This window comes from Typha angustifolia, chromosome 12 (genome assembly GCF_048772165.1).
Source record: "Typha angustifolia cultivar Huaian chromosome 12, ASM4877216v1, whole genome shotgun sequence".
NCBI lineage: Eukaryota > Viridiplantae > Streptophyta > Magnoliopsida > Poales > Typhaceae > Typha > Typha angustifolia.
The window spans coordinates 5,929,312-5,990,259 of record NC_133250.1 but is presented as its reverse complement, the minus strand read 5'-3'; the positions used below and the strand labels follow the sequence as shown (position 1 = coordinate 5,990,259).

The window sequence follows — 60,948 nt, the reverse complement described above, 5'->3', positions numbered from 1 at the left end:
CTAATATACATATAAGTAAGTAAATAAATAAATATAAGTATTACCTATATTTATGCCTAATTAATCATTAATTATAAAAATTATCATTAATAAAATTACATTGAAGGATATATAATATTATTAAAATAGTTAATGTCTAAATAATCTATTTGCATTAATTAAGAAGCAAAATACTTAAATAAATAACATAAATAAACTAATTAATTAATAATTTAATTACAACTGCCATCAGTGCTGGGCTCGGCCCAGCACTGTCTGCTACAGTGCTGGGTCGAGCCCAACACTGTGCAGAAAGAGAAAAGAGGAGCTGAGGAAGAAGGAGAAAAAGAAAGAAGAGAAGAGGAAGAGAAGAAAGAGAGGAGGTGAGGGAGGAGGTTGCGGACCCGGGCCGGCGGGGAGGGCACCGGCCGCTGCTGGCCAGCCAGCAGCCGGCCTCTCGCCGGTGGCTCGGCTCCGACGAGCCCACCCTCGGGCAAGAGAGAGAGAGAGAGAGAGAGAGAGAGAGAGAGAGAGAGAAGGAGAGAGAGAGAGAGAGGAGCTCACCGGTGCTCGAGGAGGTGGCGACGGCGACGACCCGCCTCGGCGAGAGAGAGAGAGAGAGAGAGAGAGAGAGAGAGAGAAGGAGAGAGAGAGAGAGAGGAGCTCACCGGCGCTCGAGGAGGTGGCGACGGCGACGACCCGCCTCGGCGAGAGAGAGAGAGAGAGAGAGAGAGAGAGAGAGAGAGAGAGCATCCAGAGAGAGAGAGAGAGAGAGAGATTTAAAGAGAGAGAGGGAAGGCGGTGGGAGGTTGGCGGTGGCTGCGGCGGCGCTGGGGCCCGCCGCTGCCAGATGGCCGCAGCCGGTTGGCTGCGGCGACGCGAGGGGGGGGGGTGCGTGGCACCTCCCCCACGCAGCCCCACTGCATGGGCACGAGGCCGGTCACACTGTGGCCGGCCACGTCGTGCCCATGCAAAATTAATTTTTTTTTTTTTTTATTTGGGTTGTTACACATATCTAGAGTTTTTTGATATAAAAGCTTCCAGGTCATTTGATTTAATGCATTTGAGAAAATTGTATCTGTGCATGTATAATGCAATATAATATCAAGTTGAGCTCTGTTTAAGCTTTATAAATTAGTTTCAAACCTTACTTAAAATATCAAGCTTGCATTAATTAGATTCAATTCAAGTCCATTCTATTTCGAGCCACTTGATAAGCAAATTCAAGCAAGCTTAATTCAAGTTTGAATAAGTTTAACTTGAATCTAGAGAATTGAATCTTGAATGGTCTACATTTTATGAATTAAATTAAATATGAAACTAAACTAAAATTCATTAAATAAATAAATAAATCATGATCAAAGTCTTATCAATCTTAGCTTGATCGAGCCGGCAGCTCGGCTAAAAATTAATTTCAAGTTGATCCAATGACTCGTTCCAAAGAAGAGCCGAGCTAAAGCCGGATGGATTATCTTAACATCCCCAGCGGGAAGCGAATTAGGGGTAATTACGTAATTCCAACCTCGAAGGAAACTATAAAAGGCGCAGCCACCGAACCAATGCCGCGCCATAAACCTCTTCCTCTTCCTCGTGCATCCGTAGGGTTTACCGAGATTTGAAGAGGAATCCGCAACGATGCAGATCTTTGTGAAGACCCTAACGGGGAAGACCATAACCCTCGAGGTCGAGAGCAGTGACACCGTAGACAATGTCAAAGTCAAGATCCAAGACAAAGAAGGTCTCAAATCTCCCCGGTTTCTGCTTTTCCATCTTTTTTCTCGCTTCTTTTTGATAAAATCCGATGCACTTGTCTTGGTCTTTTTAGGGATTCTTCCGGACCCGCAGCGTTTGATATTTTCCGGGAAGCAGCTCGAGGATGGGCGAACCCTAGCCGACTACAGCATCCCAAAGGGTCTCTTTTTTCGGTTATTGATTGGTTTATTGCCCTTTTACTTTTGGTATATGGAGGTCTTGACGATCTTTTGGTTGTTGTTGTGGTATAGAATCGACTCTGCATCTTGTGCTGAGGCTTAGGGGTGGGATTATTGAGAACTCGCCTTTGGTTCGGAAGTATGTCCTCTTATATCTGCCAAAGTTTTAGCTATTATCTCCTATTTTAAAGTAAAGTTTGTATTAGTTCTAAGATTCTATATATTTGAAGTGAAGTTCGAAACCCCACGGGTGGAGTTCAGAGCAGGTGATGCAATTTTTCGCGGAGTTAACCCATGATGTAGCCATGATTGAAGCAGGGGAGGTGGAGTTACCGGCTTACGTAGACGAGACAGGGGTGGAGGTGACGATGGAGGTGGAAGAAGAACAAGAACAAGAAGAACAAGAACAAGAACAGCAGCATGGGGTGGAGCAGGGTTCTGCGAATTACCAACCAAGTGGTAATGGGATGCAAAGTAGTGAGGCGAGGAAGAAGAGGAGAGCTGTGGCTTGGACAGAAGAGGAACATAGGTAAACAAGTTTTTTTTTATTCTGTTATTATTTTTTTAATTTTTTGTCTTATAACTTCTCATGGTTTTCTTTTTTTTTTTTTTTGGTTAAATATATTATTCTCATATAATTAGCACGAAAATTAATTTCTTGCAATCTTTTTTTTAATCATTAAGAAAAAGAGTTCCTCTAAGATTTACCATTGTTCTTTCCAAAACTCCAAGAAAAGAAGAGCAAGGAAGAGGAAAATTACAGGAATTAGAATGATAATGTGTATAGTGCATGGCTTCAAAATGTTGGAGGCGGAAAAGGGGTTGGGGAGGTTTGCGATTTTGATAGTAAGGGGACCCCAAGGTAGTGAGAAGATAGTAGGAGAGTGGAGAACAATGGGCAAATGAGAAACACTCAGCCTCGTTTTTGGCAGAATAAAGTAATTCATAGATAGTATTATACTTATTTTTTATTTCATGGTTTAAAGGAGTTAGTTACTTTGTTTGGTTGCAATAATAGAATAGAGAGTGTCATGGATAAAGAGATATTTGATTGTTAAAATGTAAAATAAGGAGGATGAGTAGGCTATATGTAAAAAATAACCTAATGCTTTTAAAAGAGTTTAGATGTTCTTTATTTTAAGAAGTGTTTTGGTAAATATCTATATTAATCTTAAACTCGGTTAAGTCTCATCTACCTTATTTCAACTCCAAGTTGGAATAGGAAAATATAGATAAGAGGTATAGCATCTATGGCCTTAGTATTACTATGAGAATGTTAATAATGGTATTAATTACAATAGATTTAGGTGGTGTTTGTTTACGAACCATAAATGAGGAATCCTTCATTTATAGATACGGGTCCTTTATTTTTCAACCAAACAAGATAAGGATCACAATTAAGCAACTCTCATTCTTTTTAATTGTTTTCCTTTTATTTTTTATGGTTCATTTTTTTGGGTTAAGTACATTTTATGCCCCCATCCCTTTTGTGTTTTTTACCCTAAAAAGTGAAGAAGTGTTTCTAGTTCGACCATATAATTATTTTTTAGAACTGAATAGAGGAGAAAGGGATCTTTATTTCTCTAATTTTCTTCTTGTTTTTTCTTTCTCTATCCAAATATAGTACAAATTTATATATTTTGGAAATCTATGGGAGTGTGTTCCTATTTATTACTAGAGATTTACAGTAGCTAATCATGTAGGGGATTTGGTTTATTGTTAGGAATCTTATGTTCCTATTGGATAATTCGTAGTTTCGATAGGTTTACCATCCAAAATCGGTAGTCTTCTTATTTTCTTATTCTAAACAGCAATTTAACAAAAATCACCCCTTTTTTTTGTATGGCTAATCTATCCTGAACTTTATCTGATTGTCCATATAGATTAATGTTGCCGCTTTAATTTAACTCTAGAAACTTATATAACAAGGTTTAGATCGGAAGACTAAGAGGAAAATACAACTTTGTTAAGCACCTGAAAAGAGTAAAAAATGTAACTCCTAGATAGGGAAACTATTTGGTGAAAAATTATATAGTTACTAATAGAGTTATTATAGAAGTAATCATGCCCTCTTGAAATAAATAAAACTAGGTGAAAAAGGGCCAATTGGCCATTTTTTATTGTGCAGAGCACATGCTTCATAAGTTCATATGGATCCGGTGGCGATGGCCCCCTTGATTCTATATGGATCCGGTCATCCGCCTTGGTGGCAAGTGAAAGGAAGAAGAGGAGAGAAATGGCTTGGATAGATGAGGAGCAACTTTTCTTATTTTTTTCTTTAATCTTTTATAACTTTTTCTGGGTTAATATATTTTATGCCCATGTAGTTACTAGTTAGCATGAAAATTAGTATACTACCTCAAACTTATTTTTTTGTATTGCTGAACCTTCCGTTGAATTGTAATTGTTAATATTTTTCATCCAAAATTCATATACTTTGTCTTGTATACTAAAAAATATTGTCAATTTGAATAGTACTAGAATCTATTCCTAGATGAGGAATGCAATACAGATGATGAAAAGTATATAGGTTAAATACATTTAGCCCCCTAAACTTCGGATGAAAATCATTTTATACTTCTGAACTTTATTTTGTATCAACTGTGACTCCTAAAGTTTTGAGTACAAGTTTTAGGTTTTCTGTCCAAAATTAATGGCATCCATGCTACTTCTTTATCTTAGAAATCGTTACTAGTTTGAATAAATTCTGAATTTATTTTTGCACTAGTAGGTCACCTAGAACTTTCTCTTTCGCATATTTATTTATAGAAGCAGAGTTATTTAAATCATTTAGGTCACTTACAACTTTCTCTTCATATATATATATATATAGAAGCAGAGTTATTTAAATCATTTTGTCATCTCTGTTAACGAAGTTGTATTTGTCAAAAGTCCAGGAGTGAATGACAATATGAAACAATGTTTACGGAGTAAATTGATTCTCATGCAAAGTAAATGGTTAATGTTTATTTAACCAAAAGTATATAATTTTCCTAATTTAATTATTGTAGAAGTGCTCAACTCACCATTTTCCATTGTGAAAGGAGCAAATTGTTCTATTTTACAAGAAGTGGATTGACAAGGTATACTGTATAATGCATACTTTAAATTACTAGATGTGGGGCCAGGCCCCCTTGCCCCTTGGTTGTACTCAAGGACATTGGCTTGGACAGACTATGAAAGTTTACAATATTTTTTCTTCTTTTTGATTTTTTTTCTTTTTTTACATGGTTTTCTTGAGTTAAATATGTTTTATACAGAAAATATTTAAAATTGTTGTAAGCTTGAACAAAAATTACTGTACCTCATGAACATGCTTTTAATTTTTTTTTATCACTAAGTCGCCCTGAACATTATTTCTAGTCCGTATGATTATTAATAACATTTATTGTTGCACGAGGTATAATGCATGTAACTCTTTTTTTCTCTTCCTGTTTTCCTCCATCATAAATTATATGACCTTGTGCAGCTATGTAATCAAAATGCTCCTCTCTAAAAGGAAGTTAAGAAGTTTTTTTTTTAATAGTTTTCTTAAGTAAAATGCATTTTACACCCCTCTAGTTAGGACGAGAGTCAATTTAGCCCTTGAACATTTTTGTACTATTAAACTCAGAACTTTTGATTTGGTTGGTTGGAACTTTTGATTTGGTTGCAACTATTAGATTTTCTGTCCAAAGTATAATTTTTGTGCTTTCTATCCTAAAAAAAGCATTTCTAATTTGAACAAAAATCACTTTACCCTTGAATTTTCTTTTCTATATCACTAGACCATCTTGAATATCATCTCCCAATCAATATAGAAGCAGGATTATGTAAGTCCTTTCGCTATTATTCTAGAAATTAACAAAAAAAATTTCCAATAACTTTTTCCTCTTGTTATTTTTTTCTGGTCTTTTTTTTTGGTTAATACATCACAACTATTAAGGTTTCCAATCTAGACTACAATCTTTGTATCTTTTATCCTAAAACGTATTTCTAAATTGAACAAAAATCATTTTACCCTAAATTTTCTTTTTATAGAAGCAAGGTTATTTAAGTCATTTTACTATTAACAATGTCTATAGTTGCAATTCTGTTAAAGTTTTAAGAGGGTATAGTGATACAAATGAAAGTTTATGAGATTAAATAATTTTTCATCCAAACTATGTGGAGGGTAAAATGCAGTTAAAATTCATGCAGCCTTATCAATAAATTGTTTGGTTTGAAATTTGTATCCATCGGTTTAATACTTTATTATAGTGTACTAACTAAACTAGGAATACTCAACTTCTAACTTGTATTATAAAACTTTTTCATTAATATTTTAGGAATGATAAGATTTTGTTTACTAAACTTTGGGTTGGTTTCTCTTCACCAAAATAGTTTTTCATCATTCCTTTCAGAGCATTTTTGCGAGGGTTAGAGAAATATGGAAGGGGTGATTGGAAAAATATTGCAAGAAATGGGGTGAAAACGAAAACAGCATGCCAAGTAGCAAGTCATGCACAGAAGTATTTCATTCGACAAGAGCTAATAGCGCAGAAGAAGGAGATGAAGAGGAGAAGCATCCATGATATCACTCATCCAGAATAGAAGATTGAGTTACTTAGAAGAGTAATTTGATCTTCTCCTTTGTGGTAATGCGAATTGAATTTCTTGCTTCTGAATATTTAGCCTTTGAACTTTAGCTAGAGTCAATTAAGGTCATTATGTTTGTAGGTTTGGGGTAATGAGATTCATCTCATTGTTCAACATGTCATTGTGTTTGACATATTGATGATACTATACTCATTTATAAGATGCATTTTTCTAAATCTCAAAAGGTATATAAGCTGTAACATTTTGCTTCAAAAGAAACTCATTTTATTTATTTTCATACATTGACATAAGAGCTTTTGTTTCATGATGTAAGAAGTTCCAATCACAATGGCTAATTCAAAGTTTTTTATCAATTTATCTATATCTCTGAATACATATGTACCTCTAGAAATAAGCACCAAACAGCCCTTAAATATATGAATAAGCTAACATGCCTCGAGTTGGACAAGGTGATACTTTTTTTCAAAATTCCAAAACTCGGGATCGTGATTGGCCGCCCGAAAAAAATGATACTTATTGGTTTTATCTGCTTTTAGCCATTTCGGCACCAATATCGACTATCGATATGGGACTATTTTTAGTTATGTAAAAATTCTAAAAACCATTTTAAAATACATAAAAAATTCTATAATTTAGAAATTAATAATAACTAAATAGATTAATTTAATTTAATTCCATATAAAATCTAAAAAAGAAGCTATTCTCTCAATCTAAAGTTTACTTCCATTTAATTTATCTTTGACTTTTTTTATTTTAAGTAAAGTATGTTTTAATGCTAAATTTGTATTTATTTATCTTGGTTTTCTTCATGTTTGAAATAAGTTGTGAACTTGTAATATATAGTGCAAATTTAGGACTATAAATTCATTTTTGGTTGGAATGTCATGTAACTTGTTTTTTATTGGAACTGTGGTTTGTAACCTCCATGGTGTTAAAAATATTATGGAGGTCTCCATGGTTCCGGATATAGAAACTCCCTTAACTTTATCATCTGCTCTTGTTTCAATCGCAGATGATTTTCATGGGTGGCACATGAACATGAAAGGCATTTATTTTTTAAATTCTTAACACTCTTGCTAGCATTGTGTATCCTTTAGAATTTTCCTCTGCTCAGTTTGGAAGGGTCATGGGCCTAAAAATTCTGATTCTCCGATGTTATTTCATTTTTCATCCTTTCTGTGACATGGTTAATGCATGGGATGACTCATGGAGTATGATGATGACCTGTTAATGTCACCCCAGCGATCCATTTATTGTCTAACAGATGATGGTGACCAACATTTTTACCTGACTCCTTTTTATTTGTACAAACTGTCCTGAAATTAATGTAATGGTGCTGGTATCTCTTTCAAATATCAATTTTCTCTTGGTTCAACAAATTAACTAATTTTCAATTGGTATGTGATTGATGGTGAGCAATTATCCCATAAAACATCATCCTCTGTTGGTTGATATTCCGAACATATATTTTCCTGGTTCATTTTATTTTCTCCAAAGCATATATTTTGGCAGATCTATAGAATGACAATCATATATTATTGTACAGTGACCAGAATTTTTATATGCATTTGTCAAGTACTAAATGCAGTCAGTTCAAATTTAATTGCTAAATTTCTGTCTTTGAATTATCAATCATTTACTTTATATTTTATTATTCAAGTTCTTTGGGAAGCTTATGCTGGTTTGGCGTTAATCTGGTTTTTATATTCACCGTACATAAGTTCAACTATTTAGATCTCTTTATTTTTTATTACTTGGTATTGCTACTTGTAAATGTTAGCTTGTATTCATTTCTGATGTGCACTTTAATGTTAAAGGTAACAATTGCATGGTGGAATATAAACTGAAGAATGAATGAACTACTCTATCAATTTAGAGATGGATTACATACGCTTGTTTAGCTGGCTGTCGCTGGAAGATGCAGCTTTGAAATTATCATTATTGTTTGTTCTTTATTTTATATGTTGTTTTGTGGCAATTTTGAGTACTGTTAAATATAGAACTCTTGTTGTTTATGAGGGTTCTTTCTTTTGAACGTCTTTTCTTTAGGTTCAACTTTTGGCCTTTATTTTTTCATATGGTAACCATATCCTATTATTGTAGGTGCTAAGCTAGGTAAGAAGAAATGTGTTCACAGGTACATTTTTTCATATGGTAATCGTACACTTCCTGTGTTTCGTCTACAAGGATATTTGCCTGCTTAAAAAATAAAATGCTAAACTACATTTTCAGGTCTTGAATTATGACTTTGTATTGCATTATAGTCTATTGCTTTTGCTTTATTTTCTCTCTCAATTTGGCTTTGTCATATCTTTTGTTTAGCTTCTTATATCCACGAGCTTATTAGCTAAATGTCAATTGGCACATACAATTTGGCTAGTTGCTTTTAGGTTTGCTGAAGGAAATGAAATAAAAGTTTGAAACAGATCTGCCTGTGCTATTACACATATCATCATCATTGGAGAATTGAAACATACAATTTGGCATGCTCCCATCTTTAGCAATCTGCACTACGACATCAACAAATTTTGCAAGCAGGTTATTCCATTTTAATATAGTTGAAGGGGCATATTGTCCACTTTTGTTTCCTAGGAATGTAACTTGATACTATCCCGATAAGGATATATTTTTTTATATTTATATTCTGAACATTGCTAGCATTTCTACTTCTCTTACCTCTCTAAATGAGAATCTAATGGACCTTCCTGACGATATTTTGCAGCTGAGGCCCAAGAAGAAGATCAAGTAGAACTAGGGTGCTTCTTATGACCGAACTTCTTAGCTACAAGTTCAAAATGGATTACTTCCTGTCTTTTGCTATTATTTCACTTGAACGTTTGGCTTGTATAGTTGCTGTAGCCCTGCAGTGGCTTTTGTAGCGAAGATGTTCTGGATAATCTAGTGGTCTTTCGTTACTTCTTGGTCCATTGATCGTTGCTACTTTTGATTGTCTGCTAATAATCTCTTGCAACGAGGGAAAGAGGAACTTTCTTTTTTGCATGTTCGTCTAGTGAATTGAGCCGACTTGAGCTTGACTCGTCGCTAATTCCTTTGGGCTTAGCCTCTCTTAGCTTGGCCCGACTCCAAACTCTAAGCCCGAGGACAGGTTTGTAACTCCAAATTACTAATACCTCGAACTAAATGTTTCTAAATTTTATAATTTTTGCGAGAGAATTGTTTGGGCATGATTAAAATCTAGCACAGATATAAGCAGTAAATATGATATCCATCTTACATCGGTACTTTCTTTTCTCTACTAGCTTACCATTATGATATTTCTCTAGCCTTGTTGATGGACTGAATGGAGTTCCAATTGGTTTTACAGTTTTCATTCTAAAACTTTGCAAATCTCGTGTATTTTGAATGGTTGATGAAGATAGCATTATTTAGTTGCTTGATTTTGAGTTCATGCAAAAAATTTTAATTTACCTATCACGTTCCTCTCAAATTCATCTTACAAACACTTAAAAAAAATTTTGCACAAATTTTCACTAGTAGCACTAAATATAATATCATAAAAAATAAGTATGTCATAATTGGATAGGGGTAAAGACGCAGCCGGGCTTAGGCGGCGCTTTCGCTCTTCGCCTAAAGCCGTAACTTCGCTCCTTGATTTTTTAATTTTATAGCAGTACATAGTTTTCTTTTGTGAAACTATTATCAATATGAAACTTAATCTTTTCTAGCATACTATAGGCGCTTATTTTAAACTATACAAGCTTCTATAAGTCTAAAAATATAATTTGAAAAGCAAGATGTTCTATGTGAACTTCATTCAAAATATAAGCATTTAGAAAAACACTTCTAACGGTCATTTGATATAATTTAAAATTTTAAAACATTTAAATATAAGTAATATTCTAATTGCTTGAAATCTAACTATGCGTTAATTACGTAACACCCCCTGAACTATATCCGGTTTTTATAGAGACTGTCTAAACTTTTTTAAGTTACTATGTCACCCCTAAACTTTAGATTAAATATATCACATTATTAATTTTTAAATAAAAATAAATTAAAAAAATAAACTACATAATTGCCCTCAACTAACTTGACCTCCTCCTTCCCTCCCCACCGTCGTTCCCTCAAGATCTGTGCCTCCCTCCCTCCTCCCCCACCATCACTACCTCGCTCTCCTTCCATCTCCATTTCCGTCCAAGAGAGGTGAAGTGCCTACGGAAGGAGGCTGCAGTATCCCTCTTCCCCTCCTCCCTCCCTCTTCCCCTACCATCACTACTCCTCTCGCTCTCTTCCATCTCTATTTCTATCGCCGACAAAAGGAGGTTGCGGTATCCCTCCCATCCTCTTTCCTCCCTCCTTCCCCACCGTCACTACTCCTCTCGCTCTCCTTCCATCTCCATTTCCATCCAAGAGAGGTGAAGTTGTCGGCGGAAGGAGGCTGCGATATCCTTCCCCTTCTCCTTCCTCCCTCCTCCCCCACTATAACTACTCATCTCGCCATCCTTCGGTAGTGACATGGAGCTCAGTTTTGTCGATATCAGCTTTCTCAGGCAATCCGGTGGTTAGGTGTAACACCCATGAAAAAAAATAATAGCGCACGCGCTTGGCGCGTGAGCTGACTTGTTATTCTTTTTCCCCCACCTATCGCAATTAGTTATGAGAGGTGGGAGAGAAGTGTGCCGCTCCCCTCTCCGCCTCGTCCCTATTTTAACCTCTCCCCCTCTAGCTTTTCTATGCTTTGCAATCTCTCTCTCTCGCTCTTCCACCCCTTTCTCTCTTTTCTCCTCCGAGCCACCGAAGCCTTCATCACGGACAGTGGGTCACCGGAGCGCCGGCAGCCAATCAAAACCCCCTCACCTCAATCCTTGAGTTAGTCTCCATCTTCCCTTTAATTTAATTTCAATATTGCTTAGTAAATCATGATTAATTATAGTTTATCCATTTCTATCCTCGTTGGAGAAATTCGTCGGTCGGCGACTTTGGGTCGACTACTCACCGATCCGAGAAGTTTCCCTGCATCAGCCCCTTACTGTGGGTACCCAATTTAGGTACCCACCGGCATGTCGCCTCCCACCGCCAGGTTACTTGGACACTAGCGGCCACCACCGGCGGTGGTAGCCTCGCTCATCAGCCTAGATTGACTCACCTCTTCACATGGAAGAGGTGGGTACTCAAGATAAGGGCTTCGAGCCCATTCTTTACCGAATTAGGAAGCTCCATGGCCGCCGGCCATGGAGTTCCTCATTCCTCACCATCAGCCACGCTGGCCGATGGTTCAAACCAGGCTGCAACCCAAGTCGACCTCATCGACTTTGGGGAACCAGTGGAGCTTGGCTGCCGGTAACGGGGATCACTGGCAATAGCATCTCTCTCTCTCTCTCTATTCTGAGAGGATCTAAGCTAGGTGGGGGTTGATCAAACCCCCCACCAGCTTGTGTTGGCTACGAGGTGGGTCACAGCCCACGCCCATAGCTAATAGTGATGGACTACGGGGTGGGCCGCAGCCCACGCCCGTAGCTAGTGGTGGATTGGGAGCCTAGTCCACTCGACCTTTGTGGGCTACGATGTGGGCCGCAGCCCACACTCGTAGCTAGAGTCAGCCCAATCCACCCCATTTTATTCTATTTTACTTTTTTTTCTCTTTTTAGTGGTTGTTGTGGTGGACTGGGCTATTAAGCCCAGCCCACCCAATTTCTAGGCAGATATAGTGTGGGCTATGGCCCGCACCTGTAGCTAGCCCATTTTTCGGCCTAGTGGACTGTGGGTAGGCTCACAGCCCACTTCCTCAGCATTAATGCTGACTGGGCTTTAAGCCCAGCCCAGCCTGTGAACCCTTGAGCCCAGCCCCTAGTCATTATTAGTCTTTTATTTTTCTTTAACTTTTGTTAACTACATTTCTTTTATTTATTTTATTTTTTCAACCATGTTATTAATAAAAATTAGGAACAATACATAATTAAAATAGGCATTTGAATTTATTAGTCTTTTCAATTATCTTTGACACTTGCAAATGTGAATGACTCTAATTTTACCATAAATGACCATTTTAAATTAATACAAAATAATATATTAATAGGAAAAAATTAATACAAAACCAAGTCAACTACTCGGACCTAGAAAATCAAATTTAATTTATACAACAAGGTAGTTACTTCTATAAGTTCATCATTCTTATGTTTATTTTATCTATAAATTATTAAACCCATTACTGTGCGGGGAGAATCTCAAAATTCAGGAGGAGCCGATTGATTAAGAGAGAGACGGATTTCAGAGATATCTTAGGCGAGTTAGATCCTATATTAGTCTACGAATAATGTATACATATGTCATTTCTTACTTGCATTAATTATATGCCACTTCTTACTTGCAATAATTACATGTCATTTCTTACTTGTATTAATTACATGTCAATTCTTACTTGCATAAATTACTATTTATTGCACATGTATGATAGGCTCCATGCATTGTTTATAATACATGTTACTTTGATGATCATGATATAATAAATAATAGAAGTCATAGCACCATATGCACGTATCATTATTAGTCGAGTCCCAACTAGGCAGTGCCCCTCTCACCCACTCAATACAAGGTTAAGGGTAGATTGTATTATATAGTATTATATTAGCGGTCTACACCTGAGGATATTAGCTGGTGGAGCATTCAGGTGATTACACTGCCCTAGTTGGAGACTAGTCTAGTATGATATTAGTAAAGATGATTGAGAGGTAGGGTTATAGTTCTAGCGGTACTTGAGGACGCATGGTCAGGGCGTCTATCGAGCTGTGTGCTCTTACCCATCGTATGCGATGATTCAACTATAAGTAATGATTCTACTCTATGCGATAATTTACTAAAGCAATGTTAATATGCCTACGACTAGGGTCCTTGGTCTGATGGCCACAGACAACCGGTCATATGCAGCATCGCTAGGCATGTATGGGCGATAATACCGCTAGATGACCAATCTCCCTCGATACTATGTTGCTTTGTGAGATATAACATTAGTGACCCAGTTTCTGTGTGAATTTTTATGTATATTGAGCTATGATGATGAAAGTTATTATAAAAAAGAATTGTGCTATACACATTTCCTTGATGTGTTCATAATTATGGATTTGCATTTCTATTTATCATGCAATACAATATTCATAGATTATTATTGGATTATACTTGCTGAGCCCCGTGCTCATCGTCATTTTAGTGGAAATATTTCAGAGCTAATTATGAAGGACACGGATATTAAGAAGTAACAAATTCATTTCCCTATTAGTATTATTTATTCTATTATTCCTAGTTAGACTTAGCTCCCTCCGAGGGTTTTTATGTTTAAAATTTGTGTGTGGACTTGTATTCCTAGAGGCTTGTTGAGGCCTGTGATAATTGTAACTTTGGATTATTTGTTTGGATTATTATGGTATTTCTAGACTTATTCAGATACTTTGTGAGATTATTTCACTGACAGGTCACGTGAGAATCACGTGGAACTCTCCATGTGAGGAACACATGATTTTTGGAAGTATGTGTTTCAACTTGGTATCAGAGCATAGGTTTACCATAATCTGACAAGTTCTCTAGGGTACAGTCCACATATTGATTTAGGAAGTTTAAAGATCATGATAGATTGGACATAAGGATGTTAGTGACATGTAGGTATAATTTTTGAATTATAAATAAATTATTTTGAACTTAATAGGAATGCCACCTAAACGCGCTAGATTGATCCATGCGACTACTTCTAAGAGAGCTTCTGCTCCAGTTGATGAGTCGGCTGTTGATGCTTTAGCTAGCAGCGTGGAGGCCCTCGGGCGTTTGGTCAGACAGCATGATAGGTTCATTGAGGAGCTGGTTCGTGAGCGCACGATAGCGGCTAGGACAAACACGTTGGGTGGATCGTCTGAGCATCTTACCCCAGCCGAGCAAGCTGGAGGGGGATCTTCATAGTCACTAAACTGATTTATGCAACTTAATCCTCTGGTGTTTAGTGGCACGATTGATCCCATGGAGGCAAACCGATGGCTTATGGATGTGAAGAAGATCCTGACCGCTTTCAGGTGTCCAGAGGATCAGTAGGTGACTTTTGCCACTTTTCTTCTCCGTAGGGAGGCGAAAGAGTGGTGGAAGGCCACTGAGCACTTGATGCCAAACCAGCCTATGGGAGAGTACATCACATGGAAAGAGTTCACATATGCCTTTGATCAGAAGTACTTCCCAGCATCCCTTTGAGTTGAGCTGACACAGGAGTTTACCTAGTTAAAACAGGGGGATATGACTGTAGCTCAGTACGAGGAAATGTTTAATACCATATCCCATTTTTGCCCTAGAGTTGTGCTAGATGATGCTGCTAGAGCTGAGCAATTCAAGATGAGACTACAGATTGAGATCCGTAAATAGGTGAGTATGGCGAGGAACCTAACTTATGCGGAGCTAGTGGAGAACGTAGGGATAGCCGAGAGAGATTTACTAGAGGAGCATTCTCAGTGGCAGGAGCGAGTGGCCAGACATCCAAGTTACTTGGATGGGCATCCGCAAGGAGGTGGTTCGAGTTGGAGTGGAACCTTTGGTTTTTATCGATCGTGATTTCACCCCTATGCTGGTGGTGCCAGTTCTAGTGCAGTTCCGAGCAAATCCGGCTCACAGAGTTTGGGCGGACCTAGTAAGGCATCACCTTCTGTCAGCAGCGGAAGGCCAGCAGCGGTTACAGGCAGCACTAGTAGCGAAGGATCTACGCGATGGCCTGCATTGGAGGAGAGGACTTGCTATACATGTGGTCGGAGGGGACATCTATCTCGGGATAGTCTCGGTACTCGAGAGGTGACCTGTCATCATTGTGGACAGGCTGGACATATTCGACCCTGTTGTCCTCTATTAGCTGGTGGGTTAGTCACTACGACTATGCCAGCTATTTCTGGAGTCTTAGGAGCTAATACTGCTGCAAGTAGAGGACGTGGCGGGGCGCAATCCTGGACTTCTAGCAAAGGTAGAGGCGGATGTACTAGACGAGTATTTGCCATAACGGAGCAGGACGCAGAGGCATCTAATGATGTGGCAACAGGTAACAATTAAATATGCTTCTTTAGAATTTAAGAATTCTGCTTAAATAGAAGTCAAATTGTCCCTTATTTCTTTCTAATAATAATAATAATAATAATAATGTCATAATTATTATTAACTTAATAAAAGAATTTTGTTTATAAAACTATTTATGCAATGACAAGCACTATGACATTATTTTCTCATGCTGCTAAGATTCTATTCGATCCTAGGGCTACACATTCTTTTATTTCTACCTCATTTTTTAGGTATGCTGATATAACCCTAGAGCCTCTTGATGAACCTCTACTCATAGCTACCCCAATGGGTGATTCTTTGGAGATTCGTCAAATTTATAGTCATTGCACTCTGACTTTTGGCGAATGGGATTTTAGAGCAGACCTTTTACCTCTTGAGATGCATAATTTTGACTTGATTTTAGGTATGAACTGGTTAGCCGCTTATCATGCCAGTATTAACTGCTATAGTAAGGAAGTTATTTTGCAGCTTAATTATGGCATAGAGTGTCGATTGTTTAAGGATCGATAGGTGGACTACCCATAGTTGGTGACAATCATGTCTGATGAGTCTAGTGGGGCCCAAGCCTTAACTGACTTGCTGGTGGTTCGGGAGTTTTCGGATGTTTTTCTTGAGGACATCCGAGGGCTTCCACCAGATAGGGGAGTCTAGTTCACCATTGATCTAATTCTAGGAGCAGGACCAGTCTCCAAGGCTCCTTATCGCATGGCTTCAAAAGAAATGGAAGAACTTATAGGACAGATTGATGATTTGCTAGATCAGGGATTTATCAGGCCTAGCGCATCACCTTGGGGAGCTCCAGTTCTCTTTGTTAAGAAGAAAGACGGCACTCTTCGTCTTTGCATTGATTATTGGCAACTGAACTAGCTAACTGTGAAGAACAAATATCCCCTACCTCGTATTGAGGACCTTTTTGATCAGTTGCATGGAGCTCAAGTCTTTTTGAAGATCGATGTGAGGTCTGGATATCATCAGTTGAGGATTAGGGAAGCGAATGTCTCCAAAACCGCTTTTCACACTCGTTATGGTTTGTATGAGTTCTTAGTTGTGCCTTTTGGGCTAACTAATGCTTCAGCTGTCTTCATGGACCTAATGAACCGAGTCTTTCGTCCATTCTTAGATCGGTTTGTTGTGGTCTTCACTGATGATATTTTGATATATTCAGCCTCAGAGCAGGAGCATGAGGAGCGGCATCCGAGTGGACCAATCCAAAATCACAGCAATCTTAGGTTGGAAACAGCCAAGTATCGTGGCAGAGGTGCGTAATTTTCTTGGACTAATTGAATATTATCGGTGCTTTGTGGAGGGATTTTCAAAAATCTCGAACCCTCTTACCAGGCTGACTCGGAAGGACCAGCGTTTTGTGTGGATGGATGATTGTGAGGAAAGCTTCCAAGAGCTGAAGAGGAGACTTACTTCTGCACCTATTCTCATAGTGCCTTGTAGTAGAGTGGGCTATCAGGTCTATTGTGATGCCTCACACATGGCCTAGCCTGTGCCGACTGATTAGGAGAGTGAGACGGATTCCAGAGATATCTCAGGCGAGTTAGATCCTATATTAGTCTACGAATAATGTATACATATGTCATTTCTTACTTGCATTAATTACATGCCATTTCTTACTTATAACATTTACATGTCATTTCTTACTTGTATTAATTACACATCAATTCTTACTTGCATAAATTACTACTTATTGCACATGTATGATAGGCTCCATGCATTGTTTATAATACATGCTACTTTGATGATCATGATATAATAAATAATAGAAGTCATGGGACCACATGCATGTATCATTGTTAGTCGAGTCCCAACTAGACAGTGCCCCTCCCACTTACTCAACCCGAGGTTAAGGGTAGAGTGTATTATATAGTATTATATTAGCGGTCTACACCTGAGGTCGTTAGCTGGTGGAGCATTCAGGTGATTATACTGCCCTAGTTGGAGACTAGTCTAGTATGATATTAGTAAAGATGATTAAGAGGTAGAGTTATAGTTTTAGCGGTACCCGAGGACGCAGGGTCAAGGCGTCTATCGAGCTGTGTGCTCTTGCCCACCGCCGTATGTGATGATTCTGCTCTGTGCGATGATTCAGCTACAAGTAATGATTTTGCTCTGTACGATAATTTACTAGAGCGGTGTTGATGAGCCTACGACTGGGGGTCCTTAGTCTAATGGCCACAAATAACCGGCCATATGTTGTATGAGCTATAATATCGCTAGATGACCAGTCCCCCTCGATACTATGTTACTTTGTGAGATATGACATTAGTGACCCGGTTTTTGTGTAGATTTTTATGTATATTGAGCTATGATGATGAAAGTTATTAAAAAAAATTATACTATACACATTTCCTTAATATGTTCATAATTATGGATTTGCATTTTTATTTATTATGTAATATAATATTAATAAATTACTATTGGATTATACTTGTTGAGCTCCTTGCTCACCGCCATTTTGGTGGAAATATTTTAGAGCTAATTATGGAGGATGTGGATATCGAGGAGTAGTAGATTCGTTTCCCTATTAGTATTATTTATTCTATTGTTCCTAGTTGGACTTAGCCCCTATAAGGGTTTTTATGTTTAAAATTTGTGTATAGACTTGTATTCCTAGAGGCTTGTTAAGGCATGTGATAATTGTAACTTTGGATTATTTGTTTGGATTACTATAGTATTTCTAGACTTATCCAGATACTTTATGAGATTATTTCACTAACAAGTCACGTGAGAATTACGTGGAACTCTCCATGTGAAGGACACGTAATTTTTGAAAGTGGGTGTTTCATTAGGCCAGCCACGCCATCGTCTCTGTTGCTGTCGCTGCCGCTGGGGAGATCGAGCCGCCAGCCACACCTCCTCCTCGGGACCCGCTACCTCCTCCTCTACCAGGTCAACCAAGTCCGGCAGCATCACAGCCGCCTCACCTCCTCCTTCGATGACTTTAGGAGCGGCCTATTCACCATCACTAATTTCTTGCCTCCCTCCTCTGTAGTCGTCGGGTGCGGCAGCCTCGACGATGATGGCACTTCGATCCCTCGTGGCGAGGTGACCAAAATCTAATTTTATCCGATTCCACTTTTTAAAAATATTTTGGTTATATTTTGGAGAGAAAATAAAATTATTATAATTATTATAATTATTATGAAGTGATAGTGAGTTTTTATACATTCGAAAGTACCGTCAATGATTAGATCTTTTAATGATTATAAGCATATCTCCATTTTTTTCGTAAAATTTGAGCATTATTTTTAATATCATCATCTCTTTTATTAAAAAATTTGAGCACTTAACTTTTCTCCGGTAGATTTTCACTCTTTGATCCTCTTTCTCCATCTTGATTACTTTTACTATGCTCAACGTTTATATCATTATCATCATCATTAATTATAATATTTTTGGAAGAAATATTGATAGATTCATAATATACATGTATAAAAAATTCTTGAAAATTCTAAATGTCTTGTAAGACGTGGGATATTCAAGAAAATAACATCATCTAATTTGGCATCAAATTTACTAAGGATATCTTTATTGTTATTTAAAATATAATATTTACAATTAAATGCATAAAAATAATTAAAATTTTGGTTTTCTTCCACTTTGGACTAAAAATATTTTGACAAATCATTTTCACAAAATATGATTCTAGCCATCTCTTCAAGAGTCTTAATTTTTCTCTTAATAACATCATTTTGTTAAGAATTCTAGGAGCCAATAAATTATAATTTATTATATATTCGTGAGAAAACTTATAAATTTTTTATTTTTAAATTCTCTATCATGATAATTTCTAATACGAGAAGCAAGAAAATACTTTTCGTTTCGACTATTTTCTACAAAATTTAATAAAAGCATATAACTTTTTTTCTTTATGAGAAAGAAAAAAAACTCAAGTAAATCTAAAGAAATTATTGATAATAACAAATATATATATTATTTTTCATCGAGACTAGGAGTCCATATACAATAATTAGAAATCACATTCTTACTCTCTCTCTTTTTTTTTCTTAACAAAACCCCTGTGACTCAGCTTCATCACAAAATATTTGTAGACACCCTGTCATATCAAAACTAATAGCAGCAAGCAAACATACTAAGATCACCTCACCTACCCACATAATACATTCTTATTTTGAAAGAAAGGATCATTTATTTTCTTTTTTGACGTGCATCATAAAACTTATTCTTTTTAAATTTAAATTTTGAAAGATCAATAACTAGCTCTTATTTTATAAGTTTTGGAACCAAATCCATACTAGAATGAGCAAGTATTTTATATCATAGAAAACCATTATCATTTATAGCAAAAAAATATTTGATATTAAAAAAAATATCTTTAATATCAACAATGCAAACATTTTCTAATCTATATGCAATAAACAAAGTCGAATTATTTTTTAATGTTTTTTATATTATAATAAGAGTGCTAAAAATATAATTCTATTTTCTTTATTATATAGTTGACTAATACTCAAAAATTATGTTTCAATTTTTCAACAAGTAATAAATTATTAGTGATAGAAGAACCTTTACTTATACCACCAATACCAATGATTTACCTTTACTATTGTTCTAAATGTGACATGCACTCTATTTTTGTGTGGTAATCCTGTGAACTTTGATTCATCTCAGGTCATAGTCTTTAGCATATACTATCTAACAATTATCTATCCTTCACGTTTTTAAATTTTAAGCATACCTATAAAAAATATTTATTGAAATTTGGTACCCATACTGTAACAACCCCAGAATGGGTAAGAATATAATAATAATAGTAATAATACTAATAAAAGATAGTAAATGAACAAATCTAAATAGGCAAATAATAATATATTGAAATTAATAGTAATAATAATAATTATTACAATAATAGTAATAGTACTAAAGATAATAAAAAAATAATAATATAAAATAAAGCATATTTACTTGGTTAAGTAGCCAAAAAGGAATATTATAAATTTTATTAAAATTTCCTTTTTTCATTTTTTTAAGGAAATAAAGATATATTAATTAGCGCCATAGTTATAAAGAGTGTAGCTAATATGAGTAGCCAAACTATTTACTAAAGGGTAGAGTTGGACCCTTCCCAAATAATAACAAAGCCATGTTTCTACTTGAGTTTGTGAGTCAGTATGCAGACTTATGAGTTTCGTAGTAAATATGATTTATATAAAAAAATAATAAAAGGACAATAAATATTTGTAATTGTCAATAATAGAAGTAATAGTCCAAGGAGTTGGGTAAAAGCCATTGATGATATTCACTGGGAGCAGCAAACAAATCTCGTTCTGGAGAAGAGAGATGCCTCAGTGTTGAAGGCATATGGGGACCTCTCAGACCAACAGCTTCGATAGCGAGCGAGGAGGTGTAGAAGCCGCACTATCGGCTATAATCGAGGAGCCTAATGGAGAGGGAATGCAAGATAAAGCCCACCCGATTGAAATCATTGAGACCCAAATATGAACTATCAATGCTAAGCTTGAGGAGCCCGAGAGGAGAGGTTCCTAGTGGATAAAGTGAGGTGGAGTGGAACTCATTAGAGTAAGGAGCCAGATTCTCAAAATCCTCGTAAACAAGGATTAGAGTTCTATTCCATATTAAGTTAGGCAATTTTTTTATATAATTAAAAATGAGGTATTTTGGTAATTTAATATTTGACATAATAGTTAAAAATGAGCTATTATAGCCAGGTCGTAAAGTGTTCTCAAGGAGCCAAGACCCATCTAGGGTCCAATTGCTCAATGAGTCAAATTCCATTAAGCACATTCCATAGAGTCTTGGTGAAAGAGTAGGAGAAGAACATATGAGCAATAGTTTCTTTCTTATTCTTGAAGAAAGGACAATCCTTATTAGAACCAATCCCAACCCACTTAATGTAAGTCTATAGAAAAATCTTAATTTGGGGGGTGAAAGGTTGTAATTTCAAAAGAGCCTTCTAACCCTTACATGGAGGGAGCAGGAGACTTAAGACTCTTAAGGTAAGTATATGCTGACTTAACCGTAGCCGAGCTAAATGGATTTAGAGCTCAGATCTAAGAGTCTTCACCTCTCAGTAGAGGAATATAAACATTGAAGATTTTCTCACATAACTCTGCCCCCATACATGTGCATAATCAAAAATTTCGTTCCAAGTGCAATTTTTTAGTAGATTACACACTCTCTGAGAGTGCAAGGACATATTAACATTCACAAAAGTATGCCACTCGTCCAATGGAATAAGAGTGAGCTAGGGATCAGAGAGGACAAAAGTGAACTTGCCATGTTTAACAATGTTGAAGTAACCCTTACAAGTATGGTACATGTCCAAGCTTAATTGGGTTTACACATGGATGTCCATGGGCGAGCTTTACCATACTTACCCTAAACCAGCCTAACCTAATAGCTATTATGATCATTCAAGAAGGGGAGGACCCTCTTCATAACCAGGGAAGTTCATACTAGGCATTGCCAGATCTAGAACAAGGAAAACTCGAAAGAAAATCTATAGTGATCTTTTCCCGTTTCCACTTTGGTAAAGGCAAAGATTGCAACTTTATCGTAGGCCTTTGGTGTTCAATTTTAACTTGCTGGCAAGTAACACATTGAGCTACATATTTAATGATGCTCCTTTCATACTATTCCACCAAAACTGCTCTCGTAAGTCCCTGTATATCTTTGTGCTTCAAGGGTGGATATTGAAACTTGAATTATAAGCTTCAGTTAAAATCTCTTTCTTTAACTGTTCATTAGCAGAAACACAAATTCGACCTTAAAATTTAAGCAATCCCTTTGCAGATACTGAAAATTTAGGTACTTTACCTACCTCTAATTCTTATTTGATCTTTTTATACTGAGTGTCTTCTTACTGCATTACCTTGATGTAGTCTACAAGTGTAGATTTAACTATAAGTTGGCCATATAAAGCTTCAATACCATGTAGTATTACTTCCACCTCAAGTTATCTAAGATCCTCTAAAAGGTGATGTTAAATTGTAAGCGATGAAATAAGTGCCACCGATGATTTTCCACTTAGAGCATCTGCTACTATAGTTGCTTTGCTTAGGTGGTAATTGATGCTAACATTATAGTTTTTTATTAACTCCAATCATTACCATTGTCTAAGATTTAGCTTCTTCTATATGAATATATATTTAAGGCCTTTATGATCTTTATAGAGAGAATAATTCTCCTCATAAATATAATGATGCCAAATTTTAAGAGCAAAAATAATTGTCACCAACTCCAAGTTATGAGTAGGATAATTCTTTTCATTAGGTTTTAGTTGTCAGGATGCATAAGCAATGACTTTATCATTCTACATAAATACACAACCTAATGCATACCGTGAAACATCACTGTAAATGATGAAATTGCCACCTACTATTGGGAGTGAAAGGATTAGTGCTGAAATTTTATTTTGAGCTCCTAAAAGCTATTTTCACAATCATCTGCCCATTTATATTTCACCCCTTTTTTTTATCAAATGTGTGAGTGGAAGAGAAATCCGAGAAAAATATTTTACAAATTTTCTATAATATCTAGCTAATCCCAAGAAACTACGACTTCTGTTACAAAGGTAGGTGTAGGCTAATCCACTACAACTTTAATTTTTTTCTTTAGATCAACACATACTCCTTTTTTACTGATCACATGACCCAAAAAAGATACTTTATCCAACCAGAACTCATATTTTCTTAAGTTAGCAAATAATTTCTTCTCTCTCAAAGTTTGAAGGACTGTCCTCAAATGTTCCTCATGTTCCTCCTTGTTTTTAGAATAGAACGAGATATTATCAATGAAGATGACAACATAATTATCTAATTGAGGCCTGAATACTTCGTTCATCAAATCCATGAATGTTGTTGGTGCATTAGTGAGTCTAAAGGGCATAACAAAAATTTACAGTGACCATAACGAGTTCTAAACACTATTTTAGTAATGTCTTCCTTCTTGATTTTTAATTGGTACTAGCCAAATCTCAAATCAATCTTGGAGAAAACTTTAGCTCCTTGCAATTGATCAAATCAATCTTCAATGTGAGGTAAAGGATATATGTTTTTAATTGTGACCTTGTTTAGGTTACGATAATTAATATAAAGATGCAAAGAGCAATCTTTCTTTTTTACAAATATTATCGATGCTCCCCAAGGTGATACACTAGACCTAATAAAACCCAGGTATAATACGTCTTGCAATTGAGTCTACAACTCTCACAGTTCAGTCAGTGATATTCTGTATGGGGCTTTACATATTGGTGCAGTACTATGAGTCATATCTATTGTGGATTCAATCTCATGATTTGGGGGTAACCAAAGAAGATCTTCAGGGAAAACATCACAAAAGTCTCTCACAATTGAAAGGTCATTTACTCTTGGTATTGATTGTTGCATGTCTACAATAGATGATATGTAGACCTTATAACCTTTTCTAAGTAATTTATTATCATGAAGTGCATATATATAATGCTTATTCGAGAACACTTTTTCTCCCTGAAAAAAAAAGTTCAGGTTGACTAGGTAGAGTAAAAATAACTTTTTTTTTACCTATAGTCAACTATCGTATGATGCGTAGCCAACCAATCCACACTAAAGATGACATTAAAGTAATTCATCTCTAGATATATAAGATTCATGGGAAGGCTCTTGCCCTCAAGTTTCACCATGTAGGAGTTGCATACATAGTCTAAACATACAGTACTTCCTACTGGTATAGAAAAATTGAATAGGTATCCATAAGCTTAGGTGTGATAGATAATTTATTTATAAATGCAGCTTCAAAATTAATAAATACTTTTGTTGGTATAGAAGATATGCAAAGTGTACCTTGAATTACAATGGAGAGTACTCAACATCCTCTCGGGTCAAAGCATAAACACGCCCTGAGCTTGAGGGTCTTATTTTTTATGCTCCAAAGGTGACTAAAGATTTCTAATGCTCAAAGATAACTGATGATCTATAACTTTGTGCTCTAAGATTTTTAATGGGTCCTTGAGTTTGATATTGCTAGTTCTAAGGTGTTAAACTCCCTCCTAATGGTGTTTGACAATGACAAGAAATATGACCGATCTTTCCACACTCGAAACAAACACTCGGTACTCAATTTCAATAAACTCCTATAGAATGCATCAGCTTGCATCTTGGGCATGGTCATTGGGGTTTCTGCCTATTGCCACTACTCAGATGGCTTGACATATTTTGACTTGCTTGATTAGTTTGCTCGGCTACCTAGGCTTGGGTTAGGATTGGGTTTTGCCTTTTGGCTTGCTCTTGCTCTTTCTCTCCAACTTAGCTTCCTCCAAATGCCTTTCAATAATGAGTGCTTTAGTGACCAACTCAGCATAAGTTTTACACTCATGAGAAACAACATGATCCTTAATAGCAAATTGTAGTTCATTCTAAAAAGCCATCACTTTATCTTCCTCCTTTTCAACCAAGTGTAGAGCAAAGCGAGACAATTCAGCAAACTTAGCTTTATAGTCTACTACAAACATATTCTCTTGTCTTACGGCGAGCAATTCTAACTTCTTCTACTTGCAAAGGGTAAAAAGATAATACTCCAAAAATTTGTTCCAATTCAATTCAAGTTCCTTTTCTTTAAATTGACGTTTCATCGAATGCCACCAATGCTCTACACGATCCTTAAATAGATAGGATGCAAAGTAGACTTTTTTATTTGTTTGTGCATTGTAGGCACTCAAAGATCTTCTGCATTCTCAAAAGCCAAGCCTTTGCTTCAACCAGTTCAGTGGAATCCTTGAAGGATGGTGGTGAAGTTTTGAGAAATTATCAAAGTACTCTCACCCATATTGAGGCCTAACCCTAGTAAGTTGATCAGAAGATGTAGCTTGATCACTAATTGTTTGCGTTATAGCTTGGAAAACATGGACTATGCGCAAAACTAGTGGTAGGACTTGTAGGCATTTCATGTTGGGTAGTTGCAGTAAGTGCTAGATTACTTTTATGAACCACTAGCACATAATCTACCGCAATATGGTATATCTACAGGGTTTAGGCCAAACCTAAACTCTTCATTAGCAGCAATATTGCTTTCAATCCTACAAAAATATTATATAGTACGTTTTTGTCTAGGAGGCATTGTTCGTCTCTAAAGTAATAAAGGCAAACAAGCAATAAATATAATAATACATTTCTTTTCTAGTCTCAAAAGTAATTTATTCTCTTTATATTCTTTCTTTTAGTAATTCAATACATTGGACTATGAGACCAACCTCTAGATGACTCTATTGGTTATATTTAAAAACCTAACACTGATACTATTAATTGTCGCACCCCACTAACACTGATACTTTTAATTGTCGCACCCCACTTAGAGACATGACAGGTCATGTAGTCCGAAAAACAATCCTAAGAGACATAAAGTCAATGATAACAAAATTTATTATAATTGAAATAAAGTCAAAAATTTTAATTCAAAATTAATCCAACTAAAATAATACCCAAATAATTCATAAGGCCCAACAATTACTAATCTAACATAAATATTTTTTTAAATAATTAAAGCTAATAGGTAGACTTTTATACGAAGGATTTTAATCTAGAGCTTCATATCCAGAGTCCAATTTTCAATTATTCTAATCTGCTACTGAAAAAATAGATGTTATGAGCTCGACGCTCAGCAAATAATTTCGCTCTGTCTATGAATATGTCTAATGATAGAAAAGTCAACAAATGATAAATACAATATAGTGCACAAGGGATCATAACTCATATATATATTTTTCTCAAAATAAATACATTTCAGAATTTGTTTTTCAAAATGCATGAATTATGAATATTGCAATATAACTTGCATTTATGAATAAATCACTTTGAAAATAAAATTTATATCTATTGAAATTATTATCTTGGATACTCCACAAACTAATAAAATTTCATATTGGACGTGCAGCGTTACATTCCAAGAATTCTTTCACTAGACTTATCTCTCAAATTTGGTTCCAATTATCTCTTTCGCTGGTATAATTCATACTGAATCAATGCAAATTAAATTATGATCATTTACATCTAGATTCTTAATTTTTATTAAAGAATTCATTATACATAAATTAAATAATGCATAGATGTCAATGTTTTTGATACGATTCGGACTTCACCGATGTCATCTCGAGCATGGATACACTTTAGGAGTATCTTTGTTTCTTATTTTAATGTTTAATTCCTAAAAAAATAAGTTTTCTATAAGTTGCGTTCGAACGCAAGTGGAGTGCGTTCGAACGTGGTTGTAAGAGTATGCATTGTGCGTTCGAACGCCGCGTTCAAACACACTGTGAACGTCTGCATCGCGTTCGCAAATCCAGAGAAGTGGAAAATAGGTGCGTTTGATCGCGTATTCGAATGCGATCGGGTACGTTCAAACGCGATCGGCAAAATTTTATTGTTTAGGGTTAATTTTGAATTACTTGGTTAGCCTCTAAAGGGATGTGGATGCCAACCAGGGAGTCATTATTAAAGAATTGAGTTTTGCCTTGCCTCCTTCGTCTTCTTCGCTCTCGTTCTCTCAATCCCCGGCGACGCCGCTTCTAACCTCCTTCGACTGGCCAATCATCCTAGACCCTTAGGGGCGGCCTTCTCCTCCCCCTTCTTCCAATCTATCCAACACTTGCCCTAATCCTTCTATCAATCATAACCCTTCCACCACCACTTTTCACCGGTGCCACCCCATTAACGCCGGTCTACCTCCAACCACCATCATCTAGAATCTCGTGCCTCTATCGACGGATCCTGATCAGACCACCCTGATGTTTGTCCACTATCAGACGATATCTCGAGATTCCCACATCCGATTCGCCTAAAACTTGATTTGTTGGAAAGCTGTCTTCTGGGGCTACAACATATCCAAATTTCATGTTGATCCGATGGCGGAATCTTTTGAGATCTTATTACAAAGTTCCGTGCCAAATCTAGTCCAGATCAGAGAATTGGAAGAGATCGAACCTTAGCCTAAGGGGAGATCGTATCAATTTGGTATTAGAGCCACTATTCCTCGGGCATGCGCTTCCTATGACGACAACCAGAGCCATGGCTGCACGGCGAGATAATGAAGAAGAGATTCTTCCAATAGAGGAGGGGGAAATGGTTGCAGGGACTTCCACCTGTGGAACTGCCCGATCTAATCGAAATATGGAAGAACCTAGTATTCAAGCCGTGTTGGGGTCTCTTTCTGAAAAAATGGCCATCAACAACTAGATGATGATGGAGATGATGTGGGAATTACGGGCTACGAGGGAAGCCATGGCGAATGGGAACGCACCATCGACCCCACAACGCGAGTCTACTTCCATGAACCCATCCGACGAGTGAACCACTATGGTGATTACCTTGGAGATCAAGATCTGTGGGTGGGTCAATACGATCTGGAACCATGGTGAGTTAATCAAAATCGAAGGAGGGATCATCAACCCTTCATGGTGCATCCTCCTCCGGTTAGACAAGGACTTGGACATGATCCAAAACAAGACAACAGCATCCGTGGACAAATCGTGAGTCTCAAATTCCCTAAGTTCAAAGGTGGTGATCCAATCGATTGGTAGTATAAGGTAGAGCAATTCTTCGCATACTAAGGTACGGCAGAAGAATACAAGGTGACGCTTGCGAGCTTCCACCTTGAGGATGCGGCGCTTCATTGGTTTCGAGCAGCCAATGCCATTGAGGCTATCAAAACTTAGGTTGACTTTTGCGTCGATATCACATAGCGATTTAGAGCGTCGAGGTATAAAGACTTTGATGCTCTCCTCTCAAAGACAATGCAAAAGACCACGGTTGGGGCATACTAAGAAGAATTTGAGAGGATAAGTAGCCGATGTCATCCACCATGGACGGATCAGCAACTTTGCAGCACCTTCATCTCCGGACTGTGGGGAGACATACAAGCCAATGTGAGGGTTTTAAGGCCTATAACCTTAAAGGAGGCCTTCGAAGATGCAGTGCTTATGGAAGACAAACATAGGGCCATAAAGTTACACATGAAATAGAGTTGGACGAGCCAAGGGAGCCGCAATCAAGCCCAACCAACCATAGCGGTGGAAAATATTAATGGAGTACTGAGAACCGCTGCTGCGATGGTGCCTCCTCGAGCACCTTTGAAGCCATCCCGAGATGTGAAGTATGCACCTAGAGATCTGGGACGAGCACTCACACCTGCTCAAGTGGAGGAACGAAGAGCGAAAGGCCTATGCCTCCATTGTGATGAGAAGTTTGTACCCGGGCATCGCTGCGCTAAACCGATGGGATCAGTGATGCTAATCGACGGATTGGAGGAGGCTGAGGATGAGTTTACAGCTGAAAATGAAGGTGTGGCTAGACATCAAGGAGAAGAAGCTGAGGAGCAACCTGTGGAGGACATGATAGCCGAAATCTCCCTCCACACCTATTTGGGGACAGCTGCACCAAAGACTTTGTGGGTGAACGGAGTAGTTAAGAAAACCATAGTGAGAATCTTGATCGATACCGGGTCCACCCACAACTTTATTGATAAGAGGCTCTTTAGGAAGATTGGGCTTGAGTCGGAACCCACGGAAGGGTTCAATGTGACGATTAGAGATGGCACCACATTGCGAGCGGATTTTATTTATGGAGGTATGAAATTGAAGGTGCAAATCCAAACTTTTACATTGGATCTTTATCTGTTGGCCTTGCGAGGTGCCGACATTGTTTTGGGGACTTAATGGCTTCAAAGCTTGGGGCCTGTAACATTTGATTTCTCAAACCTCACACTGACATTTCAGAGGAATGGTCGAAGGGTGCTGCTAGATGGAAATCAACTATGGCAAGGGCCAACATTGCAACCACTTGTGGGCTTTCCTTGTGCAGGGGACCGAGCTCTACTATTATAAATAGTTGTTGTTGAACTCAAACATCCACCACCAAGGGAAATAGCCGCTGACATGCAAAAGCTGCTATAGGAGTTCAAGGATCTCTTCGAGGAATCCCGAGGACTACCGTTGACCCGTCGGCACGACCATCGCATCCAGATCATTCTAAGGGCTGAACCAGCAAATGTCCGGCCCTATCGGTACTTGCATGTCCAGAAGGAAGAGATCAGTAAATTGGTAGTGGAAATACTTGAGCAAGGGATTATTCAACCAAGTAAAAGTGCCTACTCGTCGCTGGTGCTGCTGGTTCAGAAGAAAGATGGGAGTTGGCAGTTTTGCGTCGACTACCAAGCCTTAAATGTAATTACTGTCAAGGACCGGTATCCAATACCGGTAATCGAGGAGTTGCTGGATGAACTCACAGGGTCGGCTTACTTCAACAAACTTGACTTAAAAGCGGGGTACCATTAAATCCGCGTTGACTCGAAAGATGTGCACAAAACGACATTCCGAACTCACAATAGCCACTATGAGTTCCGAGTCATGCCGTTTGGGCTCACCAATGCACCGGCCACCTTCCAAGGACTGATGAATGATCTTTTCCGCTCGCTCTTGCGTCGGTACATGGTTGTCTTCTTAGACGATATTCTAGTGTATAGCAGGAATTGGAGCGAGCACTTACGTCATATGTGGGAGGTATTAAAAATCTTGCGACAAAACCAGTTAAAAGTCAAGATGAGCAAGTGTCTTTCGGGAGAGTCACGAGTGGAGTACTTGGGGCATATAATCTCAGCAAGAGGAGTGAAAGCCAATTCAAGCAAGATCAAGAATATGGTGGACTGGCCGATTCCTACTAACTAGCGGGAATTGAGGGGATTCCTTGGGTTGACGGGGTAATACCGGCGATTCGTTGCCAACTACGGCAAAATTGCTACCCCACTGATCTCCTTACTCAGAAAAGGTGGGTTTCAATAGACGGGCAAGGCGACGGAGGCTTTTGAAGCCTTGAAGACAACTATGTCTACCGTTCCAGTTCTAGTACTATTGAATTTCAGCAAGGCCTTTGTGGTGGAATGCGATGCTTTGGGTGAGGGCATTAGAGCAGTTTTAATGTAAGAGGGTAGACCCGTGGCATATATGAGCAAGGCATTGTCAAACCAGTCGCGACAGCTATCCACCTACGAGCACGAAATTCTAGCGATTTTACACGTCGTCACTAAATGGCGACCCTACTTGATTGGCCAACGGTTTACTATTCGCACGGACCAGCGTAGCTTACCCTACTTCATGAAGCAACGTGTGCACACCCCAGCCCAACAATGGTGGGTCACGAAACTCCTTGGGTATGACTACGAATTACTCTACAAAAAGGGGATCGAGAATCGAGCGGCCAATGCCCTTTCACGCCAACCGGACACAAGTGAGCTTGCCTCTTTTTTAGCACAAACATTTCCTCTATTTTTAGATATGTGGGGAATCAAAGCAGAAGATCATACCATGGAGGAGCTGGAGTCAAAGTTCAAAGATCACTTCCTAAATTTCAAACCTTGAGGACAAGGTTGCGGAAGCGTGGTGGATTGATACGATTCGGACTTCACTAATGTCGTCTCGAGTATGGATACACTTTAGGAGTGTCCTTGTTTTCTTGTTTTAATGATTAATTCCTAAGAAAATAAGTTTTCTATAAGTCGCGTTCGAGCGCGGGTAGAGTGCGTTCGAACGCGGTTGTGAACGCGATTATGAATGTGGTTGTGAGAGTGTGCATTGTGCGTTCGAACGCACTGTGAACGTCTGCATCGCGTTCGTAAATCCAGAGAAGTGGGAAATAGGCACGTTCGATCGCACGTTTGAATACCTGCATTGCGTTCGCAAATTCAGAGAAGAGCGAACTCGGTGCGTTTGATCGCGATCGGGCGCGTTCGAACGCGGTCGGCGAAAATGTATTGTTTAGGGTTAATTTTGAATTATTTGGTTAGCCTCTAAAGGGATGTGGATGCCAACCAGGGAGTCATTATTAAAGAATTGAGTTTTGCCTTGCCTCCTTCGTCTTCTTCGCTCTCGTTCTCTCAATCCCCGGCGACGCCGCTTCTAACCTTCTTTCACCGGCCAATCACTCTAGACCCTTAGGGGCGGCCCTCTCCTCCCCCTTCTTCCAATCTATTCAACACTTAACCTAACCCTTCCATCAACCATAACCCTTCCACCACCACTTTTCATTGCTGCCATCACATTAACGCCGGTTCTTCTCCAACCATCATCATCTAGGATCTCGTGCCTCCATCCACGGTTCCTGATGAGACCACCTTGACGTTCGTCCATTAATCGAACGATATCTTGAGATCTCCACATTCGATTCGCTTGAAACTTGATTTGTTGGAAAGTTATTTTCTAGGGCTACAATATATCCACATTTCACGTCGATCCGACGGTGGTATCTTTCAGGATCTTATTACAAAGTTTCATGCCAAATGTAGTCCAGATCAGAAAATTGGAAGAAATCGAACCTTAGCCTAACGGGAGATCGTATCAGTTTTTTGAATCAAATAATTTTAAACTCATACAACACTCTAATATCTTTATATCTAATTTACTAAAAGCAAAATAGGGTAAATATCTAAAAATTCAATCCATCTAATTATCTAAAAAAGATTATTCTAAAAATAAATTTCTCATTCTTAATAATGAATACTAATAGTAAATAAATATTTACATGAACCAATAAATTTTAATGAATCAATAAAATATAATTATGAACGTCTAGTTATCACTATTTTTAATGAACGAATAAAATTTACATATAGAAGAAATCATAATTATTTACGTATTTTTTAACAGATAAAATTTCTTTTTCTGAATTAATAAAAAAAAATGAATAAGAAAACTTACCTCTCATGCTTATCTAAATAAATTATTATTTTTCAAAATTCTCTTAAAGTCACGGTTCTCGATGCAATTTTTATCTTCCCTAGTTTTGTCCCTTACTACTACTGCATTACTACGTATAGCAGCGGACATTTTTTTGTTTACTTCCTTCTTCCTTTCTTCTTTCTCTTCTTCCTCCTATGTCGCACTCTTTTGCCGCCAACGCCGAAGTCCGTCGCAGCCCAAATCTACACACATTCTCTCTCTCTCTTTAAAGAAAGATGATTACGAGTAGTGAGGTGGGTTTCGAGTGGAATACCAATATTATAATATTATAATATATGAATAGTATAATATTATAATATATATTTGTCGACTTAAGTGCATCTTTATTGGCTTATATAATATTTATAATAATTAATTGTTGGCTTAAAGTAATATTTGTTAGTTTATATGGTGTCTAAAATAACAATTTACAAGCTTAAGTATATATTTAAATACATATTAACTGGCTTGTATGATGTCTATAATAGTAATTTATAGGTTTAAGCGTATATTTGTTGATTTATATGGTGTCTATAATAAATAATTCGTGAGCTTAAATGCATGTTTGCCTGCTTATATGATATCTATACTAGTAATTTACTGACTTAAGTACATATTTGCTAGCTTACTTAGTATTTAGAGTAGTAATTTGTAGGCTTAAAGTGCATATTTACTAACTTATATGGTATTTATAATAGTAATTTGTATACTTAAGTAGATATTTATTAACTTAATTGTGTTTATAAGAGTAATTTACGGACTTAAATGCATATTTGCTGGCTAATATGGTGTAGGAAGAGGAGAGAGACTCAATTGAATATATTTTATATAAAATGTGAATATCTTTTAAGAGAAAGGAGAAGAGAGAGGAGAAGAGAGTGGAGAAGAGAGAGGAGAGATAAGATTGATATGATATAATGTTAATAGCTTTAAGTCATGTTAATGATAAAATTAAAATTATTTTAAAATAATACTAAAATTTATATATTAGTATTTATTTGGGAGTGGGTTCTAAACTAGATTAGGAAAGAAAAAATAATTTGATGTATAGTTATTAAATCAAGTTAGGGATCCTTAAACCAATTCAAAGACCCTCTTTGAACTCAAAGCAAATAAGGCTCTACTGACTTGACTCTTGACCGGATCAATGTTCGGTTCGATTTTGATAACTATATATATATATGATTTTTTTCCAACGTTGCCACCATCACTTTTCCTTATCTTTTTTTTCGTCTTTTTTTTTTCTTTCCTTCTCTTTTAAAGATGAGGAGAGAATAAGAGGATAAATGAGATAAGAGTAATTTAGTTATTTTATAAAAATATTTAGTATATCATAATAAAATATTCCTTTACTGATACGTTCACGTTAACTTAGGGTGTTATAGGATTACAAAATTCTAAAAATTAGAGTATAAATTATAAAATAGATAAAATATAGAGTGAGATTTGCAAAATTTGTAAATGCAACGAGTTGATATGCATGACACCAAAGGACCCCTCCTAAATCTCCAACCAATGGTGTCATGTGGTCCCATCCAATCAGTTACCATAACTGGCTCGAAACCACTCCATCATTATGTTCCACCGAAACGGCCTGGATCGGACCCGAAATCTAATTAGGGGTAATTACGTAATTTCCGCCTCGAAAGAAACCCTAACAACGCCCAGCCGCCAAGCCAATGCCACTATAAAATCCTCCTCTTCTTGCATCCCTAGGGTTTACCCAGAGCTGAAGATCCGCAACGATGCAGATCTTCGTGAAAACCCTAACGGGGAAGACCATAACCCTCGAGGTCGAGAGCAGTGACACCATAGACAATGTCAAGGCCAAGATCCAAGACAAGGAAGGTCTCAATTCGATCCGGTTTCCACTTCGATCTCTTTTCTCGCTTCCTTTTGATAAAATACGATGCATTTCTCTTGTTTTTCTAGGGATTCCTCCAGATCAGCAGCGTTTGATCTTTGCCGGGAAGCAGCTCGAGGATGGGCGAACCCTAGCCGACTATAACATCCAAAAAGGTCTCCTTTTCGGTTGTTGATTGGTTTCTAGTTCTTTATTTGCTTTTAGCTGCCTTTTTTACTTTGGTATATTAAGGTCTTGACGATCTTTTGGTTCTTGTTGTGGTATAGAATCGACTCTGCATCTTGTGCTGAGGCTTAGGGGTGGGATTATTGAGCCCTCGCTCATGGCTTTGGCTCGGAAGTACAACCAAGATAAGATGATCTGCAGAAAGTATGTCCTCTCGATCTCTTCTGCCTATATCTTTACCGAACATTTAATTTTTTTAGCTGTGACTTCCTATTTTAATGTAAAGTTTGTTCTAGTGCAAAGATTTTATTTGTTTTTTTTTATTTCGTTTGGTGATCTTGGATTTGTTCATGTTGTAAATAGGTTCTTGTAACATTTATGGTAAAATTATTGTAGAATTCGTTTTTGGTTGGAAGTTTGCGTCTTCTTGGAACTGTGGTTTATTACCTCCAGACGATAAAAATGTTATAGAGGTCTCCATCGGTCCAAATATAGACTCCCTCCCTTAACTTTATCATCTGCTCTTGATTCTGTCGCAGTTGATTTTCATGGGTGGAACATGAATGGAAATGTTAGTTAACAAAATAAATCTTGATAACCCAACTAAACCAGCTTTTGATAGCATTATGTATTCTCTTAGATTTTTCATCTGCTCAGTTTGGATCAGCCATGGACCCCAAAATTCTGGTTCTCCCAAGTTGCCTCATTTTTAGTCCTTTTTGTGACATGGTCAATTCATGAGACGACTTATGGAGTATGATGATGTGTTAATGTCGCCCCAGTCTTATGATCCGTTTAATTGTCTAGCGGACAATGGTGACTGCCAGTTTTATCTGACTCCTTTTATCTTTGCTGAAATTTAGTCTGTGAATCTGGTATCTCTTTTTTAATATACTTTTGGCAATTTTTCAAAAATCAATCTACCTTTGGTTTAACAAATTAATTAATTTGCCAATATTTTCAGTGTGACTTGGCATAATTGCATATACTCATCATTATAGTACTTAGGATGGTTATCAATTGGGCATGTGATTAATGGTGAGCAGTTATTCCATAAAACATTACTGTCTGTTGGTTAATATTCTAGCATATCTTTTTCTGGTTCGTTTTATTTCTCTCGAAGTGTAAATTTTGCCAGATCTATAGAATTACAATCAGAATTTATTGTAAAACTCCTGAATACATTTGTCAAGTAAGAAATGCATTTGGTTCTGGTTTAACTGCCAAATTTCTTGCTTTGAATTGTCATAATCTTCCATTTCATATTTTTTTTCCGAGTTCCTTTTGGGTAGGTTTGTTGCAAAACATTAGTTATTGATTGTTTTTATTAATTGAGTTTTTTTGGAAGCTTTTCTTCTGCTGGTTCAGTGTTTTGATCTTGTTTTTATAGGACTGTACATCAATTCAACATTTTAAGGGTTTTTTAATAGTTCCTACTGTGACCTGCTTATGTTGTTTCTTGTGTATGCTATTGAGTTATCAATTGCATGGAGGAATAAAAACTGAAGAATGAATTACATATGCTTGTTTAGGTGGTCTAGCGTTGGATTGTTCAGCTTTGAATTATCACTATTGTTCTCTATTTATATGGTGTTGTGGCAATTTTGACTATTAGTAAATGTAGAACTCTATTGCTGTTTATGAGTGTTCATTTAATTTAAACCTCTTTCTTTTGGTGTTATGTTCCAGTCCCCATTTTTCTGACCTTCTCTTTTCCACACGGTAACCATCTGTTTCTGATGTAGATGCTATGCTAGGTTACATCCAAGGGCTGTGAATTGCCGTAAGAAGAAATGTGGTCACAGCAACCAGGTAAAACCACCTTCAGTTCTCGTTAACTCTTTAATATCATTCATACATATTATCGTGTAAGATCTCACACTATTGAGATCCGATAAATTAACTCAAGATTATCGTCTCTGTCACTCAAGTTCTGTTTAATGGTTGATACTTGATACCTGTAGAATTTAATCATTTCATAAAATAGTATTGGAGCCAAACTCTATTCAAATTTTTTACTTACAGTATTTTTTCCTAGAAGGATATTTCCTTGTGTAAATAATAAAAAGGTTAAACTACATTTTCACACCTTAAACTGTCAGTGTAATCTGTATCGTTGCTATGCGTTATGGGATTGTTGTGTCTTTTATATAGCTTCCTATATCCATAGACTTATTAGCTAAATGGCAATCAGACACAATTTGGCTAGTTGCTTCTTGTGGGTTTTCATACCCCTACTGTGGAGAAATAGAGATGGTGATGAACTTTGTATTGCATATATCATGATCGATACATTACTTTACACTCCGGAGCATGGAAGTATACAATTTGCCCAACTATCTAAAAACATCACAACGTGCACCTTCTGTTAGTATACCATGAGAGGAATTTTTGACAGAACTTATTCTAGGGGAATGTAAAAACCTGCACTATCGTATCAAGTTTTCAAATAGCTTTTACATTTTTACGTAGTTTAAGTCTTTTAAGTGCCAACTTAACCATTTCTATTCCTCAGTAATGTAATTTGATGTTATCCTGATAAGGATATTCTTATCTCTATTTTTATATTCTGAACATTGCAAGCATATCTACTTCTCTTATCTCTAAATATGACGATCTAATAAACGACCTCCCTACTATAATTTTGCAGCTGAGGCCAAAGAAGAAGATTAAGTAGACGGAGTTTCTCCTGATCAACCTCCTCGTAGCTAAGAGTTGAAAATGGATTAGCCTTAAAAATTACTTACTGTCCTTTGCTGTTTCACTTGAACGTTTAACTTGTGTAGTTACTATTGTTGGATAATATCGTTGGATAATGTACTGGTGTTTTGTTATTTCTTGGTCCGCTGGCTCTTTTAAACCTTTTATTGTCTGGTAATTTTTTGTCCCAAGAAGAACTTCCTTTTTTGGATGTTAATCGACCATGCCAACCCCAGTGTTCTTCGATTTTAGAATGCTCCTTGGGTTGGTCAAGAAACATCTCGCTTGTGATGTTCTTATATAAAGCTTCTAAAGTACCTTAATTATTAGTTAAAATTATGTTGCTAAGTATCTTGATTATAGCGAATGGAATATCTTGTTATGAAGATGAAATCAAAATTTCTTGCAAAGCAAGTAAGAAACTCCACTGATGGTTCTAAATTTTTGCCGATGGAAACTCTACTTTGGTAGTATATAGGGATTAGGCGTTGGTGGTCAGGGACCCAAACTAAGAGATAGGAAGAATGGAGCACTTGGACTGATGTGGAACAGCCTTTATTTTTTTCGTTTCACAGAGTTCGAGTTTATCTTTGTGGCAGTAAGTCATTTTGTCATCTTTGTTGCAGTATAGTCGAAAGTGCGGAGGGGCATAGTAAAACAAAACAAAACAAAGCAAAATTTCTTTACAAATGTATTTAACCAAAGTATAAAGTTACTAATAGAACTATTCTTGAAGCATTCTACTGGCCATATTTTTTCTGATTATTCAAGAATCTGAATAGTAAATATGGGTTAAACAAAGTGAACTCTTTTTAGATATAGAGATATTTATATACTATAAAGCTTTAGTAAATATACTAAGTTGTCTAGTTTAAGGTTTAAGCTTTGTGCATCATTGAACTATCGTTTTGATATTGTTTCAGGTTGTTGTTTTGCTAAGCTGTTTTTTTAAGTCAATTATATTATTAAGTCATTAATCGAGTCGAGTCGTTGAACTTAAGCTACCAAGCTACTAAATTCTTTTTTTTTTACAATAATTATGTTGCGTGCTTGATTTAGGTGCGTAGTGGATATGATTAAACTGTTTCTGTTATGGATCATGTGTCCGTTCTCGACCAAGCTCGGATGCACCAAGCTCGGATGCAAGGAAGTAGTCTGCGCAGTCGGAGGAGAATATTCTTAAAATATTCTTCCGTAGTTAGAAAATTACGAAGCCAGTGGTGATTGTTTCGTATCTTCTTGATCTATATTTTTGATATTTATGCCCTTCACAAATTCTGGCTGCACCTGGGGCGAAAATATGCAATATTGTGGTGAAGATGGAGATGATGGGTGATGGTGATAAATGTGGTGATAATGGTGATGATGGTGATAAAGGTGGTGATAATGGTGATGGATTTGGTGGCACATGGTGTTGAAGGGATAAGGATGAGGGGAAAGAAATTGATCTAGATCCTAAGGAGGAGGGAGGACTCGACAATCGAGGGGGATTAGAGGTATCTGGCATCGATATGACACATGGCTTAGGCTTGAACGAGGAGGTAAAAGAGTTAGGGTAAATAAGGAAGGGAAGAAAATCAATATTCATTCATAATGATCCCTTAGGTTGCCATCCATATCTTAAGAAGCTAACCTAACCAATCAATCTAACAAGTAATAACCCTAGAAATAGTGCATTCTTACCGAGCGCGTTCGAAGGTGCAATTTTGCATTATCTATTGTTGCAAACATATGTAGACGTTCGCATGCGTGCGTTCGAACGGGATCGAGTGCGTTCGAACGCATAATTTGCATTCTCTGTCAATGTGAATGTATATAGGTGTTTGCAAGGGGTGTTTGTACGCGACCTCTCCACGTTGGAACTTGACATTCAGAATCCTTATTTTCTAAAGAAAATAACTAAAATAAAATAAGAAATAGGGCCCATAGGTTGTATCCATGCACGAGATGACTCAGTGTGGTTCGAATCACATCATTCTATTATGTTTCTGCTCACTTTATCCTCAAAGTGCAAATCTAAGATAACAGTCCATTAATGATGCCTCAGATTCCATGTGGCTTGCTCCTGTGTCTGACCAACCTAGCTAACCAACACCTCTGTGATTATTCATTCTTCGTGTCTAACCCTCCTTCATGCTAGGACCTTCTCTATGGTGGGCTCAATTGCCTCTGATTCAGGCTCGAGTAGTTCTGTCGCAACTTGCTCAACTGGACTAACTTGGGTTCTCAAGCTAGATTTATGGAAGATCGGGTGAACTCGGGATGACTCGGGTAAGTCTAGCTTATATGCAACCGTTCCCATCTTCCTTAGAATCTTAAATGGACTAAAGAAGCGATGCGCTAGCTTTTGGTTCTGAATGGTTCGAGATTTGCTGATATGGTTGGAGTTGAACATAGACACAATCGCCAACTTCATAGCTTATATCCTGGTGTTTGCGATCATACACTTGCTTCATTCGGTTTTGTGTCGCTATTAGGTGAAGTTTGAGCCGCTTAAGTACTTCATCTCGTTCCACTAGCATCTCATCTATGTTGGTTCGGTCAGATGCGCTCGGTCGGTCATAAGATCACAATATTGGCATGCATCCATAGACAGTCTCGAAGGGGGTCATCCCAATGGCGGTGTAGTGAGCTGTGTTGTATGAGTTGAGTCCCTTCCATGGTGGTTGCTCCCCTGCGAAGTGCTACGATCTGACCACATGTGTTAAGTCGAGTCGAGTCCCTTCCATGGTGGTTGCTCCCCTGCGAAGTGCTACGATCCGACTACATGTGTTAAGTCGAGTCGAGTCGAGTTAGTTACTTAGCTTTATCTTATTATTTTGAATTTCAAATAAATCGGATAATTCACATGTGGATCCGATCCGCTTGAGATTTCACTCCTATAAATAGGCGTGGACATATATTGATAATGATGAATTAAAGAAATATGAGTTTAGTCAAGTTATTATTTTCGTTCTTATCTTTTATCTAGCCGCTAGATTGCTTTATCTTTCTAGGAGTAGATCATAAGCTGTAAAAATATCACAACTTTCCAAATCCTAGCCACCTCCTACCTCTAACAGCCACCTACAATACGGCCATCCACCACCACCCTTTGCTATCTACCACTCTTCGACGACTGCCGCAATATCGGATATTTACCGTTCTATCCTATTCTGACCTATCTCTACTGTTTTATTTTTAACTTTTCATCTCAACCTTCGATTTAGGTGAAACTAGAGCTATTAGAACATGAACTCATGAAGCTGCTACCACTTAAATTTTCATAATTTTTTTATGTCCAAATTATTCCAGATCTAGTTTGTAACATTGGTATCAAAGTCGACTTTCCTTGGATGATGGTTAACACGTGATCCAAGACGAATGAGGAATGAACAAAAATAGAGGACTAGGAACTTGATAGGTCGCTACGGAACGATTCCTTCAAGATCTAGATTGATTGCAAGAAGCAGTCCGCGCAACCGAGAGAAAATATTCTCCCTTAGTCTGAAAATTACAAAATCAAGTGGAATCGATTCATAACTCCCTGATCTATGTTTTCTTGTATTTACGCCTTTCGCAGATTCGAACTGTATCAGGGATGAAATCATGATAAAGTGCGGATGATGGTGGTGGTGACGGGTGGAGTGGATGATAATGGAGATGAGGGTTGATGGTTGATGTAGTTTAAGGGATAACGATGAACAGGAAAAAGTGGTCGAGATCCCAAGGAAGAGGGAGGACTCGACAAATGAAGGAGATTAGAAGTTATGAGAGACCTTGCCAATGAAAGAGGTAGCTAGTTGGTGAAGAAAGAGGAGGGAGATTAGGGTAGAGAGACTAGAGAGGATAGAGAAGCAAAAAACTAATATTCATTAAGCATTATAATTTTGGTTGCCATCCACACCTTTATAGAGGCTAGCCATCAAGCCAAAATAATAATTATTAACCCTAATTCTAGTGGACTCCCGCTAATCGCGTTTGAGGTAGGAATTTGTCGAACGAACCTGATGTAGGCATTTGAACGTGCTCGACCGTGTTCGAACGCACATTTCGCGTTCTCTATTTTTGCGAACTTGGTGTAGGCGTTTGCAAAGGCGTTCAAACGTGCCTTCTTCTGCGTTCGAATGCGACCTATAGAAAATTTATTTTAATAAAAATAAATAACTAGTGCAATAAGAAAAGACTCTAACAAGGTGTATTAGCCCACCACGCTTCCCCCACCTTATCTTCAAGGTGTAAAGTCGGGGAAACACTCCAAGATGTCCGTCTCCAACTCCTATGTCACCTCATCGGATGGCTTGTCAAGCCACTCGACTAGAACCTCTATCTCTAATCTGGTATCATGACGTCGTCGGCGCCTAGCAAGTGTACAAACTGGCTATATGATCTCTGTCTCCTCTAATGGCTCCGGTAGAACTGATCCAATGACCTTATGATCTCCAATCTGTTCCCTAAGTAATGAAATATGGAAGACATGATGTACTCTCAACTCCTCAGGTAGCTCCAAACGATACGCAACCGGACCGATACACCCTAACACCTGAAATGGACCGAAGTAGCGATGTGCCAACTTCTAGTTTTACATTGGGCGCAAGGTCACTTGTTGATACGGTTGTACTCTCACGAACACCCAACTACTGATGTCGAACTCCTACTTCTGATGGTTGCAATGATAAACTTGCTTCATACGATTTTGAGTAAGTTTAAGATGGGCACGCAACCTCCTCAATGTGGCATCTCTATCCATCAAAGCTAAGTCCATCTCCGTCGGATTTGTAGACGCCACTGGGTTATAGGCACGTAATGTCGGAACCGTGCGCCTATACACCACCTCAAATTGAGTCATGCCAATGCTGTTGTGGTGGGCGGTGTTGTAAGACCATTCCGCCCACGGTAAGAACTCCAACCATCATCTCGCCATCTCTCCAACAAAGCACCGCAAGTACTGTTCAATGCTTCGATTGACCACCTTAGTTTGGTCATCCATCTGTGGATGGTAGGCCGAACTGAAGTTTAATTGAGTCCCCTGTAATCTGAAAAACTCTATCCAAAAGTTGCTCATAAATACATGATCATGATCCGAGACAATTGTGCATGACATGCCATGCAATCGAGTAACATTTCTAATAAAAATTTCAACTACTGACTTAGCTGAAAATAGATATGATAATACAAAAAAGTGCGCATACTTACTCAACTTATCAACCACTACAAAAATAACGAAATAACCACATACCAGTGGAAGACTTTCTATGAAATCCATAGAAATGTTTTCCCAGACACAGTCCGATATCGATAGGGGTTGAAGTAATCCGACCGGCTTCAATGTGGTTTGACAGACTTCGTAAGTAGAGACATAACTCCTCACATCTCGCCTCAATCCTGGCCACGTTCAACTCTATGATATCCTCCTATAAGTCCTTAAGACACCCTCATGAGTAACCTTTGGAGTTTGGTGAAAGTGCTCCAATAATTTCTGCCGCAATCCATCATCTATGGGCACCCGAATGCACCCGTTGTCTAGCAGCAAACTGCCTCGATTCTCCAACTCTGGATGGCGCTCCAAATGATCCAACACCTCTTGTAATAATCTCAAAACATCTAGATTAGATGTACATGCATATCTTAGCTCATCAAGAAAAGGAAAAGTAGGATAAGAATAGGCTGTGAGCTCGGCGGTATCGGGTTGGCGCGATATTTTGCATCCGTCGCTCTATTTTCTGTTTCTTTCTTGTATTGAATTTCATAATTATACTCTAGTAATTTTGTGACCCATCTTTGCTGTACCGGAGTGTGAATACGCTGTCCCATAAAGTATGGAAGGCTCCTTCGATTGGTTCAGATAATGAATCATCTACTAATCAAATAATGCGTTTATTTTGTCACCGCATGAAGAATTGCCAATATCTCTCTCTCTTAGGTCGATAATTGTTGGGATTTTTGTGATAAAGCCTTACTAAGAAAGGTTATGGGACGTCCTCCTTGCATTAGTATAGCTCCTATGCCAACTCTCGACGCATCACATTCCACAACGAACTCTTTGGTGAAGTTCAGTAGAGCTAGAACGGGTGCCATTGTCATTGTTGTTTTTAGTTTTTTAAAAATTGTAGTGGCTTCATTCGTCCATTTGAAAGAGTCCTTAGCCAAAGAAGTGAGAGGAATCCTCACAATCCTTGCCATACCCGGCGATGAAGCGGCGATAATATTTGGTTAGCCCCAAGAATCCTCGCAATCCTGTGGTGGAAGTAGGGACTGGCCAAGCAGTCATGCACGCCACATTTTGAGGATCCGCTGCCACTCCTACTGTGATGATGTGGCCTAAATACTCTACTTGCGGTACTCCCCATAGGCACTTAGACTTCTTAATCTTCAGCTGGTTTTGCTTCAACAAATTTAGCAAATCGTCCAAATGCTGCCTATGCTCTATTTCATTCCTACTGTACACCAAAATATCGTCAAAAGAATACCAAGACATACCTTCGCAGTAGAGGTCAAAAAATATCATTCATGAGGGCTTGAAAAGTAGCTAGAGCATTGGTGAGACCAAAGGGCATCACCCGAAACCCATAGTGCCCGTCCAGAGTTTGAAATGCAGTTTTGTGCACATCCGCCGGGTAAACTCTAATTTGATGATACTCGACCCTCAAGTCAAGCTTGCTGAATATGGTCGCCTTTGCAAGATCGTCTAGCAGCTCCTCTATGACCGGAATGAGATACCGATCCTTGACGATAATAGCATTTAGTGCTTGGTAGTTGACATAAAAACGCCACGTCTTGTCCTTCTTTCGCACCAATAGCACGGGCGATAAGTAAGAGATATGACTTAGTTGTATAAAGCTTTGCTCCAACATCTCGGCAACCATCTTGGAGATAACTTTCTTTTGCACATATGGATACTGATACAGCCTCACGTTCGCTGGTGCCGCCTCAGGCACAATCTCTATGCGATGGTCCATCGTACGCCTTGGTGGCAACTCCTTTGGCTTCTCAAATAGTCTATTAAATTTATTTAATAAATTAGACAAATCAATTGTAGTACCTTGACTCATTAGAGGCTCATCTCCTACTGGTCATAATTGAAGAAGATAGGCCAAATCACTTGCACAAGGCAGCCCCACCATTGGCTGCATCGCTAGAATCGACGGAGACCGAAAGCCATCAAACCGCACATCTTTGTTTCCTTAAATTTCATCCACCTGCTTTGGAAATCAAAAGTGATGGGTCCCAAACTCTGCAACCACTGAGTACTAAGGACAATGTCTGCTCCTTGCAGTGCCAACGGATACAAGTCCATAATGATGTCGTGTTCTTATACCCATATACCGACTCAGCGATACAAGCTCTCTACCCAAAGCTTTGTGCCGTCTACAATAGCAACGTCAAACCTCGTGGTCAGTTTAGCATCGAAGCCCAACTTCTTCACTAACCTCTCATATAGAAAGTTGTGTGTACTCCCAAAATTGATGAGGATGTGCACACAATGCTTTCTAACGAGTCCGCCCACCCGCAATATCCTCAGGGCAGAAGTACCTGAATATGCATGCATCGATATTTCTACTTGGATATCTTCTTCCATGCCCTCATCTACGGCTTCCTCATGGACCTCCTCTGAACACTCTTCATCACCAACAACCTCATTATCCTCCTCGAGACCGTTGATGAGCATCACACTCCTGATCGATTTGGAATACCGATGACCAAGGGTGAAACGTTCATCGCATCGAAAGCAAAGGCCCTTCGTTCTTTGCTCCTCCACCTGGGCAGGTGTGAGAGGGGGTCTTGTGCCTTCTCTAACATCGGAAGAGGGTCTCAAAGGTGGTCATGCTCTAGTTCTAGCAGCCACTGTCTTTGAACCCGCAGAGTTTCCAGCCGACGTTCTAGGCGCAAACCGTCCATCTTGGTTGCTCCAACTTGCTTTTGCTGCCATCTTAAGAGCCTTGTGCTTTTCTTCCATTCTCATGGCCTTCTCAAAGGCCTCCTTAAGAGTGGTAGGACAAAGAGCATGAACATCCGCATGTATCTCCTCTTGCAACCCTGAAATGAATGTGTTCATCAATGTCGGTTCGGGCCAAGGTGACTCGCAACGACTACTAACTCTTTCAAATTCTATTTGGTACTCCAATACGGTTATCCTCTGAACCATCTTGCTTAATATGGCAGTAAAATCTTCATATGCTGTTATCCCAAATTTGCGTGTAATCCTCCTATAAAAGTTAGCCCAACCGATTAATCCACCACCACGAATAGCCAATCGATATCAATGCAATGCCATTCCTTGAAGGTGAAAGCTTGCCATCTGGACCTTTGCATCCTCCGCTGTCCCTTGACAATCAAAGTATTGTTCCACTTGAAACACCCAATCCGTCGGATCACCGCATTGAAATTTTGGATAGTCCAAACATGCAGTTCTCCCTTGAATAACATTGTCGGGTTTGCGAAAGATCCTTGGTTCCGGTCTAAACCTTTATACTTGTTGATCTCCTTCTCTAAATCCTTGAGCATTATCGTGTTTGTCAAAGATCCTTGGTTCCAGTCTGAACCTTTGTGCTTGTTGATCTTCTTCTCTAAATCCTCGAGCATGCCCATCACCATCTCCGAAGGGATCAACATCATCCTCTAAGTGTAAATCCTCTTCATGAACGAAGCACACTCATACTGCATGCCTCTCGGGTTCCATCACCGCCGATCTTGGGTTGTGTATCGAAGGTGGGGGATGATGTATGGAAATAGGTAAAAAATGATTATTGACATTAACATGTCGTACTTGGACCTGTGGGGTATCGATTTGGTGTGGTCCCATCGCTGGTCTTTCTTGAGGCACCGATCTTCGTCGTGGGGATGACGAAGACATGGTTCATGATATATTCCTTTAAAGCATTATGATCATTTTGCATTGAGTCAACCCTACACAGCAATGTTTGAAATATGCCCCTAAGTTTATCCGCCAAGCCCATGTTCACACCCATGGACATTGGTTGACTCGCTCCTACTGTGGCCACCTTAAGGGAATCGACCTCTCGGTTAGGGTTATCGTGGATTGAGTCTTCCCTTGTTGGTATGCTCTCCATTGATCTTCTTATTGATGCTATCTTCCTTGTTTCCACCATTAATGGAGGTCTGAGATTAACCTGGCTTTGATATTAATGATAGGTCGCTACGGAATGATTCTTTCAACATCTAGATTGATTGTAGAAAGCAGTCTGCACAACCGAGGGAAAATATTCACCAAAAAATATTTCGCAGTTAGAAAATTATGAAACTAAGTGGAATCGATCCGTAACTCCCTGATCTACGTTTTTCGTATTTAAGTCCTTTGTAGATTCAAATTACAACTAGGACGAAATCATGATAAAGTGCGGATGATGGTGGTGGTGACAAGTGGAGTGGATGATAGGGTTATGGATGATAACGGAGATGAGGGTGGATGGTTGATGTAGTTTAAGGGATAAAGGCGAACGGGAAGAAGTGGTCGAGATTCCAAGGAAGCGAGAGAACTCGATAGATGAGGAAGATTAAAAGTTAGAAGAGACCTTGCCAATGAAAGAGGTGGCTGGTTGGTGAAGAGAGAGGAGGGAGATTAGGGTAGAGAGACTAGAGAGAGGATAGAGAAGCAAGAAACCAATATTCATTAAGCATTATAATTTTGGCTGCCATCCATACTTTTATAGAGGCTAGCTATCAAGCCAAAATAGTAATTATTAACTATAATTCTAGTGTACTCCCATCGATCGCGTTCGAATGCACAAAAGACGCTCTCTATCAATGCGCATATGATGTAAATGTTCGAATGCGGTGTTTGAACATGCCCGACCGCGTTCGAAGACACATTTCGTATTCTCTGTTTTCGTGAACCTAATGTAGGCGTTTGCAAAGACGTTCAAGCACACCCTATAGAAAATTTATTTTAATAAAAATAAATAACTAATGCAACAAGAAAAGACTCTAACAAGGTGTATTAGAACTCATCTTTGTTCCTGTGGGTGTTTCACTAGCATCACCGCCATCTCTAGCAACCATCAACGATGAGCCACCGGCGTGGGCAAAGGCATAGGTAGAGTCCATGAACTCATTATGAGAATCATCGAAGAGAGCCACGAAAAGATCCAAGAGGGTTGAGAAGGCAATCCAAGCCTTGACGGCCGTTTTTCTAGCCTAGCACAGTCACTCCGCACTGCTACCACCATTGGCCACGATGGAATTCGACCGCCCATGGCAAGAAAACCCAAGCCGTGAGGGAGGGGGTGAGCCAGCGAAAACTGTGGCCTCGACCCCTCCTCCTGCCACAGTGGAGGTCCCTCCACCACCGTAGATCCTCACAGCCACCGCAGCGACGTCAGAGTAGCCAATAGAGATGGTCCCCGAGTCGTCTTCCCTACCCACGGTAGAAGCTAGGGCCGAAAATTCTAGCCTCCCACCAAAAGGCATCTGGTCGCTCCCGGCTCCCGCTACCACGTCTAGTCCCTTCCATAGGACCCCCACACTCGAGCCCAGGCCATTACTCACATCGACACTGGCTGGAAGACCGCCAGCGAAGACAGTTTACGTTGCAGCAAAACCGTGATAGGTTGCCGCATGTCTGGCATTCCAGCGACCACCGATGGCCATGGTTGGCTCCCATTGGCCAACTACAAGACCGTGGTGGCTACCGTAGTCGCCGGCGACCATCGCATGGTTGAACCCGACGGCCACACTCGCGGCGATATTGCCCGAACGAAGCTACATCGAGGTGGCTTCCATAGGCCTCGCCGCCGTCGAGGCTCAATGGCAGTGAGACTACGACCACCAGCTATAGCCATCGGGGGTTGGGGGACCTACCGGCAAGGCGCCATGGCCACTATTGCAGCCAATTGAGCCCGAGGTTGATATTTGGCTTCCACTGTTGCTTGCTGCCGGCGACCCACGACTGAATCCAGCTGCCGTCGCCCCCCATGCAACCTATGGCGGCACCCCTAGGCCGAATTACAAATTCTGCTCTAGGGTTAGGTTTTTAGGTATTGATTGGGAGAGATGAAGTACACGTTCTTGAGGCGTGCTAAATTTTCACGATTTGGTTCGATCCACTTGTGCAAACTAGTTAGGAGGCCATGAGCATGACTTGGAGCTTGAGGACAATTAGTGGAACGAATTGATGGGCCCGCACTATCGGACTGAGTCGTATCTACATGCAGACCCATGGGCTTATGAGCACGATGTAAATCATAAGAATCCAGCTTGTGTACTAGTCACCTTGAGGATAAGGTGTTGGAAGCGTGGTGGATTATTACGATTTGACCATATGGGTTAAGTTGAGTCAAGTTAGTTACTTAGCTTTATCTTATTATTTTGAATTTTAAATAAATTGGATAATCCGCATGTGGATCCGATCTGCTAGGAATTTCACTCCTATAAATAGGAGTGGACATGTGTTGATAATAATGAATTAAAGAAATCAACCAAGTTATTATTTTCGTCCTTATCTTTTATCTAGTCATTAGATCGCTTTATCTTTTTAGGAGTAGATCATAGCTGTAGAAATATCCCAACTTTCCTAACCCTAGCCACCTCCTACCTCCAGCAGCCACCTTACAATAAGGCCATCCACCACCACCCTTAGCCATCCGCCACCCTTTGACGACCATCGTAACATTGGATATTTATCATTCTGTCCTATTCTAACCTATCTCTACTGTTTTACTTTTAACTTTTCATCCCGACCTTCGATTTAAGTGAAACTAGAGCTATTAGAACTCTAACTCACGAGGCTGCTACCACCTAAATTTTCATAATCTTCTTACGTCCAGATCAGTCCAGATCTGGTTCGTAACATGAAGCATCACAAATATTGCTCAAGACAGTGATTAACAACTTCAGATTGCCCGTCGGTTTGCAGATGATATGCTGAGCTCATTTTCAATTCAGTACCTTGCTGCTTAAAGTATTCTTGCCAAAAGTGACTCATAAAAATTGGATCCCCATCTGAAACTATTGACCTCGGCATTCCATGCAATTGGGCTATTTCCTTCACAAAAATTTTGACTACCTTCTTTGCAGTATACGGGTGCACTAGAGCTTAAAGTGAGCACTCTTTGTCAACCGATCGACTACCACCATTAACTCTGTATGTCCTTTGACCTATGGAAGTCCTTCAATAAAGTCCATCACCACATCTTTCCAAATTTGCTCTAGAACGGGTAGGGATTGCAGCAGCCCCATTGGTTTCACTGAGTGACAGATTTCACATGCTCAAATATAGGACATCACTTCTTTTCTCACTCTTGCCCATACACAATTTTGTGTTGACCTCTTATAGGTTTTGAAGGTTCCCTCATGCCTCGCCATAGGAGTGTTGTGGAAGTGGCAAATTAAAGTCACTTGTAGTTTGGGTTCTATCAGTACCCGTACTCGCCCTCGGTCTAGTAATAGATCGTCCTTCACATCTAACTCGGGATAGCTAGCTAGTTCTTCCTCCACTTTCTTCATGAGTTCCATCATCTCTGGATCTTCCACACATCCAGTTCTTATCTCTGAAAGAAAAGGAAAGATCGGGATAGAAATCATGGCGAGGTCGGACAGTTCAGGTTCTCGCGATAGTACATCAGCGACTCGATTCTCAGTCCTCTTCTTGTACACTAATTCACAGTCATAGCCTAACAACTTTGTCACCCACCATTGTTGTGCAAGAGTGTGAATCTGTTGTCTAAGGAAGTAGAGAAGACTTCGCTGGTCAATACGCACCACGAATAATGGCTAGCATCTCTCGCTCATATGTAGACATCATCTAGTTCTTCATCGACAATGCCTTGCTCATGTACGCCACAAGCCTCCCTTCTTGCATGAGGAAAGCCCCAATTCTAGTCCCCGACGCGTCACACTCCACCACAAAAGATTTGGTGAAATTGGGTAACGCCAAGACCGGCGCTGTGGTCATTACCTTCTTCAATTCTTCAAATGCCTTTGTTGCTATCTCGGTCCACTGAAACTCCCCCTTCTTCAGTAGTGATGTCAAGGGGGCGGTGATATTACTATAGTTGGCAACAAATCGGCGGTAATAGCCCGTCAATCCAAGGAAGCCCCGCAGTTCTTTCTATGTCTTTGGAATTTGCCATTGCACCATGTTCTGCACCTTGGTGGGATCGGCTTCCACTACTTCACCTTCAGGTCATTGTCTTTCAAAATTTGTAATACTTCACGAAGGTGAACAAGATGCTCCTTTCATGAACTGTACACAAGGATGTCATTGAAAAGACAAGTACAAACCGCCTCAATAGTGCCTTGAAGACGTCGTTCATCAACCCTTGGAAGGTGGAGGGGGCATTAGTGAGTACAAAAAGGCATGACCTTGAACTCATAATGCCTGTCATGTGTGTGAAATGAGGTCTTGTACACATCATCGGGTCTTACTCATATTTGGTGATAGTTGACTCGCAAGTCTAACTTGCTGAAGTAAGATGCCCTCGAGAGCTCATCCAAGAGTTCCTTAATGTTAGGAATATAATACCTATCCTTCACCGTGATGGCATTGGGTGCACAATAGTTTACGCAAAATTGTCATGTTCTATCCTTCTTTTGCACTAAGAGCATTAGTGATGAGTATGAGCTCCAACTCGGTTGGACAATTTTGTTGTCCAATGTCTCCTTGACAAGCCTTGTAATCTCTTCCTTTTGTACAAATGGATACTGGTAAGGCCATACATTAGTCGGCTCAACTCTAGGAATAATCTCAATGTGGTGGTCTCGAGGTCAAGCTGGCATGCAGCATGGTTCTTCAAACACCTTGCTGAATTTCTTCAGTAAGGCGGACAGATTGGCTGGTACTTCTTCTTCCTTTGTATGGTCTACTTGACTCTAGATTAATTACGTTAGAATTCCATGGCACTCAGCCCTTGGTAGTCCCACCATCAGTTGATGTTGGGCTCCAAGTCGTGGTCAAATTCCGTCTAACCGCACTCGTTTGCCACTTCGTTTAAAATTCATCCACATTTCTAAAAAGTCAAAGGTCACGAGGCCCAAACTTTGCATCCATTGAGTCCTCAATACAATGTCAATCTCTCGTAAGGCTAAGGGGTGAAGATCCAAGATAAAAGAATTGGCTTGAATATTCAAAAGAACCCCTTAGAGTACCCCGTTCGCCCAGAGCGTCGTGTCGTCTCCCAAAACTACATCAAATCTAGAGGTAGCTTCTATAGCCATTCCTATCTTCTTGACCACACGTTCATCCATGAAGTTGATACGATTCAAACTTCACCGATGTTGTCTCGAGCATGGATATACTTTAGGAGTGTCTTTGTTTCTTATTTTAATGTTTAATTTCCAAGAAAATAAGTTTTCTGTAAGTCGTGTCGAACACAGGTGGAGTGCGTTAGAACATGGTTGTGAACGTGGTTGTGAGAGTGTGCATTGTGCGTTTGAACGCCGCATTCGAACGTGCTGTGAATGCCTGCATCGCGTTCGCAAATCCAGAGAAGTAGAAAACAGGCACGTTCGGTCACACGTTCGAACGCCTGCATCGCGTTCGCAAATCTAGAGAAGAGCGAACTTGGTGCGTTCGAAATGGATCGGGCACGTTCGAACGCATTCAGCGAAAATGTATTGTTTAGGGTTAATTTTGAATTGTTTGGTTAGCCTCTAAAGGATGTGGATGGCAACCAGAGAGTCATTATTGAAGAATTGAGTTTTTGCCTTGCCTCTTTTTTCTTCTTCGCTCTCGTTCTCTCAATCCCAAGTGACGCCGCTTCTAACCTCCCTTAATCGGCCAATCACCCTAGACTCTTAGGGGCGGCCCTCTCCTCCCCCTTCTTTCAATCTATTCAACAATTACCCTAACCCTTCCATCAACCATAACCCTTCCACCACCACTTTTCACCGGTGCCACCCCATTAACGCTAGTCCTCCTCCAACCACCATCACCTAGGATCTCGTGCCTCCATCCATGGATCCTGATTAGACCACCCTGATGTTCATCCACTATTCAGATGATATCTTGAGATCCCCACATTTGATTCACCTGAAACTTGATTTTTTGGAAAGCTCTTTTCTGAGGCTATAACATATCTAAATTTCACATCGATCCGACAACGACATCTTTCGGGATCTTATCATAAAATTCCATGCCAGATCTAGTCCAAATCAGAGAATTGGAAGAGATCGAACCTTAGCCTAAGGGGAGATCGTATCAACTTGGTATCAGAGCCACCGTTCCTCGGACATGCACTTCCTATGATGACAACTAGAGCCATGGCTGCACGGCGAGACGAGGAAGAAGAGATCCTCCCAATAGAGGAGGGGTAAACAGTTGCGAGGACTTCCACCCGCGGAACCGCTCAATCTAATCAGAATACGAAAAAACCTAGAGGTCAAGCCGTGTTGGGGTCTCTTTCCGAACAAATGACCATCAACAACCAGATGATGATGGAGATGATGCGGGAATTATGAGCGACTATGGAAGCCATGGCGAACGGGAATGCACCATCGACCCCATGACGTGAGTCTACTTCTATGAACCCATCACCGCCGGTTCAGAATTTGCAACCACAAGAGCCGCTATTGCCACCACCCAATGGGCAGAGGCAAGCAAAGATGGTTCCACCAGGCCCAGTTGCAGGTGAACCCATCTGACGAGCAAACCACTATGGAGACCACTTTGGAGATCAAGATCCGTGGGTGGGTCAATACGATCCAGAACCACGGCGAGTTAATCAAAACCGAAGGAGGGATTATCAACCCTTCATGGTGCATCCTCCTCCGGTTAGACAAGGACTTGGACATGATTCGGAATGAGACAACGGCATCCGTGGACAAATCGTGCGTCTTAAATTCTCCAAGTTCAAAGGTGGCGATCCGATCGATTGGTTGTATAGGGCGGAGCAATTCTTCGCATGCCAAGGTACGATGGAAGAATACAAGGTGACACTTACGAGCTTCCACCTTGAAGATGCAGTGCTTCATTGGTTTCGAGTAGCCAATGCCAATGAGGCTATCAAAACTTGGGCTGAATTTTGTGCTGATATCATGCGGCGATTTGGAGCGTCGAGATATGAAGATTTTGATGCTCTCCTCTCAAAGACGGTGCAAAAGACTACGGTTGGGGCATACCAAGAAGATTTTAAAAGAATAAGTAGCCGATGTCATCCACCATGGATGGATCAGCAACTTCGTAGCACCTTCATCTTCGGGCTGCGGGGAGACATACAAGCCGATGTGAGGGCTTTAAAGACCTAGAACCTTAAAAGAGGCATTCGAAGATGCGGTGCTCATGGAAGACAAACACGGGGCTATGAAATTACACCTGAAATAGAATTGAACGAGCCAAGGAAGCCGCAATCAAGCTCAACCAACCATACTAGCGGAAAATATTACTAGAAACCAAGAACCGCTACTGCGATGGTGCCTCCTTGAGCACCCTTAAAGCCATCCCAAGATGTGAAGTACGCACCTAGAGGTCGGGGACGAGCACTCACACCTGCTCAAGTGGAGGAACGAAGGGCCAAAGGACTATGCTTTCATTGTGATGAGAAGTTTGTGCCCGGGCAGCGTTGCGCTAAACCGATGGGATTGGTGATGCTAATCGACGGATTGGAGGAGGCTGAGGACGAGATTGTAGATGAAGATGAAGGTGTGGCTAGACATCAAGGAGAAGTAGCTAAGGAGCAACTCGTGAAGGATATGATAGCCAAAATCTCTCTCCACGTCTATTCAGGGATAGTCGTGCCAAAGACTTTATGGGTGAATGGAGTAGTTAAGAAAACCACAATGAGAATCTATCGACACTGGGTCTACCCACAACTCATTGACAAGAAGCTCCTTAGGAAGATTGGGCTCGAGTCGGAACCCACGGAAGGATTCGATGTGACGATTGGAGATGGCACCACATTGCGAGCAGATTTTATTTGTGGAGGTGTGGAATTGAAGGTGCAAGGCCAAACTTTCTCGTTGGATCTTTATTTGTTGGCCTTACGAGGTGCCGATATTATTTTGGGGACTCAATGGCTTCAAAGCTTAGGGCCTGTAACATTTGATTTCTCAAACCTCACATTGACATTTCAGAGGAATGGTCGAAGGGTGCTACTGGATGGAAATCAACCGCAGCAAGGGTCAACATTGCAACCACTTGTGGGCTTTCCTTTTACAGGGGACTGAGCTCTACTATTGCAAATGGCTGTTGTTGAACTAGAACATCCACCACCAAGGAAAATAGCCATTGACATGCAAGAGTTGATGCAGGAGTTCCAGGATCTCTTCAAGGAACCCCGAGGACTACCGCCGACCTGTCGGCATGACCATCACATCCAAATCATTCTAGGGGCTGAACCAGCAAATGTCCGACCTTATCGGTACCCGCATGTCCAGAAGGAAGAGATCAATAAATTGGTGGTGGAAATGCTCGAGCAAGGGATTATTCAACTGAGTAGAAGTGCCTACTTGTCGCCGGTGCTGCTGGTTCAGAAGAAAAAACAAAAGTTGACGGTTTTGCGTCGACTACCGATCCTTGAATGCAATTACCGTCAATGACTGGTATCCAATACCGGTGATCGAGGAGTTGCTGGAGGAACTCACAAGGTCAGCTTACTTCAGCAAACTTGACTTAAGAGCGGGGTACCATCAAATCCGCGTCGACCCGGAAGATGTGCACAAAACGACGTTTCGAACTAACGATGGCCACTATGAGTTTCGAGTCATGCCGTTTGGGCTCACCAATGCACCAGCCACTTTCCAAGGGCTGATGAATGACCTTTTCCGCTCACTCTTGCGTCGGTACGTGCTCGTCTTCTTTGACGATATTTTAGTGTATAATAGGGATTGGATTGAGCACTTGCGGGGCATGTGCGGGAGGTAATAAATATCTTGCGACAAAACTAGTTAAAAGTCAAGATGAGCAAGTGTCTTTGGGGAGAGCCACGAGTGGAGTACTTGGGGCATATAATCTCAGCAAGAGGAGTTGAAGCCAATCTAAGCAAGATCAAGAATATGGTGGACTGGCCGATTCTTACTAATCAGTGGGAATTGAGGGGATTCTTTGGGTTGACGGGGTACTACCGGTGATTCATTGCCAACTACGCTAGCCCCGCTGACCTCCTTACTCAGAAAAGGTGGGTTTCAATGGACAGGCAAGGTGACGGAGGCCTTCGAAGCCTTGAAGATAGCTATGTCTACCGCTCTGGTTCTAGCACTACCGGATTTCAGCAAGCCCTTTGTGGTGGAATGCGACGCTTCGGGTGAGGGCATTGGAGCAGTTTTGATGCAAGAGGGCAGACCCGTGGCATATATGAGCAAGGCATTGTCAAACCAGTCACGACAGCTATCCACCTATGAGCGTGAAATGCTAGCGATTCTATACGCCGTCACCAAATGGCGACCCTACTTGATTGGCCAACAGTTTACTACCCGCATGGACCAGCGTAGCTTACCCTACTTCATGGAGCAACGTGTGCATACATCAGCCCAACAACGGTGGGTCATGAAACTCCTTGGGTATGACTACAAATTAGTCTACAAAAAGGGGATCGAGAATTGAGCGGCCGATGCCCTTTCGCGCCAACCGGACATAAGTGAGCTTGCCTCTTTTTCAGCACCAACATTTCCTCTATTTTTAGATATGTGGGGAACCAATGCAGAAGATCATACCATGAAGGAGCTTGAGTCAGAGTTCAAAGATCGCTTCCCAAATTTCAAACCTTGAGGACAAGGTTGCGGAAGCGTGGTGGATTGATACGATTTGGACTTCACTGATGTCGTCTCGAGCATGGATACACTTTAGGAGTGTCTTTGTTTCTTGTTTTAATGTTTAATCTACAAGAAAATAAGTTTTCTGTAAGTCACGTTCGAACGCGGGTGGAGTGCGTTTGAACGCATTTGTGAACGCGGTTGTGAACGCGGTTGTGAGAGTGTGCATTGTGCGTTCGAATGCCGCGTTCGAATGCGCTGTGAACGCCTGCATCGCGTTCGCAAATCTAGAGAAGTGGGAAACAAGCACGTTCGGTCACGCGTTCGAACGCCTGTATCGCGTTCGTAAATCCAGAGAAGAGTGAACTCGGTGCGTTCGAACACGATCGGGCGCGTTCGAACGCGGTCGACGAAAATGTATTTTTTAGGGTTAATTTTGAATTGTTTGGTTAGGCTCTAAAGGATCTGGATGGCAACCAGAGAGTAATTATTGAAGAATTGAGTTTTTGCCTTGCCTTCTTTATCTTCTTCGCTCTTGTTCTCTCAATCCCCGGTGACGCTGCTTCTAACCTCCCTCGACCAACCAATCACCCTAGACTCTTAAGGGCGGCCCTCTCCTCCCCCTTCTTCCAATCTATTCAGCACTTGCCCTAACCCTTCCATCAACCATAACCCTTCCACCACCACTTTACACTGATGCCACCCCATTAACGTTGGTCCTCCTCCAACCACCATCACCTAGGATCTCATGCCTCCATCCACAGATCTTGATCAGACCACCCTGACGTTCATCCACTAATCGGATGATATCTCGAGATCCCTACATCCGATTCACTTAAAATTTGATTTTTTGGAAAGATCTTTTCTAGGGCGACAACATATCCAAATTTTACGTTGACCTGACAGCGGCATCTTTCGAGATCTTATTATAAAGTTTCATGCCAAATCTAGTCCAGATTAGAGAATTGGAAGGGATCGAACCTTAGCCTAAAGGGAGATCGTATCAGAAGTTGTGGGTACTCCCTGTGTCGATGAGGATCCTTATTGTTTGATTCTTCACGGTATTGTTGATTCGAAGTGTCCTTGGTGTATTAGCATCGGTGTAGGCATGCATGGAGATCTCGGTGTGGACCTCCTCGCTGCTCTCCAAGGCCTCCTAGTTTTCCACCAAGTACTCTAGTTCATCTTCCACCACTTTCTCTTCGTCCACATCCTCTGCTTCGTCCAACACCATCACCATTAGCCGCCGATTAGACAAATTTGTGCCTGGGAGTGAATTGTTTATCACAATAAAAGCATAGCTCTTTAGCTCTTCTTTCTTCAACATGGGCTAGGGTGGGTCTTCTCATGGTAGCTCGGGGAAATCCCCTCACCTCTAGTTGTGGCCGTGGAAGCAACTTGCACCTGTTGTCCTCGGTGGAGCTACCGACACATGATGTGTGGCTGTAGTTTGCTGAGGCACTCCTCTAAACTCCGTGGTGCTCCAGCCCCCTTTTGCTGCCAACCGAAGCTCTTGAAACTTCTCTTCCATCAATTGAGCTGTTGCAAAAGTCTCAAGCAATGTGGTTGGTCGAGCAGCCTTCACTTCGACTTGAATGTCCCGCCTAAGGCCACTAATGAACATGCTTTTGAGTTGGGAATCTGACTAAGCCCGCACTCGATTGCTAACACACTCGAACTCCTCTTGATATGCTGTCACCGTAGTCCTTTGGGTTAGCTTGGTGAGAGTAGCTTGGAAATCTTCATAACTGGACCTGACTCAAATAGCATTAGAGAACTCCTCTCACGTTCAATAGGGCTGAGCTTGGTTCGTTGGTACCATCAGATAGCAGTGTTTTTGAGATAAAAAGATTCTAACAACACCTTTTAGGCATTAGATGTTCACTGGTACTCAAAGACTTGGTCCGCTCGATAACCCAATCGAGAGGATCTCCTCTGTTGAAGGGTGGGAAGTTGAGGCGAATAGTCCCTGCACGGATGCCACGTTGTTCTTCTTCATATCGGTTGGGCCTTCTTTCCCTTGGGTTTAATCCAACATCACTAGGATGATATCGAGGGATCGTTGGTTCTTCATAATCCGCCCACTCATCATCGTCATCGTGGGGAGGTGGGTCTGGTGCTCAATAATCACAGTGAAAAGTCGGCGGTGGTACGTTGCGCCTTTTAGGTGATGTTGGTAGTAAGGGCCCCCTAGCGTGACCACCCATGAGGTCTTCATGATCTTCCACCTGTTTGGTACGGAATGGTGGAGGCGGTGTCCCTTAGTGAAATGGTGATTCCATTAGTGGTGCAGCCCGAGCTCAAGTAGGGAACTCGGTCGCTGTTGTACCCCTTGGTGCGCCTAAGAGGACTTGAGTCATTGCTTCCATCGACACTTGCATGGCTCGTTGCGTCTCCATCATGTCCGCAAACATCTTGATTAGATCTGAGTTGACTGTAGAAGTCATTGGAGAAGTCCCGACCGATGAGTTTGGGTTTGCCTCCGATATAATAATATTTGTGGCCTCCTCCCCCTCAACGGAGGTGCCTTTATTGGGTCTCGAGGCCATAGATCTGGTTGTTGGCATGGTGTCTGAGGAATGGTGACTTTGATACCACTTGTTATGGATTGTGCATCCATTCCTGACCAAGCTCGGATGCAGGGAAGTAGTCTGCGCAGTCGGAGGAGAATATTCTCAAAATATTCTACCATAGTCAGAAAATTATGAAACTAGTGGTGATCGTTCCATATCTTCCTGATCTACATTCTTAAAATTCACGCCCTTTGTAGATTTTGGCTGCACTTGGGGCAAAAATATACAATGTTGCGGTGAAGGTGGAGATGATGGGTGATGGTGATGGTAGTGGTAAAGGTGGCAATAATGGTGATGGATTTGGTAACACGTGGTGTTGAAGGGATAAGGATGAGGAGGAAGAAGTTGGTTGAGATCCTAAGAAGGAGGGAGGACTCGACAGTTGAGGAGGATTAGAGGTATCCAACGTCGAGATGACACACGGCTAAGGCTTGAATGACGAGGGAGAAGAGTTAAGGTAGAGAAGAAAGGGAAGAAAATCAATATTCATTCACAATGATCCCATAGGTTGCCATCCACATCTTAAGAGGCTAACCAAACCAAATGATGTGATTCAGACCACACTGCGTCATCTCGAGCATGGATATAACCTATGAGGATTTATTCTTATTTTGTTCTAATTGTTTTCTTCAAAAAAAATAAGGATACTGTATATCGTGTTCGAATGCGGGGGGTCGCGTTCGATTGCGCTGTTCGAATACTTTGATACACTTAGGATTTTATCTAATTAGCTAAATCCATCTCTGCGTAGTTTTGAAAAAATATTTGTAGAATATTTGACACATATCCAAATAATATCAAACTAGTTGGATAAGGTTGATAACCTCTAGATCTACAACTTTGATATTCATGACTTCTCCAGATTCAGAATATATCTATGACAAAACGAAAGCTTAATCGAAAAGGTATTCGGAGAAGATAAGGAATACTGGTTTAGTTGGTTTGTTAGGGTTTCATATTGTTTTAGGACTTGTTGGCTAGCCTCTATAAATATGTAGAATGGCACCCAACTTTATATTGCTATTGGATTCTTGATTTCTTGCCTCCTATCTTCTCTCTGGACTCCTCCCTCCTCCCTCTTCACCATTCTTCCACCTTTACCGTTGGCAAGGTTTCTCCTCTCTTCTAATCTCCCTCGACTGTCGAGCCACCCCTCTTCTTTGTGATCTCGACCACTTCGTTTCCTTCGCCTACTTCCCTTAATCACTTCCACAATCCACCCTCATCTCCATACCCATCCATAACCATAACATCCACTACACCCATCTCCTGCTACATTTTGAATCTGCGAAGGGCCTAAATACAAAAGTCATAGATTAGAAAGATACGGATCCAATCCAATTGGTTTCGTAATTTTTTGACTACCAGAGAATATCTGACGAATATTTTTCCACGGTTGCGCGGACTGATTCCTGCAATAAATTCAGATCTTAAGGAATTGTTCTGTAGCCGATCTTTTGGTTCTAAATCCCATCAATTTGGTATCCAAGCCTTAACAAATTGGTATCAAAGCCTATCAATTGGTATCAGAGCAGGCGAACCTCAAACCTCCATTAATGGTTGAAACAAGGAAGATGACATCAACAAGGAGACATATGGAGAGCACACCGACAAGAGAGGACTCAATGCATGATAATCCTAACCGTGAGGCCGATTCCCTTGGAGCGACCACGGTAGGACCAAGTCAACCAATGTCTATGGGTTCGAATATGGATGAACTAAGAGGCATGTTCCAAACATTATTGCATAGAGTTGACAACATACAAAAGAATCACAATGAATTCAAGGAATATGTTATGAATCGATTGGGTTCGTCATCTCCTCGACGACGAACGGAGTTTCAAGAAGGACCAACGGTGAGACCCCATAGAACCAATACCCCACAGGTCTAGGTGCGTCATATGAGTGTCAATGATCCCCTCCTACCTATGCCTTCACATCATCCCCCACCTCCATTACAAAACCCAAGATCGGCAGTGGTGGAACCCGAGAGGCGTGAGGCACCGGTGCGCTTCGTTGTTGAGGAGGATTGGCACTATGAGGATGAGCTTGATCCCTATGAAGATGGTGATGGACGTGTTCGAGGATTTAGAGAAGGTGATCAACATGCACAAAGGTTTAGACCTGAACCAAGGATCTTTTGCGAACCTGACGATGCTATTCGGGGGAGAACCGCATGTTTGGACTTTCCAAAATTCCAAGGAAGTGATCCAACAGATTGGGTATTTCAAGTTGAACAATATTTTGATTGTCAAGGTACAGCGAAAGATGCAAAAGTCCAGATGACAAGCTTTCATCTCCAAGGAACGACATTGCATTGGTATAGATCGATTATTTGTAGTGGTGGATTTACCGGATGGGTAGATTTTTGTAGGAGGATTACACGCAGATTTGGGACAGCGACATATGAAAATTTTGCTGCCACATTAAGCATGATGGTTCAAAGGACTACTGTATTGGAGTAACAAGTTGAGTTTGAAAGAGTTAGTAGTCGTTGTGAGCCACCGTGGCCTGAACGTATATTGATGAGTACATTTATTTCAGGGCTATGAGAGGAGATACAACCGGATGTTCGTGCTATATGTCCTACTACTCTTGATGAGGCCTTCGAGAAGGCCATGAGGATGGAAAAAAAACATAGGGCTATAAAGATGGCAGCGAAAACCAACTGGGGCAACCGAGATGAGCAGTTTGCACCTAGAACGCCGACTGCAAATTCTGTGGTTTCAAGTATAGCGACTGCGACTACTAGACCATGACCACCTTTGAGACCTTCTT

The 60,948-nt window shown here is 40.0% G+C and overlaps 2 protein-coding genes and 1 non-coding gene across 12 annotated transcripts; all 3 read left to right on the top strand.

Moving 5' to 3' along the window:
• The first annotated feature begins 1,561 nt into the window (after window positions 1-1,561).
• On the top strand, window positions 1,562-9,408 carry LOC140772152 (uncharacterized). 9 transcript variants are annotated; one of them, XR_012106259.1, is made up of 8 exons: window positions 1,562-1,717; window positions 1,805-1,891; window positions 1,983-2,049; window positions 2,146-2,439; window positions 6,293-6,526; window positions 8,592-8,625; window positions 8,915-9,026; window positions 9,211-9,408. XR_012106259.1 is itself a non-coding variant. In XM_073114074.1 (6 exons), the coding sequence occupies exons 1-5, from the start codon at window positions 1,615-1,617 to the stop codon at window positions 6,480-6,482; spliced, it is 741 nt and encodes a 246-aa protein (XP_072970175.1). In that variant the 5' UTR covers window positions 1,562-1,614; the 3' UTR covers window positions 6,483-6,526; window positions 9,211-9,408. The 9 variants fall into 9 exon arrangements, 4 of the variants coding, with proteins under 4 accessions (XP_072970175.1, XP_072970174.1, XP_072970173.1 ...); XR_012106255.1 differs by lacking the exon at window positions 8,915-9,026; XR_012106257.1 differs by lacking the exon at window positions 8,915-9,026 and having other exon boundaries at window positions 8,306-8,625.
• Window positions 9,409-33,935: 24,527 nt separating this feature from the next.
• Window positions 33,936-37,110, top strand: LOC140772154 (ubiquitin-ribosomal protein eL40 fusion protein). 2 transcript variants are annotated; one of them, XM_073114077.1, is made up of 5 exons: window positions 33,936-34,095; window positions 34,180-34,266; window positions 34,378-34,480; window positions 36,022-36,088; window positions 36,927-37,110. In XM_073114077.1, the coding sequence occupies exons 1-5, from the start codon at window positions 33,993-33,995 to the stop codon at window positions 36,951-36,953; spliced, it is 387 nt and encodes a 128-aa protein (XP_072970178.1). In that variant the 5' UTR covers window positions 33,936-33,992; the 3' UTR covers window positions 36,954-37,110. The 2 variants fall into 2 exon arrangements, with proteins under 2 accessions (XP_072970178.1, XP_072970177.1); XM_073114076.1 differs by lacking the exons at window positions 36,022-36,088; window positions 36,927-37,110 and adding an exon at window positions 34,640-35,992 and having other exon boundaries at window positions 34,378-34,588.
• On the top strand, window positions 35,029-35,116 carry LOC140772762 (small nucleolar RNA U31b). Its single transcript, XR_012106339.1, has one exon. It is a non-coding gene; the product is annotated as a small nucleolar RNA U31b (small nucleolar RNA).
• Window positions 37,111-60,948: the final 23,838 nt, after the last annotated feature.

What these genes read in the sequence shown, in the direction of transcription:
- LOC140772152 (XM_073114074.1), top strand. Translation starts at nt 1,615, where the DNA reads ATGCAGATCTTTGTGAAGACCCTAACGGGGAAGACCATAACCCTCGAG. An exon ending in CGACTACAGCATCCCAAAGG is followed by an intron (nt 1,892 to 1,982) that starts GTCTCTTTTTTC and finishes GTTGTGGTATAG; the next exon opens with AATCGACTCTGCATCTTGTG. An exon ending in AACTCGCCTTTGGTTCGGAA is followed by an intron (nt 2,050 to 2,145) that starts GTATGTCCTCTT and finishes TTTGAAGTGAAG; the next exon opens with TTCGAAACCCCACGGGTGGA.
- LOC140772154 (XM_073114076.1), top strand. Translation starts at nt 33,993, where the DNA reads ATGCAGATCTTCGTGAAAACCCTAACGGGGAAGACCATAACCCTCGAG. An exon ending in CAAGATCCAAGACAAGGAAG is followed by an intron (nt 34,096 to 34,179) that starts GTCTCAATTCGA and finishes TTGTTTTTCTAG; the next exon opens with GGATTCCTCCAGATCAGCAG. An exon ending in CGACTATAACATCCAAAAAG is followed by an intron (nt 34,267 to 34,377) that starts GTCTCCTTTTCG and finishes GTTGTGGTATAG; the next exon opens with AATCGACTCTGCATCTTGTG.